Source organism: Bubalus bubalis, chromosome 1 (assembly GCF_019923935.1).
Source record: "Bubalus bubalis isolate 160015118507 breed Murrah chromosome 1, NDDB_SH_1, whole genome shotgun sequence".
In the NCBI taxonomy this organism is placed as follows: domain Eukaryota; kingdom Metazoa; phylum Chordata; class Mammalia; order Artiodactyla; family Bovidae; genus Bubalus; species Bubalus bubalis.
Genome location: NC_059157.1, coordinates 80578910 through 80650998, shown reverse-complemented (window position 1 = coordinate 80650998; position 72089 = coordinate 80578910). Strand labels below are relative to the sequence as shown.

Below are 72089 nucleotides of genomic sequence, written 5' to 3'. Positions count from 1 at the left end.
CAAACCAAGAAACAAATATAGAGTTACTTGAAGTCCACATATGGTAATGTAAGTAAAAAGTTTCTTCAATAAAAATATCTTTCTACCATTCTACCATTATTCCTAAAATTCTACCATTCAGTTTATCACTTTGATTATAGCACTGAAGTCCCCTCTAAGAAAATAATGTCCTCAGAAGCGTTATTTGTCCCTTATGTACTTACTACTTGGAAGGGTAATGTAACAAACCAGCAATGAATAAGTATTCTCAGAAGGATTTTTTATGCCAAAAAAGTAGGATCTTAAATAAATCTTTCATAGGACAGATAAATTTGATTAAAAAAAGGAGTCAAAAGAGAAGTATAAAGGATCAATGTGAAGACTTCAGAATTGATTCTCAAAATGTTGTCCTTAACTTTATGATTATAAGTCATTTATTTGATTCATAAAGGTCAACAAAGAGAAATTCCATAGAATTTCACCTGTTTGTACTACTAAGAGTAACATACTTACTCTTAAGGACAGTTAAGGGAGACATGTTCAACTCAGGAGGATAATGACTGGTCTTCAAGATAAGATTACCAATTATCTTGCAAAGTTCCTATTATAGACACTCATGCTGCTGCTAAGTCACTTCAGTTGTGTCCAACTCTGTGCGACCCCATACACGGCAGCCCACCAGGCTCCTCCATCCCTGGGATTCTCCAGGCAAGAACACTGGAGTGGGTTGCCATTTCCTTCTCCAATGCATGAAAGTGAAAAGTGAAAGTGAAGTCTCTCAGTCGTGTCTGACTCTTAGCAACCCCATGGACTGCAACCTACCAGGCTCTTCCATCCATGGTGTTTTCCAGGCAAGAGTACTGGAGTGGGGTGCCATTGCCTTCTCCGATTATAGACACTCATGGATAATTGCAATTCATGGTTTTCTGGAAGCACATTGTTTCATGAATCGCGTTGATCTTTGGTTGGTTTGGGTCATTTTTATCTTAGTCTTGTGTGCATGTATGTGTGTGTGCAAAGTTGCAGTGAGCTTAGCTTCTTCGTTGTCGGTTTAATCTATTGTAGATAGCTGTTTATATAACAATAGAGGGTAAGCACTGCCTATTTTTGGCTTTTAATTTAATAATTAAAATTTAAGACTTGTATACCTTGTCATTAAAATATGAATCACTCATACATCTGCTGCTAGGGAAAATGGATATATCATCTATTCCTATCTTGGAATTTGAGTCATTTAACCTAAAATATACTGTAAAAATAAGTAAAATGACATTCTTGGTGTTTTTGAAAATTTATACAGGATACAACCTCACAAACCGAAATCATGCATCTATGCCCAAATTCTTCACTTGTAAACTGAGTAACTTTTAAGTAAACAAACAAATACATTGAAATATATTGTAAGGGACAAGTTTGTTGTTAGTTCTTTATTTTTTATCCTTTTTGGTTTTACTGGAAAATGAGAACGTGGGGCAGGCACATCTCAGGATCCTTTATAGTCTCCTTCAGTGAACACTGGTCTGTGTTTCTGAGACTTTTCTGACCCAGGAAGCCAGAAGGCAGCACAAAGGTACAGAGATTCAGAAAAAAGGTGGGAAGAGGGAAGGGAAGAAGGTAAACCCTGCAGCAGGGAAGACTGCTGAAGACAAACATGGTTGATCTCCCAGTCAGCAGGGGTGTTGGCCCTATTCACCTCATTCAAATCTTTCACAATTTATTATATTCTACTTTTGGCTTTTATTTAAATGTTAAGTTTGTGCATTAGAATGTGAGATGGTCTGTGGATATAGAGAAAGCAGATTTACAGTCCAGATCAGGAAATTATAAATGTATATTGATGGAAGAAGATGCTGTAAAACACATTTAGGATTGAACACTACATGATACATTAGAGTAAATATTCTGTGCATATATGTACATAACTCTAAAGTCTTTTATGTGTACACACACACACACAACTTTATCAGCTTGCTGTTATCAATTCTAGACCATGTTGCTTGGGGTCACTAAGGACCTTTAGTTCTCAAGCATATTCCATGTGTATTCTGACTTTTAACTCTGCTCCCACAAGTAGTAAATCCCCATGGAAATGGATTGAGAAAGGGAACATATACAGCAATAATTTTTCTTGTGAAATTTCCATTTGTCAAAGATAGAAGTAACTGCATTATAAAATTTGCCTTGTTTTAGAAACTGTTCAACAATATTTTTATATTAGCATTTTATATTTGCTTAACAAAAATATAGGGTTTATTAATGAGTAAGATAAAAAAGATATTTTAAAAAAATAAATGTTGCTTAAGGTTTATAGAAGTTTCTTGCTACCAATAGACTTAAATTTGAAGACTTTTGCCATACCAAAGGATTTTCAAGAAAAGTGCATTTTGTTAAAGATGTGGAAATTTAACTATGATGTCAGCTTAACGTCTATAATGGTAATTAGAAAAAATAAAATGAAGGTAATTATGGAGAAAGAAAGCCACATGGAGAACTGAGTAGGCTGAGATGAAATTAAATCTTCCCCTGTCATTTTCTATTTTTTCTCTTTGGGGTAGGAAAAGTGCAAGAAAGTAGATGAGAAAAATTATAACTCTTTATTAATTGACAGCTAATAGGTGCTTTCGTTCTAATTGCACATAAGCCAAATTAAACTAGAAATATTAAGAGGATTTTCATTTAATTTGTTAGAAGAATTCTAAATCAAGTGATTTTAGGAGAGCATATGGATTTGTGTAACAGTTCATTAGGGTTATCATTTGGAAAGGAAGAAAGGATGGAAGGGAGGAAGGAAAAAAGGCTAGGAAAGGAGGAAGGGAAGAAAGAGAGGGAGGGAAGAGGATGAGTAGCAGAAAATGGATACAGGAGAGTGTGCAAGCCTTCCCTAGAGTATTGTGTCTTTCCTCAGGCATTAATATCCAAGAGCAACAGTGTGATTTTTACACTATTTTATACACACCATTGAAAAGATACTCTCTGCATCACAGAATTAATAAAAGACCATCTATAATAAAGAGCCTCCTCCAGCGGACCACATTTTGTCAGAACTCTTCAATGTGACCTGTCCAACTTGGGTGGCTCATAGCTTCATTGAGTTATGCAAGCCCCTTTGCCACAACAAGACTGTGATCCACTGAAGAGAGATCCACTGGAGAAGGAAATGGCAACACACTCCAATATTCTTCTCATGAGAACCCCTTGAACAGTATGAAAAGGCAAAACCATATGACACCAGAAGATAAGCCCCCCAGGTCAGAAGGTGTCCAATATGCTACTGGGGAAGAGGAGAGGGCAATTGCTAATTGATCCAAAAGGAATGAAGAGGCTGGGCTAAAGCAGAAAAAAAATACTCAGCCATGGATGTGTCTGATGGTGAAAGTAAATTCTGATGCTGTAAATAACAGTATTGCATAGGAATCTGGAATGTTGGGTCCATGAATCAAGGTAAACTGGACATGGCCAAGCAGCAACTTGCAAGATTGAATGACCATGGACGTTTTAGGAACAGTGAACTAAAATGGGTGGGAATGGGTGAATTTAATCCAGATGACCATTATATCTACTACTATGGGAAAGAACCCCTTAGAAGAAATGGAGTAGCCTTCATAGTCAACAAAAGAGTCCAAAATACAATACTTGGGTGCAATCTTAAAAGCAACAGAATGGTCTTGGTTCATTTCCGAGGTGAACCATTCAAAATCACAGTAATCCAAGATTATGCCACAAACAAGGATACTGAAGCTGAAGTTGACCAGTTCTATGGACACCTATAGAACCTTCTAGAACTAACACCAAAAGAAGATGTCCTTTTTTTTTTTTTTTTTAGACGATGTACTTTTAATTATAGGGGATTGGAATGCAAAAGTAGGAAGTTAAATGGTACCCGAAATAACAGTCAAGTTTGACATTGCGGTACAAAACAAAGCAGGGCGAAGGCTAACAGAGTTTGTGAAGAGAACATGCTGGTCATTGCAAACATCTTTTTCCAACAACCCAAGAGACAGCTCTACAAGTGGACATTACCAGATGGTCTGTACAAAAGACAGATTGATTATGTTCTTTGCAGCTGAACATGGAGAATTTAGTCAGCAAAAAGAAGACCTGGAGCTGACTATGGTTCAGACCATGAACTCATTGTTGCAAAATTCAGGGTTAAATTAAAGGAAGTAGGGAAAACCACTAGGCCAATTTGGTATGACCTACGTCAAATCCCTCATGATTATACAGTGGAGATGATGAATAGATTCATGGGATTAGATCTGGTAGACAGAGTGCCTGAAAATTATGGACAGAAGTTCGTAACATTGTATGGGAGACAGTGACGAAAACCATCCCAAGGAAAAAGAAATGCAAGAAAGCAAAGTGTTTACTCTGAGGAGGCTTTATAAATAGCTGAGGAAGGAAGAGAAGTGAAAGGCAAGAAAGGAAGGGAAAGGTATAACGAACTGAGTGCAGAGTTCCAGAGAACGGCAAGGAAAGACAGAAAGGCCTTATAAAATGAAAAATGAATAGAAATACATTAAAACAATAGAATGGGAAAGACTAAAGAGCACTACAAGAAAATTGGAGGTATCAAGGGAACACTTCATGCAAGGATGGGCATGATAAAGGACAGAAACAGTAAGGACCTAACAGAAGCAGAAGAGATTAAGAACAGATGGTGAAAATACACAAAAGAACTATATAAGAAATGTCTTAATGACCTGGATGACAACAATGCTGTTATTGCACAACTAGAGCCGGATGTTTTAGAGTGTGAAGTCAAGTGGGCCTTAGCCAACGTTACTATGAACAAAGCTAGTGGAGGCGTTGGAATTCCAGCCAAGTTATTTAATATCCTAAAGATGATGCTGTTAAAGTGCTGCAATCAATATGTCAACAAATTTAGAAATTTCAGCAGTGGCCACAGGGCTGGAAAAGATCAGTTTTCATTCCAATCCCAAAGAAGGGCAATGCCAAAGAATGTTCAAGCTACTCTACAATTGTGCTCATTTCACATTCTGGAAAGGTTATACTCAAAATCCTTCAATCTAGGCTCCAGTAGTATGTTTACCGAGAACTTCTAGATGTACAAACTGGGTTTAGAAAAGGAAGAGGAACTAGAGATCAAATTGCCAAAAATCATTAGATCATGGAGAAAGCAAGGAATTCCAGAAAAACATGTACTTCTGCTTCATTGACTACACTAAAGCCATTGACTGTGTGGATTATAACAAACTGCTGAAAATTCTTAAAGAGATGGGAATACCAGACCATCTTACTTGTTTCCTGAGAAACCCGTATACAGGTCAAGAAGTAACAGTTAGAATCAGACATGGAAAAACTGACTGATTCCAGACTGAGAAAGGAGTACGTCAAGGCTGAATATTGTTACCCTGAGAGTACTTCATGCTAAATGCTAGGCTGGAGGAATCACAAGCTCGAATCAAGATTGCCAGGAAAAATGTCAACAACCTCAGATATGCACATTATGCCACTTTAATGGCAGAAATTGAATAGGAACTAAAGAGCCTCTTGATGAGGATGAAAGAGGACAGTGTAAAAGCAGGCTTAAAATTCAACATTCAAAAAACTAAGTTCATGACATCTGGTCCCATCACTTCATGGCAAGTAGAAGGGGAAAAAGTGGAAGCAGTGACAAATTTTATTTTCTTGGGCTCTTAAAATCACTGTAGATGGTGACTGTAGCCATGAAATTAAAAGACACTTGCTTCTTGGGAGGGAAACTGTGACAAACCTAGACAGCATATTAAAAAGCAGAGACATCACTTTGCCGCCAAAGTCTGTCTAGTCAAAGCTATCATTTTTCCAATAGTCTTGTATGGATGTGAGAGATGAACTATAAAGAAGGTTGAGAGCCAAAGAATTGATGCTTTCCAATTGTGGTGCTGGAGAAGACACTTGAGAGTCCCTTTGACAACAGGGAGATCAAACCAGTCAATCCTAAAGGAAATCAACCCTGAACATTCATTGGAAGGACTGATGCTGAAGGTGAAGCTCCAACACTTTGGCCACCTGATGCGAGGAGGTGACTCACTGTAACAGACCCCAATGGTGGGAAAGATTGAGGGCTGGAGGAGAAGAGGGTGGCAGAGTATGAGATGGTTAGATATCATTACAGACTCAATGGATATGAATTTAAGCAAGCTCCAAAGGATTGTGGAGGACAGAGGGGGCATGCTGCAATCCATGGGGTCAGAAAGAGAGGGAGTGACTGAACCATAGTAACAGTGAGTAATGAGTGGTAGAGATGATTTAATCATTTCTTTCTGTATAAAATGTAAAATTGTAGTCAGATAGGAACTGTTTGTGACAGCATCTTATCAATGAGATGTCTTATGAGAAAATATTGATTTGCTTTTTTCAGGGAAAGAAACTGCCCAGATCCTTTACCTATGAGCATATCATTATGGCTCTTATTAATTATGCCATCTAGACCAGGGGAACTTGCATTAGAGTGATGTGTGAGAGAGTCTTTGTTTTACAAAACAGCCTGGAATGCCCATATTTAGGGCTCTGTGGATGAGGCTATTCATTCCCATGAGGAACCTATAGATGGAATTATTCCCTGTATCCCCTCCTTCCTCCTGCCAGCCACACACATAAACCTCAGGACAGCTGAGGAAGGTGGTACTTGTGGTGTGGACCTAGTACCATATCAGGGAAAGCAGTGTGAGGGGGCTCTGGGTTCAGACTGAACCTTTCCAAAATCACCTTGTATCCTAAAAAGGTAGGGGCAGGAACCAAAAGTGTTCCTTTTTAGGAGTTACAAAAATGCGACTCATGGGCGATAAGTCGCAGCATTGGCGCCCGCCAAGCACCTCATCGCCTGAGCTGCTCGACCTGGGAAGAACACAAAACGCAGGCCCAACCGAGTCTGCGCCTCTGAGGACTACCCGAGTGCCTGAACCTGTGCGGCTTGGACCTGGGAGCTCAGTCCAGGGCCGGCCTCTGATTGTTCCCGGCGGAACAACCTAGAGCCCAAGCAGTGTGGGCAGGGAGGTTACACGCGCCGTGAGCGGGGGCAGACCCAGTGTGGCTGAGGCACTTCGAGCGCACACCAGTGTTATCTGTTTGCAGCATCCCTCCCTCCCTCCCCACAGCGCGGCTGAACAAGTGAGCCTAAATTAAAAAAAAAAAAAAAAAAAAATAGGGTCCTCCACCGTCCCCTTTGTGTCAGGGCGGGAACCAGACACTGAAGAGACCAGCAAACAGAAGAAGCTCTAACAGAGGGAAACGCCTTGGAAGCTACAGGCCATAGATTAAAACCCTGTGGTTACTACGGATTACATAGGAAGGGGCCTATAGATCTTGAGAAATATAAGTCGGACTAAGGAACTGCCAAAAATGAACTGAACCCACAATACTCACAACAAAACCAGAGAAAGACCTAGATATATTTTTACTATTTTTACGATCAATCTTTCTTTCTTTCTTTTTTTTTTTTTAATTAAAAAAAAAATTTTTTTAAGTCCTCTATTGTCCTTTAATTTTCACTTTTATAACTATTACTTTGCAAAAAAAAAAAAAAAGACCCTATTTTTTTTTTTTTTTCTTCTTCAGCAAACTTCATATATATATTTTATAATTTTTTGACCGTGGTTTTTTTTTTTTTTTTTTTTTTTCTTTTTCTTTTTCTTTTCTCTTTTTCTTCTTTTCTTTAACATTGCATTTTTGAAATTCCAAACTCTACTCTAGATTTTTAATTTTAGCCTTTTGATATATGTTATCAATTTTGTACCTATAGTTTTTTTCATAATTGCTGTGACTTTTTTTTTTTTTTCCTCTGTTTCTTTCTCTTCTTCTTTTATATAACATCGTATATCTGCAATTCCAAACTCTACTCAAGATTTTTAATTTATGCTTTTTGGTATTTGATATCAATTTTGTACCTGTATTTTCTTTATAATTTTTGCGACATTGTTTTTGTTGGTTTGTTTGTTTTCTCTCTTTATTTTTCTTCTTCTTCTTTTTTTTTTTTTTTTTAACGTTGTATTTTTGAAATTCCAAACTCTACTCTGGATTTTTAATTTTTGCTGTTTGGTATTAGTTATCAATTTTGTACCTGTAGTTTCTTTATTACTTTCACGACCTTGTTTGTTTTTCTTTGTTCGTTTTTTCTCTCTTTCTTTTCCTTCTCCTTTTCATTAACATCGCATTTTTGAAATTCCAAACTCTACTCTAGATTTCTAATTTTTGTTTTTATGTATTTGTTACCAATTTTGTACCTTTAAGAACCCAATCTTCAGGACCCATTTTTCACTAGTGTACGAGATTACTGGCTTGACTGCTCTCTCTCCCTTTGGACTCTCCATTTTCTCCACCAGGTCACCTGTATCTCCTCCCTAACCCCTCTCTACTCTACCCAACTCTGTGAATTTCTGTGTGTTCCAGACGGTGGAGAACACTTAAGGAACTGATTACTGGCTGGATCTGTCTCCCGCCTTTTCATTTCCCCCTTTTATCCTTCTGGCCACCTCTGTCTCCTGCCTCCTTCTTCTCTTCCCTGTATAACTCCGTGAACATCTCTGAGTGGTCCAGTTGTGGAGTGCACATAAGGAAGTGACTACTGGCTAGCCCACTCTCTCCACTATTGATTCCACCTCATCTCATTTGGGTCACCTCTAACTCCCTCCTCCCTCTTCTCTTCTCCATGTAACGCTGTGAACCTCTCTGAGTGACCCTCACAGTAGAGAAACTTTTCATCTTTAACGTAGATGTTTTATCAGTGGTGCTGTATAGAAGGAGAAGTTTTGAAACTACTGTAAAATTAAGACCGATAACTGGAAGTAGGAGGCTTAAGTCCAATCCCTGACTCCAGGGAACTCCTGACTCCAAGGAACATTAATTGACAGGAGCTCATCAAACGCCTCCATACCGACACTGAAACCAAGCACCACACAAGGGCCAACAAGTTCCAGGGAAAGACATAACAAGCAAATTCTCCAGCAACAAAGGAACACAGCCCTGAGCTTCAAGATACAGGCTGCCCAAAGTCACCCCAAAACCATAGACATCTCATAACTCATTACTGGACATTTCATTACACTCCAGAGAGAAGAAATACAGCTCCATCCACCAGAACATCGACACAAGCTTCCCTAACCAGGAAACCTTGACAAGCCACCTGTACAAACCCACACACAGCGAGGAAACGCCACAATAAAGAGAACTCCACAAACTGCCAGAATACAGAAAGGACACCCCAAACTCAGCAATTTAAACAAGATGAAGAGACAGAGGAATAGCCAGCAGATAAAGGAACAGGATAAATGCTCACCAAACCAAACCAAAGAGGAAGAGATAGGGAATCTACCTGATAAAGAATTCCGAATAATGATAGTGAAATTGATCCAAAATCTTGAAATTAAAATGGAATCACAGATAAATAGCCTGGAGGCAAGGATTGAGAAGATGCAAGAAAGGTTTAACAAGGACTTAGAAGAAATAAAAAAGAGTCAATATATAATGAATAATGCAATAAGTGAAATTAAAAACACTCTGGAGGCAACAAATAGTAGAATAACAGAGGCAGAAGATAGGATTAGTGAATTAGAAGATAGAATGGTAGAAATAAATGAATCAGAGAGGATAAAAGAAAAACGAATTAAAAGAAATGAGGACAATCTCAGAGACCTCCAGGACAATATTAAACGCTACAACATTCGAATCATAGGGGTCCCAGAAGAAGAAGACAAAAAGAAAGACCATGAGAAAATACTTGAGGAGATAATAGTTGAAAACTTCCCTAAAATGGGGAAGGAAATAATCACCCAAGTCCAAGAAACCCAGAGAGTCCCAAATAAGATAAACCCAAGGCGAAACACCCCAAGACACATAGTAATCAAATTAACAAAGATCAAACACAAAGAACAAATATTAAAAGCAGCAAGGGAAAAACAACAAATAACACACAAGGGAATTCCCATAAGGATAACAGCTGATCTTTCAATAGAAACTCTTCAAGCCAGGAGGGAATGGCAAGACATACTTAAAATGATGAAAGAAAATAATCTACAGCCCAGATTATTGTACCCAGCAAGGATCTCATTCAAGTATGAAGGAGAAATCAAAAGCTTTTCAGACAAGCAAAAGCTGAGAGAATTCTGCACCACCAAAGCAGCTCTCCAACAAATACTAAAGGATATTCTCTAGACAGGAAACACAAAAATTGTGTATAAATTCGAACCCAAAACAATAAAGTAAATGGCAACGGGGTCATACTTATCAGTAATTACCTTAAACGTAAATGGGTTGAATGCCCCAACCAAAAGACAAAGACTGGCTGAATGGATACAAAAACAAGACCCCTGCATATGTTGTCTACAAGAGACCCACCTCAAAACAGGGGACACATACAGACTGAAAGTGAAGGGCTGGAAAAAGATTTTCCATGCGAATAGGGACCAAAAGAAAGCAGGAGTAGCAATACTCATATCAGATAAAATAGACTTTAAAACAAAGACTGTGAAAAGAGACAAAGATGGTCACTACATAATGATCAAAGGATCAATCCAAGAAGAAGATATAACAATTATAAATATATATGCACCCAACACGGGAGCACCGCAGTATGTAAGACAAATGCTAACAAGTATGAAAGAAGAAATTAACAATAACACAATAATAGTGGGAGACTTTAATACCCCACTCACACCTATGGATAGATCAACTAAACAGAAAATTAACAAGGAAACACAAACTTTAAACGATACAATAGACCAGTTAGACCTAATTGATATCTATAGGACATTTCATCCCAAAACAATGAATTTCACCTTCTTCTCAAGCGCACATGGAACCTTCTCCAGGATAGATCACATCCTGGGCCATAAAGCTAGCCTTGGTAAATTCAAAAAAATAGAAATCATTCCAAGCATCTTTTCTGACCACAATGCAGTAAGATTAGATCTCAATTACAGGAGAAAAACTATTAAAAAATCCAACATATGGAGGCTGAACAACACGCTGCTGAATAACCAACAAATCACAGAAGAAATCAAAAAAGAAATCAAAATTTGCATAGAAACGAATGAAAATGAAAACACAACAACCCAAAACCTGTGGGACACGGTAAAAGCAGTCCTAAGGGGAAAGTTCATAGCAATACAGGCACACCTCAAGAAACAAGAAAAAAGTCAAATAAATAACCTAACTCTACACCTAAAGCAACTAGAAAAGGAAGAAATGAAGAACCCCAGGGTTAGTAGAAGGAAAGAAATCTTAAAAATTAGAGCAGAAATAAATGCAAAAGAAACAAAAGAGACCATAGCAAAAATCAACAAAACCAAAAGCTGGTTCTTTGAAAGGATAAATAAAATTGACAAACCATTAGCCAGACTCATCAAGAAACAAAGGGAGAAAAATCAAATCAATAAAATTAGAAATGAAAATGGAGAGATCACAACAGACAACACAGAAATACAAAGGATCATAAGAGACTACTATCAACAATTATATGCCAATAAAATGGACAACGTGGAAGAAATGGACAAATTCTTAGAAAAGTACAACTTTCCAAAACTCGATCAGGAAGAAATAGAAAATCTTAACAGACCCATCACAAGCACGGAAATTGAAACTGTAATCAAAAATCTTTCAGCAAACAAAAGCCCAGGTCCAGACGGCTTCACAGCTGAATTCTACCAAAAATTTAGAGAAGAGCTAACACCTATCCTGCTCAAACTCTTCCAGAAAATTGCAGAGGATGGTAAACTTCCAAACTCATTCTATGAGGCCACCATCACCCTAATACCAAAACCTGACAAAGATCCCACAAAAAAAGAAAACTACAGGCCAATATCACTGATGAACATAGATGCAAAAATCCTTAACAAAATTCTAGCAATCAGAATCCAACAACACATTAAAAAGATCATACACCATGACCAAGTGGGCTTTATCCCAGGGATGCAAGGATTCTTCAATATCCGCAAATCAATCAATGTAATACACCACATTAACAAATTGAAAAATAAAAACCATATGATTATCTCAATAGATGCAGAGAAAGCCTTTGACAAAATTCAACATCCATTTATGATCAAAACTCTCCAGAAAGCAGGAATAGAAGGAACCTACCTCAACATAATCAAAGCTATATATGACAAACCCACAGCAAACATTATCCTCAATGGTGAAAAATTGAAAGCATTTCCTCTAAAGTCAGGAACAAGACAAGGGTGCCCACTTTCACCATTACTATTCAACATAGTTTTGGAAGTTTTGGCCACAGCAATCAGAGCAGAAAAAGAAATAAAAGGAATCCAAATTGGAAAAGAAGAAGTAAAGCTCTCACTGTTTGCAGATGACATGATCCTCTACATAGAAAACCCTAAAGACTCCACCAGAAAATTACTAGAACTAATCAATGACTATAGTAAAGTTGCAGGATATAAAATCAACACACAGAAATCCCTTGCATTCCTATACACTAATAATGAGAAAACAGAAAGAGAAATTAAGGAAACAATTCCATTCACCATTGCAACGGAAAGAATAAAATACTTAGGAATATATCTACCTAAAGAATCTAAAGACCTATATATAGAAAACTATAAAACACTGGTGAAAGAAATCAAAGAGGACACTAACAGATGGAGAAATATACCATGTTCATGGATTGGAAGAATCAATGTAGTGAAAATGAGTATACTACCCAAAGCAATCTATAGATTCAATGCAATCCCTATCAAGCTACCAACAGCATTCTTCACAGAGCTAGAACAAATAATTTCACAATTTGTATGGAAAAACAAAAAACCTCGAATAGCCAAAGCGATCTTGAGAAAGAAGAATGGAACTGGAGGAATCAACCTACCTGACTTCAGGCTCTACTACAAAGCCACAGTCATCAAGACAGTATGGTACTGGCACAAAGACAGAAATATAGATCAATGGAACAAAATAGAAAGCCCAGAGATAAATCCACGCACATATGGACACCTTATCTTCGACAAAGGAGGCAAGAATATACAATGGATTAAAGACAATCTCTTTAACAAGTGGTGCTGGGAACTCTGGTCAACCACTTGTAAAAGAATGAAACTAGAACACTTTCTAACACCATACACAAAAATAAACTCAAAATGGATTAAAGATCTAAACGTAAGACCAGAAACTATAAAACTCCTAGAGGAGAACATAGGCAAAACACTCTCCGACATACATCACAGCAGGATCCTCTATGACCCACCTCCCAGAATATTGGAAATAAAAGCAAAAATAAACAAATGGGACCTAATTAACCTTAAAAGCTTCTGCACATCAAAGGAAACTATTAGCAAGGTGAAAAGACAGCCTTCAGAATGGGAGAAGATAATAGCAAATGAAGCAACTGACAAACAACTAATCTCGAGAATATACAAGCAACTCCTACAGCTCAACTCCAGAAAAATAAATGACCCAATCAAAAATGGGCCAAAGAACTAAATAGACATTTCTCCAAAGAAGACATAAAATGGCTAACAAACACATGAAAAGATGCTCAACATCACTCATTATCAGAGAAATGCAAATCAAAACCACTATGAGGTACCATTTCACACCAGTCAGAATGGCTGCAATCCAAAAGTCTACAAGTAATAAATGCTGGAGAGGGTGTGGAGAAAAGGGAACCCTCTTCCACTGTTGGTGGGAATGCAAACTAGTGCAGCCACTATGGAGAACAGTGTGGAGATTCCTTAAAAAACTGGAAATAGACATGCCTTATGATCCAGCAATCCCACTGCTGGGCATACACACTGAGAAAACCAGAAGGGAAAGAGACACGAGTACCCCAATGTTCATCGCAGCACTGTTTATAATAGCCAGGACATGGAAGCAACCTAGATGTCCATCAGCAGATGAATGGATAAGAAGGCTGTGGTACATATACACAATGGAGTATTATTCAGCCATTAAAAAGAATACATTTGAATCAGTTCTAATGAGGTGGATGAAACTGGAGCCTATTATACAGAGTGAAGTAAGCCAGAAAGAAAAACACCAATACAGTATACTAACGCATATATATGGAATTTAGAAAGATGGTAACAATAACCCTGTGTACGAGACAGCAAAAGAGACACTGATGTATAGAACAGTCTTATGGACTCTGTGGGAGAGGGAGAGGGTGGGAAGATTTGGGAGAATGGCATTGAAACATGTAAATATCATGTATGAAATGAGTTGCCAGTCCAGGTTCGATGCACGATACTCGATGCTTGGGGCTGGTGCACTGGGACGACCCAGAGGGATGGAATGGGGAGGGAGGAGGGAGGAGGGTTCAGGATGGGGAACACATGTATACCTGTGGCGGATTCATTTTGATATTTGGCAAATCTAATACAGTTATGTAAAGTTTAAAAATAAAATAAAATTAAAAAAAAAAAAAAAAAAAATGCGACTCATGACTGTTAAGGGTCTGGAGCCAGCTTGACAGTACATAATTCATACGCATTTGCTTCTCTGACAATTTCTGTAGCCAGTCAATGGCCTGCGGCTGCCTCTCAGAGGATGCCTTATGCCATATAAACTTAGGCAGTGGAATGAAAGGCTTGGACGACCCTTGTCAATCAGCGTGAGAGCTCTCCCCATTGACAGGAAACACATAAAACATGTAGGTCCACTACACTAGGTGGTGTGACTTTGTGGCCAACATTTTGCTCTAGATTCTCTGTATACAAGGGACAGGTTATTAATAAGAGTGTGAAACTTGACTCTGCATTTAGAAAATGGTTAATCTGAGAGAAGCTATATTGTAACTGGGGGCAATGCAACCAAAGATGGAATTGGACCCCAGCCCCCTGCCACCTGCTCTGACATTTGTGCTTCCAGCTCTGCTTCTTCTGTGCGATGGCTTCAGCCTCATCCTCTACGTGCTCCTTGAGCCAGTTTCTAGACTCCATATTCCAAGCTCTGTCATGCAGGGAAACTGAGCTCCATTCTCCCGTCTTTAAAAAACAAGATCAGAGTTCTTAAGAAAGAGCTTTGCCTGACCTTGCTTGATTTGTCCTTAGATCAGGGTTTGTCACCTAGGCATATTGACATTCTGGGCCAGCTAACTGTGTGTCATGGATGGCCATCCTGTGTGTTATAGGAGGTTTAGCTGCACCTCTATCTTCTACCTACTAGGTGCCAGTAGCTCAGTATCTCCTGTTGGACAAAATTGTTCCGTGGTTGAAAATCATTGCCTTATTCACTGTGGTCAGAAATACAGGATCCCTTTATATCAGAGCAGGATGGTGAGGTGGGATTGGAAGAAAGAATAAATCCTCAATTCATTGTGAACTAGGCAGCCACCACAACTTGAACTTCCGCATATCTTATATCTTCCAGTTCTATTTTAGCCATGTAGGCTGTCTCTAAGCTTCTGCACTGATACATTCCCTAGTTTTTGTTGTCACATGCTTATTTCATTACCATGGAAAGTTATTTAAAAGGTTTGGATTAGTGAAGAATAAGACTTTGGTAAAATACTGGATAACAATTTTTATAATATTTACCCACATTGAAACATAAGTATATTTAAGCAACTTAATCTCAAATGTACAAATAACATAAAATCATTAGCCATAATTAGATTTATAGATTAATATTTTCCTTTGGCTAGGAGGACAAATTAGTCATTATTCTTCTATTTTACTTATATCAAGGAAAATCTTTTCATTGGTTAAATAAAGGGGAATATAATTTAAGAGTAATTATGATAACTGTCCTTCTCTGGTGGCTCAGATGGTAAAGAATCTGCTGCAGTTCAAGAGACCTGGGTTTGATCCCTGGGTCCAGAAGATCCCCTGGAGAAGGGAATGGCAACCCATTCCAGTATTCTTGCCTGGAGAATCCCATGGACAGAGAAGCCTGGCAGGCTACTGTCTATGGGATCACAAAGAGTCAGACACAACTGAGTGACTAACACTATTATAATTTTGAAGGTCAAGTTGATAATTTTGAATGTTTCACAGGATAAATATGTTATGTGGTTATCTATAACTAAAGAAGCTCATATGTCATTCACATATTATTTCACATGTTAGGATTTATTTATTGACTTCATTTCCAAGATTCTTCTTGATTCCTTTTTCACAGATATTGCATTTAAATCTTAAGAAACTACACCATATCATTGTAGAGTATCTATTCATTAGGCCTTGCAAATGTGGACATATTAAGGCAGAAAAAAATGTAAGCCTGAGAATTCTGGCTGACTGACTCTATAGAATCAAAGAAAAAATCTCACGCACCCAAGAAGTCCTCAGCAAATGATCAGAGCATGTGTTTTGTCCTTGAAATTTTTGCTCTTCTTTTGATTTATAAGCAGTCTAAAGAAGAATCCTATAAATTAAAACATATACTCCTGCATCTTAATTTTTATACAGAACCCAGTGGTGGATTTACAGTCATTCAAGACCTACTTCATCATAATTAAATTGTACTTGTCAGCTTTTTATTGCTATTCTTAGAGATAAATCCTTATCTTAGAGGTTCCCACAGAGATTGTCATCATGGCCTCTTGCTTTCATCATGGAGAGGGGATTCTGACAGAATCATAACTCCTGCAGATCTTGTATGACATACCTTCAGCTTCATTTCTTTATCACAAAACGGTTATTTTGTCATCTAAAAACATTCTGATTGCTCATTTTTTCAGAGTTTTCCAGAGCTTTTCCCCCCTTATTCTATTTCACAGCCTCTGTCCCTTTTATTCTTTCCTTTTCTTTTAGCAAAAAAAAAAATTGTTGATTTTGCTTGACCTTGTTTATAATCACAGAACTTCCTATTCCACTGTGTTTAATGGAAGTTGCCTCCATATTACTCATTAGAGAGTAATAAATATTATTGCTGTAAACGTGAAGGTCTCTGATAAAGAAAAGTATGCTTTGTCTTGAACCTGCCTATCCCTAAATTAAAACTACATATGCCATCCTTTCATTCTCTTTTCCCCTATTTATTTATTAGACTTCTAATAAAATTTAGATAGATTTTTTCTAAAACATCTCATGCCATAATCATCAAATAAGGGGAATCAAAAAATATTTTGGTGGTGGTTTTTTATCTATTTTTATGAAGCAAAAATATTTTATAAGATTTATGAAATGACTTGTTTATTTTATGCATATAGGAGCTAGTTATATATCAATCTTAAAACTAAAGGAAAAAATGTATAGTAAATATGACAAATAAAAATGATAATTTTAACACATTGATAAAAAACAACACTGAAGTTACAATAAATGGGGAAAAAATATAAAAATATTGAGAGACAACTTACATAAATGCCCAGAATACCTCATCAGTTTTAAAATTTAATGAAAATCAGAACAGTTAAATGTCATACTGATATTTAAATTAACAAATACTTTTGAAAATCAGAACAGGTAAATATCAATACAAATCTTTTATATTAGCAAATATTTTGAAAATACTACTATATTATTCTCCCAGGCTGCTGTAACAAAGTACCACAAACTGGATGGCTTGAAACAAAATAAATGTACACTTTCACAGTTGAACAAAATAGAAGTCTGAAATCAAAGCAATGATAGGGACATGCTCCCTTGAAGAACCGACTGATTAGAAAAAACGCTGATGCTGGGAAAAATAGAAAGCAGGGGGAGAAGGGGATGACAGAGGATAAGATGGTTGGATGGCATCACTGACTCAATACACATGAGTTTGAGCAAGCTCTGGGAGATGGGTAAAGACAAGGAAGCCTGGCGTGCTGCAGTCCATGGGTTGCAAATGGTCAGACATGACTGAGCGACTGAACAACAACAACAACCCTTGAAGAGAGAATCCTTTTTTCTCCTCCAGCTTCTGATAACCCCAGGCCTTCTTTATGTTATGGTACTGTAACTCCAATCTGTGCCTCTGTCTTTACATGTCCATCTTTCCTCTGTGTCTATGTCTTTTCTCTTCTTATAGGAATACACATCACATTGAATCAGGGTCCACCCTAGTTCAGTATGACTTCGTAGGTGGCACTTGTGGTAAAGAACCTGCCTGCCAATGCAGTAGATATAAGAGATAAAGGTTTGATTCCTGAATCAGGAAGATCCCCTGGAGGAGTGTATGGCAAAGCAAGAGAATTTCAGAAAAACATCTACTTCTGCTTCATTAACTATGCTAAAATCTTTGACTGTGTGGATCACAGCAAACTGTGGAAAATTCTTCAAGAGATGGGAATACCAGATCACCTGACCTGCCTCCTTAAAAATCTGTATGCAGCTCAAGAAGCAATAGTTAGAACTGGACATGGAATAACAAATTGGTTGCACATTGGGAAAGGCGTACGTCAAGGCTGTATATTGTCACCCTGCTTATTTAACTTATATGCAGAGTACATCATGAGAAATGCTGGGCTGCAGGAAGCACAAGCTGGAATCAAGATTGCTGGGAGAAATATCAATAACCTCAGATATGCAGATGACACCACCTTAAGGAAGAAAGAGAAGAGGAACTAAGGAGTCTCTTGATGAAAGTGAAAGAGGAGAGTGAATATGCTGGCTTAAAACTCAAAATTCAAAAATTGAAGATCATGGCATCCGGTCCCATCACTTCATGGCAAATAGATGGGGAAACAATGGAAACAGTGACAGACTTTATTGTCTTGGGCTTCAAAATCATTGCAGATAGTGACTGCATTCATGAAATTAAAAGATGCTTGCTCCGTGGAAGAAAAGTTATGACCAACCCAGACAGCATATTAAAAAGCAGAGACGTGACTTTGCCAACAAAGGTCCATCTAGTCAAAGCTATGGTTTTTCCAGTAGTCATGTATGAATGTGAGAGTTGGACCATAAAGAAAGCTGAATGCTGAAGAATTGATGCTTTTGAACTGTGGTGTTGGAGAAGACTCTTGAGAGTCCCTTGGACTGCAGGGAGATCCTAAAGGAAGTCATTGGTTTCATTGAATATTCATTGGAAGAACTGATGCTGAAGCTTCAATACTTTAGCCACCTGATGTGAAAAACTGACTTATTATAAATGACCCTGTTGTTGGGAAAGATTGAAGGCAGGGGAGAAGGGGACCACAGAGGACAAGTTAATTGGATGGTATCACCAACTCAATGGACATGAGTCTGAGCAAGCTCTGGGAGATGGTAAAGGACAGGGAAGCCTGGCGTGCTGCAGTTTATGCAGATGCAAAGAATCAGACATGACTGAGTGACTAGACAATAGCAACAACTCCCATAAATAGTCTCATGGACAAAATTTTGTGCATGTCCAAGATTATTTCTATAAAATAAGTTTGTAGAAGTGGAATTCATAAACCAAAACAAGAATATTTCTAAGGCATTGACTGTGTTTCCACACAATCTTCCAGGAAGCTCTTTACCACTGTGTATTCTTGTTGGCACTGTAGAAGAATGCTCATTTCCTAATTTACTTACCAATGGTGCTTTATTATTATATACTTGCTTTCTTGGACTTTTGGTTAATTTTATGTTAGAAATATAATCTAACTGAAGTCTTGTTTCTGGTGACTGTATAGAGCTTCTCTATCTTCGGCTGCAAAGGATATAATCAGTCTGATTTCAGTATTGACCATCTCATGATTTTCATGTGTAGAGTCGTCTCTTGGGTAGGTGCAAGTGGGTGTTTGCTATGACAAGTGCATTCTCTTGGCAAAACTGTTAGCCTTTTCCTGCTTCATTTTGTACTCTAAGACCAAACTTTCCTGTTACTCCAGGCATTTCTTGATTTCCTACTTTTGCATTCCAGTACCCTATGATGAAAAGGACATTTTTTTTTTTTTTTTTTTTTTTGGTGTAGTTCTAAAAGGTCTTGTAGGTCTTTATAGAACTATTCTACTTCAGGTTCTTCAGCATTAGTGGTTGGGGCATAGACTTGGATTACTGTGATATTGAATGGTTTGCCTTGGAAACAAACCGAGATTATTCTGTCATTTTTGAGATTGCACCCAAGTACTGCATTTCAGACTCTTGTTGGCTGTGAGGGCTTCTCCATTTCTTTCAAGGGATTCTTGCCCCCAGCAGTAGATATAATGGTCTTCTGGATTAAATTTGCCCATTCTGATCCATTTTAGTTCACTGATTCCTAAAATGTCGATGATCACTCTTGCCATCTCCTGTTTGACCACTTCCAGTTTACCTTGACTCATTGACCTAAAATTCCAGGTTCCTAGGCAATATTGTTCTTTACAGCATCGGACTTTAGTTCATCACCAGACACATCCACAATTGGGTGTTATTTCCCCTTGGCCCCTCTTCATTGCTTCTTGGGCTATTTCTCTGCTCTTCTCCAGTAGCATATTGGGCTCATACCGACCTAGGGAGTTCATCTTTCAGTGTCATATCTTTTTGCCTTTTGTTACTGTCCATGGGCTTCTCAAAGCAAGAATACTGAAGTGGTTTGCCATTCCCTTCTCCAGTGGACTACATTTTGTTAGAACTCTCCACCATGACCCATATGCCTTGGGTAGTTCTGCATGGTATGGCTCATAGTTTCTTTGAGTTAGACAAGGCTGTGAACCATGTGATCAGTTTTTTTTTTTTTTTTTCCAGTTTTTTTGGTTTTGTTTTTTTTTCTGTTATTGTGGCTTTCATTCTGTTTGGCCTCTGATGCTTAAGGATAAGAGGCTTGTGGAAGCTTCCTGATGGGAGGTACTGGCTGTGGGGCAAACTGAGTCTTACTCTGATGGGTGGGGCTATGCTCAGTAAATCTTTAATCCAGTTTTCTGCTGATGGGTGGGGCTGTGTTTCTTCCCTGTAGTTTGGCCTAAGGCCAAACTATACTAGGGGTAATGGTTCAGTTCAGTTCAGTTCAGTCGCTCAGTCATGTTGGACTCTCTGCGACCCCATAAATTGCAGCACGCCAGGCCTCCCTGTCCATCACCATCTCCCGGAGTTCACTCAAACTCATGTCCATCGAGTTGGTGATACCATCCAGCCATCTCATCCTCTGTCGTCCCCTTTTCCTCTTGCCCCCAATCTCTCCCAGGATCAGAGTCTTTTCCAATGAGTCAACTCTTCGCATGAGGTGGCCAAAGTACTGGAGTTTCAGCTTTAGCATCATTTCTTCCAAAGAACACCCAGGACTGATCTTCTTTAGAATGGACTGGTTGGATCTCCTTGCAGTCCAAGGGACTCTCAAGAGTCTTCTCCACCACCACAGTTCAAAAGCATCAATTCTTTGGCACTCAGCTTTCTTCACAGTCCAACTCTCACATCCATACAGGACCACTGGAAAAATCATAGCCTTGACTAGATAGTAACCTCCTTTAAAAGGACTTATGCCACCATGCTACAACTCCTAGGACTGTTGTATTCAGTGCCCCTGACCCCATGGCAGGCCACTGTTGAGCAATGCCTCTGCCAGAGACTCCTGGGCATTCACAGGCAAGTCTGGCTCAGTCTCTTATGGGGTCACTCCTCTCCTCCTTTCTCCTGGGTCCTGGTGTGTACAAGATTTTGTTTGTGACCTTCAGGTGTATGTTTCCCCAGTCCTGTGGAAGTTCTATAATCAAATCCCACTAGCCTTCAAAGTCAAGTTCCCTGAGGATTGTCAGGCTCTTCTGGATCCCTGGGTTGGGGATCTGGCAAAATGTTGTGTAGTCTGTGGGTCCTTTGCTCAGCAGCTCTGTGGTGGGGCTGATGGTGACCTCCTCCAAGAGGACTTATGCCACGGGCCATCCCCCCAGGTCTGCTGCCGCCAGAGCCCCTGTGCCCACAGCAGCCCACTGCTGACCCATGCCTCCGCAGGAGACATGCAGACACAGGATTATCAGTCTCTTGTGGGGTGCCTGGGTCCTGGTTCACACAAGGTTTTGTTTGCACCCTCCAAGTGTCTCTGGAGGGTATGAGATTTGCTTCTAAATGCAATTTGGCCCCTCCTGCTGTCTTGTTGGGGCTTCTCCTTAGCCCTTGGACTCAGGGTATCTTTTTTTGGTGGGATCCAATGTTCTCCTGTCAATGGTTGTTCAGTAGCTAGTTGCAATTTTGGAGTTCTCACAGGAGAAAATGAGTGCACGTCTTTCTACTGCACCATTTTGGATGCTATGAAATTATCTTCTTTATCCCAGTTAGGAAAACCATTATTGTTGCTTTTGTTCAGTTGCTCAGTCATGTCTGACACTTTGCGACTCTTTACTGGAGTTAATTGCATTGAAAAATTGCAAATTAAATATTCAATAGTAAGAAATAGGTTTAATAAATAATAAGACATCCAGATAATAAAAGTGCTATATATTTAATGACATGGGAAAATGGGAGATAAACATTTTAAAGAGGATAAAAGAAAATTACAAAACAGTATTTATAATATTATCTCATTTGTATGTTAAAGCTAATTTATGAGTACAGAAGAAACTATGAGTCTATAAGCCAGATTTTAAGAGTGGTAAGATTGTGGGGACTACACATGCTTTTGAGGATTAAATAAGTTAAAACAGCTTTCAGTACCATACCATTTGTTTTCTTGAAGTGGTTCACTGACTCAGAAAGATTTTATTACCATTTTCATTTTGGATACATTCATAGTATTGGAGTAGGTGAATGCTTGAAGAGCATTGATATTCATAAGTGGGGAGAACCTAGAAGAAAACTTAATTTTTTTCTGTTTTCTATAAGACACAAGGGATTCAATTACAAAATGGGAAATTGCATGTTTATAATATTTAGCTTTTACACGTAGAAAAAATATAATTTTGGCTGTTAATATAAAAAAGATAGCTTAGTTTTTAAATATCTGAAAGCTAGGAAAGGATATTCTATAAATAAAACAACCCTATAAGGAAGTAAAAAAAAAAATTACATTTAAAATATGTTAGTCTAAAAATTGCAAGATTTGGGGGTTTAGAGATTACTTGATTAAAAAGCTGATTACATATGAAAAATGTTAGGATATTTTTTTAGAAATAACCACAAGTTGGGTTCTGTGCAATATCATCACAATGTTGGAACTTCTTTTTCTGCTCTGTTAAATTTGTGGCTCAATTATTATAATTCCCAATATACTATACTTTGTTTTTATTCTACAGCCTTTTCTGTGTGGTCACGGTTTTAACATTGCTGTCTTGTTCCAAGACACATGAGTGCCAAATGAACTTCAATAACTCCTAAGACAGTGTTTCCCTCTTCTTATTCTCTGTTCCTTGCCCTTAACTAATGAAGATCTTTGTATAAAATCAGGAAGTTGGCTATATATATTTTAGAATAAGCCAGAAGGGGCCTCAGCAGATACATACAACAGATTTTTATGCTCACATAAGGTTTATCTTATTTCTTCCAACAGTTGGTTTTGTGGGAAGTTTCTGTATGTTTCCTATGGTTTGTTCTTTTGGACGTGCCTGTCCATAAAACTAGAACTAAGGGTGAGCCTTCATCCCTGAGCCTGTTCACACTGACTCCTGACTTAAAACGTGCAATGGGACTTTTGTGCTCACACAAGGCCTATAATATTGCTTCCAACAACTTGTTTTATGGCAGTTGGTCCCTTGCCAGGTGGGACTTTTCATAGGCTTCCTCATGACATGGCAGCTGTATGCTTCCAGTTTCAGCAATCCAAGAGACAGAAATGGGAAAGGAACATTGACAGGTGAGAAACACCTGTCTTTTCATTACTTCATCTCAGAAATGACATTCCATTGCTTCTACCATTTTCTATTCGCTAAAAGTGAATCAATAAGTCCATCCTTCACTCTACATGAAGGAGTTACATTATGGTATTAGTTGGGGAGGAAAGAATCATTGGAGGCTATCACCACCTAGTGATTGGTTGAGAAAAAAAAATCAATTAGATTGGGTAAGTAGCTTTTAGAGATATTATTTGGATGTGGATTTCAGTGGATATATATTTCAGGACCCAGGTAAGGGGAGTGGCCAGAACAATGTGTGACTCTGGTCACAGAGCTGACATTGTGAAGAAGGGCCACCGTGTCCAGAAGACTGCAGGAACACTAGGGAAATAAGAACCTAAGTTTAGGCCTGGGACATGGGCGCATGACAGGAAGGAGTTGTGACACAGAAGCTAACTTAGAAGCCGTTTGCCTCTATAAAGGCAATTTCTGCTACACTACTGTTTCGGTTCAGAAACTGCGTAGCTAAAGGAGACCTGAATCTGGGAAGCTTCATTGGCTTAGCCTGAAGAACAAGAAAAAGGCAAAGCTGACGTGAATCATAGCACAGTGGTTCTCAAACTGTTTTGTACCAGAATCACTTGTTAACTTAGTAAAAGTGCAAAGACCCAGATCCTATGTTACTTCAATAAGCCTAACCTCTGTATGCTTCATTTTAATGCTCCAGGTAATTCTAATAGATACCAAAGTTTGAGAACCATTGCCGTACAAGGACTATTATGTTCCCTAAGGAGTATGCCATTTACTGATTCATGGTAATTAATTCATTAAATTAACAGATGAACACTAAACCCTGCCACAGTTCACGGTAGGAATATGAATGTGCATCCTTGCAGGCAGAAATGGAGAAAAAGATGGTTATAACTCAAAGCATTCCAAAGAAAAGGCCTGTGCTTTTATGCTGGAAGAACAAATCATGGCTGGCACTGATTAATAGATTCTGCTCTCTTAGGCTGGCAATATCCAAAAGAATTTTCTTTGCCAGAAATAACAAAATGGACACCCAAGCCAGCATCTGGAAGTTATTCTTAAAGAAATATGGCATTAGCTAAAATTAGAGTGGTGGGTCAGTTTCTATTTATCCATTCATTGGTCCATGCTGATGAAAGGTTAATGCAATTTAAACTAAAATTTTCATCCTGTTTTTCATTCTCTTCCTTCTTGTTCCATCATGCTTATTTCCAAATGTGTTTGACAAACATATATTGGTGGCACTCTGCTAAGACTTACATGGGCTATTTGCTTAGCTGCTCAGTCATGTCCCATTCTTTGTGGCCCCATGAACTGTAGCCTGCAAGGCTCCTCTGTCCATGAAATTTTCCAGGCAAGTATACTGGAGTGGGTTGCCATGCCCTACTCCAGGGATCTTCCCAACCCAGGGATCAAACCTGTGGCTTTTGCATCTCCTGCACTGGCAGGAAGATTCTTTACCACCAGCCTAAGAGTGGCAAATACTTTTTTTTATCACTCAAGTGACAGAATTCAAGCATAGAATGTATGCAGTCTTTGGACCCAGAAAGACCTGGCTTTAAATCCAAATGACACCACTTACTGACTGTAAAAACTTAAGTTACTTGTCTTCTCTAAGTTCTCTATTTGTATATATGTGTGGATTAACTAATTGCTTTGAAAGATTATTATGAGAAGTGATATAGGCAAAATGCTTGACTCATAGTGAGTGCTCAGTAAACTGAAGTATTTCTGCTATTGCTGACTGATACCTCTAATTTTGTGAACATCAAAATACATTAGAACCACTGTTTGTTCAGGATCAGGTGCAGTTAATGCCCATTAGGTTGTATTTTTGGTTTTCTGTTTTTGTTTTTTTTTTGTTTTTTTTTAATTTGAGGATAATTGCTTAACAATGTTGTATTGACTTCTGCTGTACAACAGTGTGAATCAGCTATAAGTAAACATATATCCTCTCCTTCTTGAGCCTCCTCCCAACCCTCCCTCATCTCACCCCTCTAGGTCATCACAGCACTGAACTGAGCTCCCTGTGCTGTATACATTGACTTCTCATTAGCTATTTTACACACAGTAGTGTATTTGCAGGGAAGGAATAGAGATGCAGATATAGAGAACTGACTTATGGACTGATGTGGACTGACTTGTGGAAAGAGAGGGTAGAATGAGTTAAAAGAGTGGCATGGGTTTCTCTTTTTAGTGTGGAGATTCCTTTAAAAACTGGAAATAGAACTGCCTTATGACCCAGCAATCCCACTGCTGGGCATACACACTGAGGAAACCAGAAGGGAAAGAGACATGTGTACCCCAATGTTCATCGCAGCACTGTTTATAATAGCCAGGACATGGAAGCAATCTAGATGTCCATCAGCAGACGAATGGATAAGAAAGCTGTGGTACATATACACAATGGAGTATTACTCAGCCATTAAAAAGAATACATTTGAATCAGTTCTAATGAGGTGGATGAAACTGGAGCCTATTATACAGAGTGAAGTAAGCCAGAAAGAAAAACACCAATACAGTATACTAATGCATATATATGGAATTTAGAAAGATGGTAACAATAACCGTGTATATGAGACAGCAAAAGAGACACTGATGTGTAGAACAGTCTTTTGGACTCTGTGGGAGAGGGATAGGGTGGGATGATTTGGGAGAATGGCATTGAAACATGTATAATATCATGTATGAAATGAGTCGCCAGTCCAGGTTTGATGCACGATACTGGATGCTTGGGGCTGGTGCACTGGGATGACCCAGAGGGATGGTACGGGGAGGGAGGAGGGAGGAGGGTTCAGGAAGGGGAACACATGTATACCTGTGGTGGATTCATGTTGATATATGGCAAAACCAATACAATATTGTAAAGTTAAAAAATAAAATAATAAATAAATTAATTAATTAATTAAAAAAAAGAAAGTATAGTAAGTAAGAGCACACATTCTAGATCCAGACTGCCAAATTCATATCTTCCTTTATCATTCACTAGCAATGTATCTTTGGATGATTTAGTAGACAGTTCACTCAGCCCTTCTGTTTTGCTCACCTCATCTTTAAAAGAGGCTTCCCTGATGGCTCAACGGTAAAGAATCTGCCTGCAATGCAGGAGATGCTGGTTTGATCCCTTGGTTGGGAAGATCCTCTCAAAGATGAAATGGCAGCTCACTCTAGTATCCTTGCCTGAAAAATCCCACGGACAGAAGAGCCTGGTGGGCTACAGTCCAAAGGGTCACAAAGAGTTGGACATGACTGAGCCCCATCTTTAAATTAGGGCTAATAATGGTGCATCTTAGGAGTTTGTAAGGATTAAATATGTATATGTAAAGCAGTTTACAAGAAAAAGATCAGGTGTCTTAGAATTGTTGATCATATATATATATATATTTGGTAAAGTTCATCCTTTACCTGTGCTTTTTTACTTTATCAATAGTGAATATGGTTTATCAAAGAAAATTATGGGTTAAATTGTACTTTTGCATTGGTCTCAACTTTTTGATGGTGTATAGTGCTGTATGTCTCTGGATTGTTTTATAATCCTTATCCTGAATAGAGGATCCAGTTCTTCCAAGCATGTGAGCTGTTCACCAGGAGTCAATTACTTGTGGGAGCTTCAATTAATCATCCAAATCAGAGTAATTCCATTCATAGAATTGCTTTTAGTAAACTAATTAGTGCTCATGTGATCCAAACATGTGAAAGAACTATCTCAACATACCTGACTGACTCTCAAAGAAGTAACATTCCTTATGAGAGCTCTGCTCAAAATTGAAATAATGGGAGAGAATGATCTAATCTTTTTGCCTTTCTGACAGCATATAGCAATAAAATGTTCTGTGCAGTGGATGCCAATATACATGATGAATGCTAGTATAACAACAGAACAATATTTTCCTATATATAAGAGAGAATATCATATTAATGCACTTTTTTCCATGTTGTCTACTGGAGAAAATTTATTTCAAAGACTGCCTAATTCTTAAAAACTATTATACCTATATTGTTAGAAGTTTCTGAGATCATAAAATTTGTCGTCATGGCCATTTGGGTGGATAAATATCCTCAGGTGACCAAGAGCGTGAATGTCCTGTGAATACTGTTACTGATGTTAATCCATTCTCTAGGCTGGTGGGTGATAAGTCTATGCTGCCTTGAGAAAATTTCCTAGAAAGCGTTCCCCCCACCCCCTTCTGCTTTTGAGAATTCACATCTTGAAACTAAAAAGATGCAGGTGAAACACACATTGAATTGATGTTAAGTATCAGATTTTTCCTGATGTCTGCACAGCTCCAGGGATAGAAAGCCACTTTGCTTTCCTGTCATAGCTGTGATAAGAGCACTTTGAATGAATGGAGAAGCAAAGTATCATGTATCAGCCTGTTTGGATTCCCAGGGAGAGGGCAGTTGTCTTCTCGGTGACTTTCATTAAGCATTCAGAGGTTTATTTCCACCAACACTGAGATTCTCATGTTTGAGAACCTCCTTACATGCACTGGAGAAGGAAATGGCAACCCACTCCAGTGTTCTTACCTGGAGAATCCCAGGGACTGGGGAGCCTGGTGGGCTGCCGTCTATGGGGTTGCACAGAGTCCGACACAACTGAAGCGACTTAGCAGTATGATGCAAAGCATGAGGAAGTCTGAATGTGGAAGTTGGAATCTATGGGAGCTGGGTAGTCCCTGAGGGAGCAATACCTTGAAACTTGCCCCTTGGGGCACCAGCACACAAAGTGTGAGGCATGGATGCAGGGCAGGTGTCCGCGGGAGGACAAGGACAAGCAACAACAGTGTGACAGACCAAATATGTGGAAAGAGGAGCTCAAAGAGAGAAGCAGTCTCAGAAGAAATGTACCACCCTGTCCAGAATGTGCAGCCACAGAAAAGAGAGTGTAAAAGCAAAGAGGAGAGAAGAGAATGAAAGTGTAGAAAGAGGAAAGACAGCTTATCTGGATTCACCTCACAAACCACAGGACCCTTGTAGGACCCCACCTGGATACTGAGTAAATACAGTGGTTCTCAATTCTCTGCGGACACATACACAGATACAAGAGAAAAGCAGAATAGAAGATAGTTTTTCAGGAGCAGGAATGTTGTGCTGATGGAGTCATCTTTGGCTGGACCATATTTATGGACTCTTTTTGTGAAGCAGGCTTACTATTCAAAGCTAAACTCATACTCATCTGATATGCTTATAATTATATGTCAGGTTAATTTTAACTATTCATTAAAATCAGTTAATGGTTTATCTTTAGTTTTGTCCCTTTTAAGCAAATCCTGTTTGTTTTATAAATTCAAATAAAATACTTTACAAAAAGTATGTTTAATAAGGCATGTTTCCTCACTAGTATCCTTGGCATTAAAAAGTAATTGTTGGATTTGGTTTCAGTGTGACTGAATGTGAAATAATAAAGGTGTGCACATAACAAGCAGTCTGGAATATCTGAAACTTCTCAAGGGATGTACTTTGAGGTGGAACTGCTCAATGTTACTGAAAGCTCTGTGAACAAAATACTATTCTAGTACATTCATCTCATGGTATTAAATTGTCCAGGGAAGACACTTGTTTTGATTATTGCAGATTTCATTATAATGATTCATCACATCATTAGCACAGTAAAAGAAATATTCCTTTAAAACATATTTATTACGAAGTCTGTTTTTGAGAGAATATTATCTGTGATATCACCAAGTCCTATTTATGGGGAACATTTTTCTTCATACCTGAAAAAGTACTGACAACTAGTTTGCTTTTACCTTGTGGACCATTAAATCATATAATTGATTATGTTTCCCATTTGTGTGGCTTCTAGAGAGATTTTAGAGGCAAAATTGTGGCCCATCTAGATCAAATTCACTGGATCTTATTATATGTATTTCATGTACTAAGCTAATCACTGGTTTCAGTTTCTTGACCCTCATTTTAAAATTTTTCCTTTCCTCCAGTTTCCTCTAATTAAAAATAAAAAGTTTACAGCTCTAATTCTTCTTGGACTTGGTAGATGCTCAGATGTGTTTACTAAAGCCTGGGTAGCTCCTAGCATCATACCTGCAGGCCACCTGGTTAGAGGAAGGTCAGGGTTAGCAGTTCAATAAAGGTAAGTTACCCAAGCTTTCAAAGAAATCCAACCAGTCATTCCCAAAGGAAATCAGTCTCAAATATTCACTGGAAGGACTGATGCTGAAGTTGAAATTCTAGTACTTTGGCCACCTGATGCAAAGAACTGACTCTTTCGAAAAGACCCTGATGCTGGGAAAGATTGAAGGTGGGAGGAGAAGGGGACGACATAAGATAAGACGGTTGGATGGCATCACCGATGTGATGGACATGGGTTTGAGTAGGCTCTGAGAATTGGTGATGGACAGGGAAGCCTAGCATGCTGCAGTCCATGGGGGTCAGAAAGAGTTGGACACGACTGAGCGACCGACAGAGAGGGAAATGGCAACCCAGGCAACCCACTCCAGTACTCTTGCCAGGAAAATCCCATGGACAGAGGAGCCTGGTAGGCTACAGTCCATGGGGTCTCGAAGCGACTGACATGACTTCACTTTCACTTTTCACGTTCATGCATTGGAGGAGGAAATGGCAACCCACTCTAATATTCTTGCCTGGAGAATCCCAGGGATGGAGGAGCCTGGTGGGCTGCCATATATGGGGTCGCACAGATTTGGACGCGACTAAAGTGACTTAGCAGCAGTAGCAGCAGAGCGACTGAACTGAACTGAACCAAGCTTTCTAGTTCTCATTGATGACTAGTTCTTTCTGTTCTTTCCACTGCCCACCCCACCCCCCCCCCAACCCCCATACCGTACTGCTGTGGCTTTTTTGTTAGCTTACTATTTTACTTGACTTTTTGGAGAAGACTTTTTGCTCTCTGATTACTCAGAAATGATTGTACTTCTTTCTGAAGTGAAATATTTTTGTATTTTGATTAGAGGTCTCCTTGATTTCATAAGCCATTGCTTATAAAAGATTTATGAAACAATTAATGCTGTTGTGCCCTCTCCTCACATTATATTTAACCAAATATGTAAAAAGAAGTGTCTTTGATCAAACTTCATCATTTAAGTTCACCTAAATAAATGAGAGTTTGACTTACGTCTAAAGCTGAGGAAAGGAAACAATTCCAGAACTTATAGAACAGGTGGCTGGGGGAAAATATGGTAATGTATTATAGCAAAATCTATTAAATGACACAGCAAAGTCAATTAATAATGCTGAGTTTATGTACAAAGAGTTCAGCAGAAAGAAATTTTTACTTAAAGGTTAAACTGAATGATAGAACTACTCTGAGAATAAAAAATAGGTTGTTTAAAAACAACAGCAAAACAAAATCCCAATTTTACCTTACAGAATGCATTTAGGATGCCAAGAATGCACATGCGTGTATGCTTTCTGTACTGGTCCAACCCCCAGACCTGAGCTTCTTATTTCTACCTATATGATTCTTTCAATATTAAAATGTGCCTAATATTCAAGCAGAGGGTGGATGGAAAGTGAGGCAGCAGCAGCGGATGTAGCAAGCAAGTCTGATAAAGTGATTTTTGAACAGAAACCTGGACCAAAACTTGGGATCTGCAGAAAAAGAACATCCCAAGCAGAGAGCACATCACTGCAAAAGCACTACCAGCCCTTCAGTAACGGCTCAGCACACAGTTGGTTTTCTTCTGTAGGATCATGTACGGCCATGTAGGTGATAAGAGAAAAACCTGTAAGAAACCTTGTACTCACACATGTGTTTAGATCTCCAGTCTTAAAATTACAGCCACATTTGTTTTAAAAATTAACTTCCTTAAAAGATAAGTCATTACCCATGATGCCATATCTCTCTAATCAGTTTTTGTAGGTCTTCCATTTCTAAACATATGAAGGGATAGCATCATTTATAAGAAAATGGAGCCACAGGAAAGAAGGAAAATGATAGCATTTTGTGATATTCATAATTGAATGTTTGCAGTTTCAAATTCTGAATAGTATCTCAAAAGTAACTTTCAACTAACATTTCATGAATATCAACTCTTCCAGTTGAGCCTGGAGGACAGAGCCAGGTCTCCCTTACAACTCAGTGCAGTGACTGTGAAGCTGCAGAACTGTGTCCCTCCACATATGTTACAGAATGATTTAAAATGCAATTAAGTAATTCCAAAATTTGTTACTACAGCTCATCTGGCTCTTCCATCCTTATTTAAGCTGAACCAGGATAACAGGATTAACTGCAGGGGGCAATGCACATATGACGGATTGTACAGTGCATGCCTGGGGGTAGAAAGAGGAAACCAAGCCACAGTATCCTTGTGTCACAATTTGCTGACTCTCTTTGTTTTCAGAAAGTCTGGTGGCCCTGTCTCTTTCAGACCTGAGACACAGGGGCCCCCACATTTCTACAAATCAGATAGCCATCTGTCAGACTGAGTTGAATCAGATTTCCATGATGTGGAAAAAAGGCTCAAGAGTATTGTAGATAAAGCCATCAAAGTTATGTTCCACCTGTGGCCATAGCCAAGCAAAACCTGCCAATTTTATCCCATGGCAGATCTAGTGGCAGCTCTCATCACTTGGCTTTGCTTGCTTCGTTCTGCCTTTCTAAATTTCACTCCAAGCTGGATTTTCTTCAAGACAATATAGGCTTGAACAGCAGGTGAATCCAAATGATGAGAAATTCACTGAAAAAAAAAAAATCTGAGCCTATTTTCACATGCATAATTCACATTTGTAATGGTTTCATTCAGGTGGCTTATTGAATTCTTTTAAATACAGTAGGGTTTTTGTGTGTGCATGCCTTGACAAAATGGATTTATCTTACACTGTATAAATATTCAGGATAAACTATCAAAAATTGTCTCAAACTGACCAAAATGATTTCTATAGTATATAAAATTAAGTATAAGGAAGAATATAAAATTTAAAATTTGTGGCCTTTGTCCTTTAAATTTTACTTTTCTAGAGTAAATTTAGAGTCCTTGATATATATTAAGGACAGTCCTTGATATATATTAAGGACTGTCCTTGATATATATTAATAATAAGAGAAAAACGAAGAGAATTTAATGTAGTTGTTTTGTAACACTTTAGGAGTTATTAGGAGTCCATAACTCTAAAGCCGGAAAATAAAATTAATTTAAATATGGAATTCTTTCTCCGAATGCAAGTATGTTATTATATATATATGTATGCATATATATGTGATTTACACACACATGTAATTGTTACATGTCAAACCAACCTCACACACACATATGCACATATATACATATACACACACCTATATACACATACATATTATATACATAGGTATAGGTTCATGTGTGTGTATGTATGGTTGATTTGGTTTGGCAAGTAAAAAGGAAACAAATAACCAATAATATTTCATTCTGATTCTGTCTTTAGCACCAAGCTTGCTATTGACTTGTTCTAACTTCCCAAGCCTTACTTTACTATTTTGTAAATAAGAACTAAAGAAAAGGAGAAGATTCAGTGATTTTCCAGATGGTACTGTGGTGAAGAATTAACCTGCCAGTGCAGGAGACACTGGTTCCATCACTGGTTGGGAATATCCTCTGGAGAAGGAAATGGCAACCAGCTCCAATATTCTTGCCTGGAAAATTCCATGGACAGAGGAGCCTGGCAGGCTACAGTCCATGGGGTCACAAAGAACCGGACACAACTGATTGAGTGAATGCAAGGGCTGACAAATACAGATGGGATGTATTTTTTACTGGCTATACTATTAAACCTGAAGTGTCTGTTGATTATGCTACCGCTATGAAGCTGAATCTAAAAACTCCAAAGTTGAAAATCCAAATTTCATTATTTGTTATCTTCAGGTAAGCTTCAGCTCCGTAATACTGACAGATGTCGTTTTAAACTCTGCTGGAACAAGGAAGAAAATAAATAAACACATTCAGAGATACAGATCTTACTGAACTTAAAAGAATTTCAGGCAAGAGGCCAACTTGGGATTTGGACTGGAATTGACAGTATGTCCCAGATAATGTTATTAACTAACATTTATTGAGCGCTTACTATGTGCCAGATACTGTTCTAAATGCCATAGAATGCTAACTCATTTAATCCACTTAAAAATGACTATCCTAATTTTACAAATGAAGAAACTATGCCTTAGTGTGGTTATGTAACCCAACTAAATTTGTCAGATTTAGAAGCAGGGAGTCTGTTTCCTAAGTGGTATGAGTATTCCCAGGCTAATAACAGTCATCAGCTAAGTCACTTCATCTCTCTAAGCCTCAGTTTTTTCATCTGTGAAATGGAAATAAACCAAAGTTCTTCTTTCCTAAGGTTTAAATGAGATAATAAGAATTTAGTATTCTAGAGATTAAATGAGACAATACTTAAAACCACTTAGCACAAGGAAAACAGTTTGGTAATTGCCTAACATGCACTTATCATATGACCCAATGGTTCCATTTTATTTATCAAAGAGAAATGAAAACATATTATCACAAAGATCTTACCTGAATCAAATGCTTTATTCATAATTATAAAAGCAAAGTAACCCTAAAGTAAATCAATAGGTAAATGGGAAACCTGTGGTATTATAGAATATTTCTCATCAACAAAAGGAACAAAATATTAATACATGCAACAATATGGATTACTCTCAGAGTCATTATGCTAAAGCAAAGAATTCAGACACAAGGTTAATGATATATAAGTTGCAACTCCATTTATATGAAATTCTGAAAAATGATAAATCAACTGGTATGGAAATCAGATGGTCACTGCTATCTAGTGTCTAGAGGTAGGGTTTTGGAGAGATAATTGATTACAAATGGGGACAAATGAATTATTTTGTGTGAATGAACAATTCTATAATTTTAGTGGTGTTGCATGACTATATGCATTTGTCAAAACTCAGAACTTTTCATCCAAACAGGTTGAATATTACTCAACATAGATTAAACCTCAAACAAGCATTGTACCAAAAAATGTTTAAAGAATATTTAGCAAAGTTCCTAACATATGTGTGTATGTGCACAGTTGCGTCCGACTGTTTGTGACCCCGTGGGATGTAGCCCACAAGGCTCCTCTATCCATGAAATGTCCCAGGCAAGAATCCTGGAGTGGGTTGTCATTTCCTTCTCCTCCTAGTATATAGTAATCATAAAACATTATGTATGATGATTACAGCCACAATGCAATGTGGCTTGCTTGCTCCTTGGGAAAAAAGCTATGACAAACCTGGATAGCATATTAAAAAGCAGAAATGTGAGAGTTGGACTGTTAAGAGGGCTGAGCACCAAATAATTGATGTTCTCAAATCATGATACTGGATAAGACTCTTAAGAGTCCTTTGTACAGCAAAGAGATCAAGTCAGACAATCCTAAAACAAATCAACCCTGAATATACATTGGAAGGCATATTCATTGGACTGATGCTGAAGCTGAAGCTCCAATACTTTGGCCACCTGATGCAAAGAGCTGACTCATTTGAAAAGACCCTGATTCTGGGAAAGAGTGAGGGGAGGAGGAAAAGGGAGTGACAGAAGATGAGATGGTTGGATGGGGCCATTGATTCAATGGTCATAATGGACATATGACCATAATGGACATAAATTTGGGTGGACTCCGAGAGATGGTGAAGGACAGGGAAACCTGGTGTTTTGCAGTCGATGAGGTTGCAAAGAGTCAGACATGACTTTTAGCTATTTAATAATAGCTTATTTGTCTTTCATATTTGATATTTCTTTTTTAAACATAATATACAATGGCTGAGTCTAAATTAGAATAAAACTGCTTTATTAAATGGATGGCTATTAAAGAGTAATGCTCTCTAAAGCACTTAGTACATTATGCTGAAAACAACTCTAAATTTATTCTTGACTTGATTTCTTGTGAGTTTGGGGCTTCCTTTCAGAAGTCTTCACCTTACTGAATAGTCTTAATGGCCTAACTTTTATCTTCAAATGATAAAGATGACTGTTTTCTTAAACAACATACCACATTGAAATAATTTAGAATATCCATCTCAATAATGTTCAGATGAAACACAGTTCTCTGTATTCTCACCTGCCAATGAGGTTTTTTTATGATGAATTCTCTTATCTTCCATACCTCCTGTATCAGTCAGGGGTTTGGGGATACTACTGAGAGAGCTGCTGTAATTTGGGGTTCACAATTTACTTTACCAACAAAGGTCTGTCTAGTCAAAGCTATGTTTTTCCAGTAGTCATGTATGTATGTTGAAAGTTGGACTATAAAGAAGGCTGAGCACCAAAGAATTGATGCTTTTGAACTTTGGTGTTGGAGAAGACTCTTGAGAGTCGCTTGGACAGCAAGGAGATCCAACCAGTTCATCCTAAAGGAAATCAGTCCTGAATATTCATTGGAAGGACTGAAGCTGAAGGTGAAACTCCAATATTTTGACCACCTGATGTGAAGAACTGACTCATTGAAAAAGACCCTGATGCTGGGAAAGATTTACAGTGGGAGGAGAAGGGGGCAACAGAGGATGAGATGGTTGGATGAAATCACAACTCAATGGACATGAGCTTGAGTAAATTCCAGGAGTTGGTGATGGACAGGGAGGACTGACGTGCTGCAGTCCATGGGGTCACAAAAAGTCAGGTGCTACTGAGAGACTGATCTGAACTGAACTGAATTTGAAAAAATCATAATCACTGGTAGGTCTGAAGGACAAAGGGGATAGGTGGCTCTTGGAATTCAGGGAGGACAGTATAAGGAGAAAGCTGCCTGATTGGAGGAGATCTTTGGAGGAATTTCATGGCCAAACCACAGTGACCTTGCTCAGTCATGTCTGATTCTTTGCAACCCTATGGACTGAAGCCTTCCAGGCTCCTCTGTCCATGGAATTCTCCGGGCAAGAATACTGGAGTGGGGTGCCTTTCTCTTCTCCAGGGACTCTTCCCAACCTAGGGATTGAACCCATGTCTCCTACATTGTAGGCAGAGTCTTCACCATCTGAACCATCACAGAAGCCCAATTAGGGAATAAATATCTGACCTCACTCTCCTTCTCTTCAAAGTCTGCAGGTGACTTCCACTGCCAGAGGAAGGAGAACCTGTTGGTGGAATCTATAGAGACGTTGAGGTTGTCAGGCTTCCAAGTGGCTCAGGGGTAAAGAATCTGCCTGTCAATGCAGGAGACACAGGTTTTATCCCTGGGTCAGGAATATCCCTGGGAGGAGGAAATAGCAACCCACTACATATACTTGCCTGGGAAATCTCATGGACAGAAGAACATGGCAGGCTATAGTTCATGAGGCTACAAGAGTCAGACATGACTGAACGACTAAGCATGCATAGAAGTTGTCATCACACACACATGGTGAATCCAAGTGGAGAATGGATCTGGAGGGGTTACTAGAAGATGGCCAGCACATTGCCCTAAAAATATTCAGAACCACAAAATTTCTCTTCCAAGTATTTTCTGTTTTGCAGATTAATTTCCCATTCTCTTTTGTTTGTTTTGCACATTTTCAATACTTCTCACTCCTCATTATTTACCTTGCTCTTTTCAGATCCCTTTGTCAGTCTGAAAATGCAGGCAGGGACCTGCCTCCGTCTATTGCCATACCACCCTGAATGTGCCCGATCTTGTCTGAAAATGCAGGTGGCTGTCTTATCATGTTGACCTAATTCAGGGTCTTTCAGTTTGGCCAAATGGCCTAAACCAAAGTTCTAGAATGGTGTAGGAAGCCGAACCACAGATGGAGCAGATAGGCTGGGCCCTGGAAAGAGTCACAGTTCTGAGAAGGGGGTGAGTAGGACAAAAGAAGTAAAAATTTACAGTTTTAAGAGAAACTGGGGCTGTGGGGCAAGTGAGGAGCATTTTGTCATAGAATAGTGTCTGAGACTTGGAGTAAACTATCTGGGCTTTGTTCTGGGCTCAACAAAGATTTACCATGTGGGTTTCTACAACTTATTTTACCTAGTGGACTTGTGGTTTCCTTATTTATAAAAGGAGAACTATCATAGGCTCTATGCAGGGATAGTACAGAGGTTCAGGTGTGGTTATAAAAGCCAATGTGCCTGGATTTGAATTCTGACTTTGCCACTTACTAGTTGTGCAAGTTACTTAACTTCTCTGAATTTGAGTTATCATGAAGTATCTATCTATTTAGCTCATAGAAATTATTTAATAAAGATGAATTACTAGTATGCCAGGCCTAGAGGTCAGTTACAGATTATAAATGATGATTTAGTCAGTATTTAGTCAATTATCCTTAGGGTTTGGGCTATGAACTGTCAATCACTATATTAATAATGTATAGGGTATTTCTTTGCTGTTGTTCAGTTGCTCAGTCATGTCTGACTCTTTGCGACCCCATGGACTGCAGCACGCCAGGCTTCCCTGTCCTTACAAATAGGATAAAATTCTTCAAATATTTATAATGCTTAGCAATGGAAAATTTTAACAAAAGGATGTACTTTAAGAAATATTATTTTTAATATTCCGGATTTGAGTGTCCATTTTGTCCCAATTTTGTTAGATCTCCATTAACAGTGAATTTTTTTTTTATAATGGCATAAAATATTTCCAAATGATTTGCCATGTGTCTCATATGTATTTATAGTAAAAAAAAGATGCATTTACTACAGTACCTGTTTTTCTAATTGAGACTCTAAAGAGCTACATGGACAAAGTCAAAAACACGTATTTCTAATCTTCATTTTAGGACTTTGTTTCCCCTCAGAATAAAGGTCTATGAAGATATGTGATACATGTGTGCTTCAGTCATGTCCAGCTCTTTGTGATCCCATGGACTGTAGCCTGCCAGGGTCCTCTGTCCCTGGGATTTTCCAGACAGAAAAAATTGGATTGGGTGTCCATTTGCTACCCACTGCAGTTAATTATTGTTACTTAATTAACCCAATGTAGTTAATTATTAATCACTAAAATATTTAAATTAGTATTATTATATAAATTAATTTTAAGTGACAAATTTGTTGAACTATTTCTAAATTTAATAAGGAATTAGATTGTATTTCATCGAGTTTGCTATGGTTGGTTTAATTAATTAATTATATCAGAATGGAAACAATCCAACACATTTATCAGGAAGCATGAATAAAATATTTCTAAGTTTCTCTTTTAACAAAAGAAAATAACTCTTTCCTGGATATCTTCTCCTTATATTTATCTTCAGCTATTTAGGGAGTCCAATAAGATCTTCTTTACATACAAGCTCTCATGAGATTGTAAGGGATGCAAAAATTAGTCCATTTAGAATAACAATTTATGGTATTATTATTGATTGGTTGGCAGTATTTGTTGCTGTTGTCTTCCAGTTAAGTTTAACAATGGGAAGAATCAATACAACAAGATAAATTCCATAATTGTCACCTACTAATTTATGGAGAAAACTTTTTTGTAAAGTCTGACTTCAAAAGAAAATTATAAATTTTTCCTGAATAATAGTATATAGCAACATTATTTAATGAGATATATCTAGCTATAAATATCTAGAAATTTTATTAACTTAGCAATAATTAACAATAATAACTAGTAATTAAGTTAAACAATAATTAACAATAATAATTAATAATTAAGTTAACTTAATTTTATTAACAATAAATTAACAAGTTTATTAGTTCCTCTGTTAGCACTCTAGACATTGAAGTTCATTTTTTGAAGTTATATTAATTTTAAAGACTTTTAATATGGCATTTATAAATATCAATACTGTTTCATTTGCACAGGAAATGAATATGTATATGTTTTTTGAAATAGACACTAAAAATTTATTAATTTCATTAGTTTCTTTAAATGACTACAGATGATCCACACCTGTTTTGTATTTTCTGAAACAAATTCCAAGAACAAAACAATAAAACAGCCTTTAGAAAACATTTTGTCTTCTGGGAACAGAAAAAAAAAAAGCAACTTCACATGAAGTATTGTTAGATCATATATGTTAGAAAATTATTTTTAAAATAAACTGTTTTACTGCATGCTGTCATGGAGTTAGATTGTAATTTCATTTGTCATAGTATTATAACTTTGTTCATTTTGAGAAAGAAATTTGTTTTTAAGCCAGTGTATTCAAACTGAAAAATAAAAATAAAAAAATAAATATTCATCCATTTTTTCATTTATTCATTAAATAGGCATTTTGTGGGTATCGATTAGAGGGCAAGTATTGTGTTCGACACTAAGGTGAGGGGATGAATGGCTCCTTTCTTAAGGTGTCTACAGTCTAGTGGAGGAGACAAAAATTATGACAAAATTATGAACAGGATATATTAGGAGCCACTAAGGATGAGTTTCTATCTCAAGCAAAGGAGTGGCAGACAGAACTGAATCTTGATGGATAAATAGTATTGTGTAGTCAGAGAAATGGAATTTAGTACTCCAGGAACTCAGAATAATTTTTTTTTCTACTGAAATACCTTGTTCAGTTCAGTTCAGTCGCTCAGTCGTGTCTGACTCTTTGCGACCCTATGAATCGCAGCACGCCAGGCCTCCCTGTCCATCACCATCTCCTGGGGTTCACTCAAACTCACCTGCATCGAGTTGGTGATGCTATCCAGCCATCTCATCCTCTGTCCTCCCCTTTTCCTCCAGCCCCCAATCCCTCCCAGCATCAGAGTCTTTTCCAATGAGTCAACTCTTCTCATGAGGTGGCCAAAGTACTGGAGTTTCAGCTTTAGCATCATTCCTTCCAAAGAACACCCAGGACTGATCTCCCATAGAATGGACTGGTTGGATCTCCTTGCAGTCCAAGGGACTCTCAAGAGTCTTCTCCACCACTACAGTTCAAAAGCATCAATTCTTTGGCACTCAGCTTTCTTCACAGTCCAACTCTCGCATCCATACATGTCCACTGGAAAAATCATAGCTTGACTAAACGAACCTTTGTTGGCAAAGTAATGTCTCTGCTTTTCAATATGCTGTCTAGGATGGTCATAACTTTCCTGAAATACCTTGTAGCACTCCTTAATCTGAATTCTGAATTTTAGCAACTGCTGAATGGTATCAGATCTGTTTTCTTGAACTCTGCCTTAAAGCTTAAGGACACTTAACCCTGTCATCCAAGATGGCTGAGTGTGTTAAAAACAACAAAAATAGTCAATTTAATTGCAGTATATTATGAACATTTAACTTCGGATTCCTATGAATCTTATATATCCCAGTGACTTCTCAGTTTATCTGTATTCAAAATACCTGTTTTTTTTTTTTATAATACAAATAGTATAGAAAATGATGCTAAAAGCAATTATGGTTGACCCTCAAACAATGCAGATTTTCAACTGAAATGCAGGTTTCCAACCCTCCAATCAGTTGAAAATCTGAGTATAATTTATAATTGACCCACCTTACACACTGTTCCTTAGTATCCACAGTTCCATAGTCACAGATTTAACTAACCATGGACCACTATAGTACTGTGGTATTTACTACTGAAAAATACCCTTATATAAATGGACCCATGGAGTTCAAACCCATGTTATTCAAGGATCAATTCTAATGTAAAAGTAGCAGCTTAACATAAATATTAAGACATAATTAATATAAAATCAGTCTGTCAGTATATCAAGCTTTCCCCCTTTAAGTCTATTAAAACATTAGAGATTTGCTTTTTTTGGGAAAAAAATTCCCCCAAATATAATAATAACACATTTAAAATATGATGCATATTGATAATTAAAAATAAAATGATCTTTAATAAAATATTTTATTAATATTACCAAGAAATTAGAAGTTGCAAATATAAAGTGTCTATTAGATATTTAATTCAGCATCTTAAGTATTAAAAGAAAATAATAATGTGCTAAAAGAAATAAGACATACTATATTCACTTGAAAAATTCAACCCACTAAGAAATATTAAAAGCAGTCCCTGATATCCAGAAACTGGCCTGACATGAGCAACAAGGCCCCAGTGTCTTAAAAGCTGGCCTGGCCGTTACAGCTAGGCCATTCTGTTCTTCTGGACACAATCTCAAAGAATACCAAGATCAGATGAGGTCACTCTGAGACCATGATAAAATGAGACAAAATCAAGACCATTGCACAATTTTGTCTAGGTGCCAAAAGAAAGCAAGGTCATTGTGTAAACCACAAAATACGAATCATCTTCTCATGACTAACTTGAGTGACTGCTGATTCTTCACTAGTTACAACTTGATCCTCACCCTAGCCTTTTCTTCTTTTTATAGGTAGAATTTTTTGAGATAGCCAATCATAGATTTGCACTCACTTTCTGACAGCATCTGTAAGTGAAGGAAAGCGAAAGTCACTCAGTTGTGTCTGACTCTTTGTAACCCCATTGGAATTCTCCAGGTCAGAATACTGGAGTAGGTAGCTTTTCCTTTCTCCAGGGGATCTTCCCAACCCAGGGATCAAACCTGTCTCCTGCATTGCAGGCAGATTCTTTACCAGCTGAGCCACAAAGGAAGCCCTAGTGGATTCTGACAGCATCTAGACTTGGGTAAATCCTCCCTTCCTTAACCCCTCCCGAAAGTCAGCCAACCAAAGTTCAAATTGAAAATAGCTATTTCTAAAACTCTTTTGCAGATACCACAGCTTTCCAAGATGTGTGTTTTTCCATGCTATGGTGCAAAACAAACCCAACTTATTCAACTCCAGGTATTTTCTAGCAGTCCTTGGCTGTAGGAAATTAATACTAGCCAAAACCCTGCCCTAGATTTAGATTCTATACTGTAGGATAACACAACCACATTACTAGTAACTGTGATGCTGTGTCTTAGTACAGGTCTTCACAGCAGATCTTATATTTAAGAGCATGCACTTTGGATCCATATTCCCTAAAGTCAAATTGTAGCTCTGTCATTCACTAGCTATGTGGTTCTTAGTAAATTCTTAATCTCTGAGCCTCTCTCTACTGATATATCCATAAAGTGGGAAAATAATCATACTTCTTTTATAGGTTTTTATGAAAGTAACAGCTCTTTGGAACATTGTTAATGCTAAATAAATGGTAGCAATCATTATTTAAAATGATCAATACTCAAAAAGAAGGAAACTTTTTACCTAAAATATGAATATTTCAGTAATGGGAGTAGTCTGAAACCTGAATTATGAGACATGTTTTTGCTAACATACTGTCATAAAGATGAAACTCAATATATTGATCTTTCGGTATTGTGTAGAGTAATCTAAGACATTAAATGAATAAGTTCAATTTTTTCTTTTTACATAGAGGTTCTCTCTGGATTTTTATATAAAGTCTTAATTTGAGGTCTGGTAACTGATCTTCAAAGATGGCTCCCCAGTGAGGCATGACTCCTGATGTATCTAGGCCCTTGGGTGGTCCCTTCCTCTTGAACTTAAGTTGACACTGTAACTTACTTTTGAAAACTAGAATATAACAGAAGAGATGCCATATGACTCCTGAATCTGGATCACGAGAAACTTGTGTCTTATTGCCTAGGTATTGTGGGACACTTGCTCTTTGGACACTCCATCTTGAAACCAAGCTACCATGCCGTGGGAAGCCCATGGCACATGGAGAGGTAGGTTTAAGATGTTAAAGTTTATAACACCAGCTAAACTTAGAGCCAACAAACTTCAACTGTCAGGCACATGAGTGAACCCTTATGGCTATATAGTCCTGTCGAGTCTTCAGATGAGTATATCTCCTGCTGATATCTCACTGCAAGGGTACAGAAGACTTCATCTGAGACCACCCTGTGAGCTCAGTCAAGCCCCAGATTCATTAGGATAATAACAATGAAATTTCAAGATACTAAGTTTTGGGTGTTTATCACGTAGCAATAAATTAAAAAAAGTGTATGGTTTTAACAGTTTGTGTCCATTTGAATATTTGAATAGACTGACTAAAGGAAAATTTTTGCTAGCCAACATACTTTTGATGTGGTCACTAATTTAATAAAAATAACACAAAGAGTCCAACACCTTTGAACACACTCCATAAGTATTTCCTTCATAGTCAATGTTCAAAGAGTTTCATTCTCATTTCTCTTTTATTCTGATATTTTAAGTTCTGGTATTTATCTTTTCCATATGGCAGAAAAAGAACGTATTAGCTGTTGGAGAAAAGGGGAAAGAATCTATGACTTAAGCAACACAAGAAGTGGCTTATCGTTCTTGATAGCTCTACAAGAAACAGATGTCACCATGGTGACTTCCTGCCAGGGAGTGTGAGAGGAATTCTGGGAAAGCAAATTGGATACCAGCAGAAGTGTGCTAATGAATCATGTGATAAGCCACATGTTAATTGCTAATAAGTGGAACAAATGATTACTTGTGGTGGAATGATAACTTTGATTGAAATACTTCATGTCTAATAGTCTCAATCAACTTCATGTGTGCCTTCTGGATGCTCCAGGGAAAAAGTACTTTGCAGATGTTTTTAAATACAACTGAACTTTCCCTGAAACTACCTCCTAAACTGTTGGTCTGATTCACTACCAAATTTTATGAGTTTCATATTGGCATCAGAGATTTCTTAAAGTTACATAGATGGAAATCTGGATAAGAGACAAAACAATTCTAATGAGCCTGTAAAACCTAAAAATTTAGACAAACATGAATTAGTAAAACAAGATGGAGATATTTAATAGTAGAAATAGATGGAAGAGAAATGTAAAAAAATATTTTCAATAATCATCAAAATAATGGACTCTAGGATGTTTTTTCTCTCTCTCTCAAAGGAAAGTTTGGAAATGTGATGATCAGTTCAGTTCAGTTGCTCAGTCGTGTCTGACTCTTTGTGACAATGAATCACAGCAGGCCAGGCCTCCCTGTCCATCACCAACTCCTGGAGTTCGCTCAAACTCACATCCACTGAGTCAGTGATACCATCCAGCCATCTCATCCTTTGTCGTCCCCTTCTCCTCCTGCCCCAATCCCTCCCAGCATCAGAGTCTTCTCCTATGAGTCAACTCCTCGCATGAGGTGGCTGAAGTACTGGAATTTCAGCTTCAACATCAGTCCTTCCAATGAACAGCCAGGACTGATCTCCTTTAGAGTGGACTAGTTGGATCTCCTTGCAGTCCAAGGGACTCTCAAGAGTCTTTTCCAACACCACAGGTCAAAAGCATCAATTCTTCGGTGCTCAGCTTTCTTCACAGTCCAACTCTCACATCCATACATGACTACTGGCAAAACCATAGCCTTGACTAGACAGACCTTTTTTGGCAAAGTAATGTCTCTGCTTTTCAATATGCTATCTAGTTTGGTCATAACTTTCCTTCCAAGGAGTAAGTGTCTTTTAATTTCATGGCTGCAATCACCATCTGCAGTGATTTTGGAGCCCCCCAAAATAAAGTCTGACACTGTTTCCACTCTTTCCCCATCTATTTCCCATGAAGTGATGGGACCAGATGCCATGATTTTAGTTTTCTGAATGTTGAGCTTTAAGCCAACTTTTTCACTCTTCTCAATGTGATGATAGGTAGATAAATATTTTTTTCTCTTAAAAGTGTAATTTTAAAATGTAAGTCATTTCCCTCATTTTATTTCCTTCATCTTTGTTACATTTATCAAAATTGACAATCTCTCCCTCAGTCACAAATAAGTAGCATTTTGCTTGTGATTCCATCATTACTACTATTTTTCCAAAATATTTCTCTTCCTTAGTAAATAATGTTGCTTTAATCTGGTTTGGTGGTGCCAGACCATATATTTATTTTATTTTGTTTTTTGGATTACCTCTTGGATTCTCTACATCTATGAAGCACTTTCCTGTTTACAAACCCTGAGTGTAATTAAAGGAACTATGGGTACTTGCAAGGAATGCAGAAATTCTGGCTTCAATTTCCAGTCATAGGTTCACTCTGCAGTCACACTTGTTATTTGCCATGTTTCTGGAATGTTATGTGAGAGGTGATATGTTCTTTTTAAAGAATCTTGGGCTGACGTATCTTATCCATGTGAAAATCACCAAAGTAAGGAAAACAATGGGACTTACTGTTCCCTACGAGCCACTCTCCCTGTTCATTTAAATGAATGGCAGTTATTTTTTATAGGATCTGATGGCAATCACCTCTCTTTCTGGTCTCCTTTCTCCATTCACACTATCTCTTTTCTCCTTTCCACTATTACACAGTTGAGCTTGACCACTTAGTCCCCATTCCCAGGCCATGTGCCATAAATGATGAGATATGACCCTGTGTTTTCTAGTCTGGTCTGAATTGTTATAATTTCCTGGAGTGAGAAAAATCCAAACCCACACACCACTGGCAATTTGGCCAAACATATTGAGGCTGGGTCTTTTTGAGTGTTTCAGGATACACATGGCCTTAATAATGAAACAATTCCTGGCTTGATCCCTGACTTCAAAGATTAAAGGTCCAGTTTTCCTAGGATATATCCCATTCTCAATCTTTTCCCCTTGATTTATGTACCCAAGTGCCCACTATATTTCTCAAAGCATGTGTTTACACCACTTTGCATTTTGAAATTGTCAAATTTTACAATTTGCAATCCATCCAACACACTGTGGCTGGAGTTATCTTTATAAAGCACAGATCTTATTTTTTTCTGTTTATGGCCCTTCTTAACTCAAAGTCCAACTGAATGGTTCTCCCTCTAAACCCTTCACTTGGTCTGTTACAGCATGACACAGGTGTACCTCAGAAATATTGTGGGTACTGTTCCAGACCACTTCGATAAAGTGAATAGGGCAATAAAGTGAGTTGTACAAACATTATGCTTTCCCAGTGCATGTAAAGTTGTATTTATACTAAGTACTGTCGGAGAAGGCAATGGCACCCCACTCCAGTACCCTTGCCTGGAAAATCCCATGGATGGAGGAGCCTGGTAGGCTACAGTTCATGGGGTTGCGAAGAGTCGGACACAACTGAGTGACTTCACTTTCACTTTTCACTTTCCTGCATTGGAGAAGGAAATGGCAACCCACTCCAGTGTTCTTGCCTGGAGAATCCCAGGGATGGGGGAACCTGGTGGGCTGCCATCTATGGAGTCGCACAGAGTCGAACACAACTGAAGTGACTTAGCAGCAGCAGCATACTATACTGTAGTCAATTGTGTACAGTAGCATTATGTTTAATAAAACAATGAACATACCTTAATTTTTGAAATGCTTTATTGCTAAAAAATGCTATCATCTGATAATGCAGGATTGCCACAAACCTCCTATTTGTGTAAAAACTGCAATAACTCTAAAGCTCAATAAAAAGAGGTATGCCTGTATGTTTTCATTATGATAGATCTTCTCCTTATTGCCCCACATTTAAGAAAAAACAGGCACTATCAGTATTATAAGAAAATAGATACAAACCTAGAATTATATTCATGCTAACTATAGGCCACTCTACTCCTCATGATTTAAAACACCAGATCTTCAATCATCCGACAGCCAGGCATTTCAGTTTTCCAGTAGTTTTTCTTTTCCTCAAAACAATAATTATGATTGCTAATATTAATGTAGTAACTCATTGTGTCCTCACAACAACTCAAGCAATTGATCTTATTATCCCTTGTATATAAGAGGAAACTGAGGCACAGAGAATCTAGGGAAGTGACTAGTCACCAATAAAGCCTGGAGAATGTGAAAATGTGTGAAAGTAAAAGTTTCTGTCATGTCTGATTCTTTGTGACCCAGAGGACTGTAGCCCACCAGGCTCCTCTTTCCATGAAATTCTCCAGGCAAGAATGATGGAATGGGTTGCTGTTCCCTTCTCCAGGGGATCTCCTCTACCCAGGGATTGAACCTGGGTCTCCTGAAATTTTGGTGGACTCTTCACCATCTGAGCCACCAAGGAAGCTGTGGGAGAGCCAAGATGCAAAGGAAAAGAAGGCTGGCTCCAGGGCCCTTGCCTGTTAATGTTACTCCAAGCTATTTTCCTGAAGGGTTTTTTCATTCATTTACTTCCTAAATTTCCATTCTTTAGGAAGAATAACACAGCATTTGAAAGAAGAAGTCCTGAAGTCAGAATCTCTGGGTTCCAGTTTGGGCTCCACCAGATGGTTGGCTTTGGGTAAGTTATTCAAGTTTTCTAAGATTCCATTTACTTTGTTTTCTATGACCCAGTTTTAAGGGTCATTGTGATGGCTAAGTTAAATCATGTAAAGATTTGAGTATATAGTAAGCTCATGATGATTAGTTTCTATTAATATTAAATGCTACCTCTTCCTCAAAGATGGTGACTGCAGCCAAGAAATTAAAAGATGCTTAGTCCTTGGAAGGAAAGTTATGACCAACCTAGATAGCATATTAAAAAGCAGAGACATTACTTTGCCAACAAAGGTTCGTCTAGTCAAGGCTATGGTTTTTGCTGTGGTCATGTACGGATGTGAGAGTTGGACTGTGAAGAAGGCCGAGTGCCGAAGAATTGATGCTTTTGAACTGTGGTGTTGGAGAAGACTCTTGAGAGTCCCTTGGACTGCAAGGAGATCCAACCAGTCCATTCTGAAGGAGATCAGCCCTGGGATTTCTTTGGAGGGAATAATGCTGAAGCTGAAACTCCAGTACTTTGGCCACCTCATGCGAAGAGTTGACTCATTGGAAAAGACTCTGATGCTGGGAGGGATTGGGGGCAGGAGGAGAAGGGGACGACAGAGGATGAGATGGCTGGATGGCATCACTGACTTGATGGACGTGAGTCTGAGTGAACTCCAGGAGTTGGTGATGGACAGGGAGGCCTGGCGTGCTGCGACTCATGGGGTCGCAAAGAGTCGGACATGACTGAGCAACTGAACTGAACTGAACTTCCTCAAAGAACTTTCCTTTCCCCATTGTTGTAGCACTTTGTAATCTTGCTGTGAACCCTGGAGAATTACTGACTGGAGAAACACTTAAAGACTTCTGATGCAGTTCAGATTTAATATCAGCATTTCTAGGGGTGGGACTAGTCATCAGTATTTTTTTTTTTTAACTTACCAGGTGATTCAAATATGTAGCCATTGTTGTGAAAACTGCCTTAAAATTTTTCTAATATGAAAAATCTTTGTGCATGTTTCTCTTTCCACAAATTTCAAGCTCCTTGATTGCAAATGCCCCATCAAATTCATCTTTGTATTTCTAGTGGTAACTAGCACAATGTCTTACATAGAGTTGGCACAAACAATTATTTATTCTTCTGAATTAAAACATCCCCCAAATATGCTCACTGTTATAGAATGAAGGATAAGCTCTTTTTGCCATCACTAAAGAACTCAATGCCTGTCTTAATCAAAGATTGGATTCAAGTAAACAGATTCGGATGGGAAAGTGGCAAGAATGTGGTGATAAAACAAAAACACCTCGTTTTTAATTTTAAAATAACAAGCTGAAAACTTGACTATGCTTTATAATCATCTGGGAAGATTATTACCAAAAAAATTGAGACCCTCTGTTTCCCAGGAAATTTCAGTGTTTTATCAAGCTTGAGAAATACTGACTTAGATGGATCATAACAGACTCAGGACCTGCCTCCTTTTACCCCAAGGTTAAAAGTCACCCACTGCAATTTACATTTAAGTACCAAGTAATGAAAAGAATAGCGAACATCCCATTGTGTAAGTGTACCTGCATATCTAGGAGAAGCACGATACCAGGACGGGGAAACATACACATGCATGTACAGACACACATAGTACATGTATCTGTTTTAAGTGACCTTTCACCACAGACATACAATGAGAACCAGAGTATAGGATCAGTCCGTAAAGACAGTATGTCCAAGACTTTGTTATTGGTGAGGTAATTCTTTTTTGGTGAAGGAGTCAAGGAGATAGCTTTGCCAAATAACCATCAAATATGCAGAGTCATTTTTAAGGGGGACACTTAAGTTTAACTTACTGTATGATAATCTGGACTGAATCTAGATGATGATAAACTTGCTACCTTAGAATTACCATATCTGCATTGTTAAGTACTAGAACCATTTTTGCCATATTTCAACCACAATTAATTCTCAGATGGGAAGACTTTACATTATAATATTAGCCTGTTCAATGCTCTTTAATATTTTAACAAATAATAGGCAATAAAAGATTAAGGGTTCAATATATCGACACAGTGATAAAGAATCCACCTGCCAGTGCAGGAGATTCAAGAGACTCGGGTTCGGTCCCTGGGTTGGGAGGATCATCTGGAGAGGTAAATGGCAACCTGCTCCAGTACTCTTGCTTGGAAAATTCCATGGACAGAGGAGCCTGGTGGGCTACAGTCAGTGGGGTCACAAAGAGTTGGACATGATTGAGTGACTGAGCACACATACCAAAAACAAGAAAATGAATGCTTGTTCTATGATGTACAGATTGCTAGCATTTTACATATTATTTCAAACTGAGATAAAACAGTGCTTGTACCATATTATATTCTTTTAAATTTTTGTAAACTTTTTTCAACATGCCGCATTATTCATCCAAATATCTTTCTATTTAAGTTAATCTTAAAGCTATTTGTTTCTTTCTTGATAAGAAAAATAAAAATCATGATAAACAAAACATGTGAATAATGTTATATTTTAAAAAATTAATTTTTTTTCAATTTTTTCAAAAATATACCAATAATACATCCCTAATTATTGGTCTTAAAATAACATCTTTTTGGTAAACAGATCAGTTAAACTCTCTATAAGAAGATGATATTATTGATGTACATAAGAAATACTTAAAGCCAGATAATACTGATAAGTAGTGGGAAATTCTGATCATATCATCCATCTACTATGAACAGATAAAAATGAGTAAAGCATGACTTATAATCAACTTCCCAATGTCAACTGCAGTATTTTAAACAAACAAAAAAATTAAACGAAAAAAATCCATTATTATTTTTTCCTCTGTGTGTCCCAAAGAACTTTAATTACATTTTTTTAGTCCCTATTTAAAGTTTTTATGTATTATACGAAGTTATTAAATTATAAATTCCTTGAGAGAACATATCTTAATTGTTGCTGGATTTTTTGCAGTTCCCAACAGGGTAATTTATACATACAATGTGTTCAATAAATATTTTATCGAACTAAAGTGTAAAGCAGTTTTTAAAGGCTGCCGCATTCTAACCTTGTATTAAAGCAGTATAAAATTAAAATGTGGTCCATGGATGAGCATCAGCATAGCTGTGAATTTGTTAGAAACACAAATTCTCAAGTCCTACACAGGGCCTGCTCTATCAGAATCTCTGTGGTAAACTTGTTTAACTAGCTGATCTTTTAATCCAGGTGATCTTTATGTCCTCTTAAGTGAGAGGACTGACAGTATATTTCCCATCAATTTATTATGCAAATAGGTAATACATATTAAATCTGCTGATTACCACTAAGCTGGCAATGATAACTAATAGATCCATCATTATGGAGGGAGGGAGATTGAATTAAAATTCTAAAACTAGAATAACTGTTGTTTCTAACAGAATAATATTAAATATAGATAAACATAGGCCATTATTCATTAACCATATACTTTTTTAACATCAACTATTTGAGCAAATTCTGGGAGATAGTAGAGGATGGAGGAGCCTCATAGGCTACAGTCCATGAGGTCACAAAGATTCAAGACAAGACTTAGTGACTGCACAATAACAACAGCAACAACATTATATCAAATACTATGCCACATAATGGGATGGATGCAAATACATTTCCTGCTTTCAAGGAGGAATATTTAGGCTGAAGAGACAGTTATCCACACAAATAACTTAAAGTTCAGTGAAATAAGTGTGTCAGTTGTTTAGTGATTGTCTCCCAGTTTCAACACCCACCGCCATATACATCGTCATTAACGTTTGGGCTGGGACACCACAAACCACACTTTTGGATGGGTAGCTGGCTTCCTCTTAACCTCTGAGTGGGCTGCTGCTGCTGCTGTTGCTGCTGCTGCTAAGTCACGTCAGTCGTCTCCAACTCTGTGCGACTCTATAGATGGCAGCCCACCAGGCTCCTCTGTCCCTGGGATTCTCCAGGCAAGAACACTGGAGTGGGTTGCCATTTCCTTCTCCAATGCATGAAAGTGAAAAGTGAAAGTCAAGTCGCTCAGTTGTGTCTGACTCTTCGCAACCGCATGAACTGTAGCCTACCAGGCTCCTCTGTCCACGGGATTTCCCAGGCAAGAGTACTGGAATGGGTTGCCATTGCCTTCTCCAGAGTGGGATGCTAAAGGAAGGCAAAAAACTTAGAAAAAGAAAAAGGGACTTGCTGTTTCCTCCTGTTTCCACTGGCTTTCTACTGTAGTCAGCATCTTTCCAGCTTTATTACTTCACTCTAGTGTTCGCTGGTCAGTCCCGTCTCTTTGTAATTCCATGCACTGTAACCTGCCAGGCTCTTCTGTCCATGGGATTCTCCAGGCAAGAATACTGGAGTGGGTTGCTGTTCTCTTCTCCAGCGGATCTTCCCGAGCCAGGGATCAATCCCAGGTCTCCTGTACTGCAGGCAGATTCTTTACCATCTGAGCCACCAGGGAAGTCCTTACTAAGGTGATAGTTGGTTCCAATCACACCAGCTGAATTCAGTTTGCAGTTTTTTTGAATACTTTTAGAAGCAGCCTCCTCTGCACCTCTTTAGAAACACCAAAACTTGTGGGCTAGTCCCCCTCCACAGAGGTCTGAATTCCAGCCGCTTCAAGTCCCTTTTCTGGGCTAAGAACCAGCGCCAGCTCAGAGGTCCGTCATCAAAGCATCTCAGTTTTAATAATTTCACTGTCTTCTGTTTGTTTTCCAGCCCTACATGTGGTTGCTGTTTCCTCCAGTTGCTCCCACTGCAATAACCTAGTGCTCCACTTTTGCCTTTGTATCTTAATCAACTTTAAATCCATTAACAATTTTTTATATTATCTGTGTTAGAATAACTGTTGAGTTTTCTGTCTCCTCTCTGGACATTAACCAATATAATAAATGATAGAAGATAGGGACTGTGAAGTGGTTAAATAACAACAACAAAAATCCCCAAACTATTTAAGTCATAGAGTATATGTAATTGAATTCGATTCTAAGACTCACAGCAACCAAATTTTTGGCTAGTTGAGAAGAAATAACTTTTCAGGTCTGACCTCATTTTGGAAATGAATTTTAATTTTTTGCCAAATGCAGAAAACACCTGTGTTGGGGAACCATTTATTCGATATTGTTGTATGGTGACCGCCTGTAATTGGAAAGGTCATTGAATTAAATGGCAAATTAATTATTAGGGTTCTATGATAATGGTATTTATATATTAATTTTATTATGCCCTTTTCCAGCAAAATAAGTGTTTCTTGAAATATGTAGAACATGCAAAAGGAAGTAAGGTAAAGGAGTGCATAAACTGAATGTTTATGTCCCCACATAATTCATAGGTTGAACTTAATCCCTGATAGGATGGCATTGGTAGATGGTGCTTTTGGGAGGTTATTAGGTCTTGAGAGTGCAGCCCTCATGAGTGGGATTAGTGCACTCATGAAAGAGAACCCAGGGAGCTCACTCAAACCTTCTACCAAGTGATGACAAAGTAAAAAGAAAGTCATCTTTGAACCAGAAAGTGGATTCTCACCAAATGTTGAATCTGCCAGCACCTTGAACTCTGACTTCGCAGCCTTCAGAACTGTGAGAAATAAATTTCTTTATAAATATATATATTTATTGAACTATAGTTGATTTATACTGTTGTGTTAACTTCTGCTGTACAGCAAAGTGACTTAGTCATACACATATATACAATCTTTATTATGTTCTTTTCCATTATGGTTTGTCTTAGGATATTGAATATAGCTCCCTGTGCTCTACAGTAGTACCTTGTTGTATACATTTCTGTTGTTTATAAGCCACTCAGTCTATGGTAATTTGCCAAAGCAGCCTGAATGTACTATGACAGGGAGTAAGGTCAGAGTTAGAGGAGGACATTGGAACATTGTACTTGACCGAAGCCTGCGTAGGTGGTCGGGTACTGGAGCAGGGCGGTGTATTAAGAAACTAATTGTAAAGAACTTGGGCAAATAGGCTGAAAAAAAAAAAAATCCCTCCTATCTCTGGACCCTTCAATCCTAGTAATAAGCAAGGTCAGAAACCCCTGCAGCTGAGGTTTGTCCTTGTCTCAGCTTTCATAGGCCATCTTTGAAATGCTCTGTTCCAGAACAGCATGTACACATGGAAAGTGCTTATCTGTGAGACGGTTGCTTTTTCAATCTTGGTTTTTTCTTTTTTTTAAGTTTGCTAAGATAGTTGCAATAAATTTGAACTTTATGTTATATTGGAACATGATATGAAATTCTATTGACATTTCCAACAAAAATATTAGAAAATTTTCTACAATATCATCATCAGCCATGACAACAGCACATTTGGAATATGTCCCTTTAAAATTTATCCAAACCTAGTAAATAGACAGCAGCAAGAATTCTTAGTGTTTATGAGATATTATAAACACATGCATGCCAATTTCTATAAATGATGTAAAAAGAACAATCTTATATAAGATTGGCAAGTGTGTTGGGATTAATTAGACAAATCTGCCAAGTTTTAGACATAGCATTTTGTAGACTTCACATATAAATGTATTAGGGTGGATTCATATTTATGGGAATTGTCCTATTATTTTGCTTTTACTTAAACAATGCTGAAAGTTGCATATTAAAAGTGAGGGAGACTATATCTGTATTCTTTGTTTATAATATGCCAAATATCCCATTATTTAGAATATCCAAGTGTTTAGTTTCATTTAGACTCTAATGTTTAGTTAGTGAACTAACCTTTCATTTTGTACCTCAGTGCTATAGCTTCATAAATACATAATCAAGAAAGCAAAGTTTTAGTTTTCCAAAATTAGAGTGTATATATGAGGTTTTTTATGTATTACATAAGAAATTATAAAATTCCTATTGTGGCAGGACATTAGAATTTTCTAGATATCTACTATTCACTGACATGTATCTCATCTTTACACCAACCAAGCCTTCTGACTAATGAGAATAGAAAGAGTATTATTTCACCTGAAAATGTAATGTTCAGAGGGAAACTTTCAAGGAACAGGATTGAATATTTTCTTCAACGGTTCTTAAAGACTGTCTTGGAGAAGGGAATGGCAATCCACTCCAATACTCTTGCCTGGAGAATCCCATGGACAGAGGAGCCTGGCAGGCTACAGTCCAGGGGATCACAGAGAGTTGGACATGACTGAGCAACTAACACAACACAAAGACTGTCTAATAAATATATTAGGATTAAACACAGTACTTTCCACTATTCTTGGAAGTTTAACACACATTTTAAAGGTTCACTGAAGTGATGTCATGTGTCCTATGACAAGGATCCTCCTTATTTAGATTCACTTATCATTATTTTCATTGCAGAAGACTTGTGATACTGAGACGTGTTTGTCTATAAGTGAAGTTCTGGAGTGGACAACTGTATACTTAAATACACATTTTAGCTATTTGGTCATTTAACTATATTTCCTTCCCAATAGTTCTATATAAAGCTAAATCACAGAGTTTGTGAGAAACTTTTAAAATCTCATGTCAGAGCCAAAACTTGATAAAGTCTGTGTTAGAAACGGAAGTATACACTGGTGAATCTGACTTCAAATATCTATTCTCTTAAGACAATATGAGTACAATAAAAATGGATTGTTTTTCACTTTTGATTGGTACTGATTACAAAAGTACCAAATATGTTTACTTCTCAATGGGAGATCTGGTTTCCATGGGGACCAAACCAACCTCATCTGCTGTTTTGCAGACCATGCTCCATGTACCACCTCCACTTTGGCAGGACTAGAGAGTGGCTGAGCATAGCTACCCTGGCAAGTGTGCACAGCCCTCTATACAGTTTCTCCTTCATTTTCCATCCCCTTCCAAGAACAGAGCCCAGGGGGGGCTTCAAAGATGTGCAGCTTTCCTCCCACTTTCAAGTTGCATCACTTGTAATGCTCTTTGAAACTGGAACAGTCTACATGATGATGATAAACATCCGCCATGTGTCACAATGTTTCTTCAAGTTAAGTGTCAGATTATCTGGCAATATAAATAAGTGCCTATTTTTTATTGTTTTAATGCCTCTGTTACAGATCCTGCACAGATCAATGATATTTCTTACACAGATGGATCAAATATCTATCATATGCTGGCAATTTGCCCTATTTGATAGATATTTACTACTGATTCAGATGTGCATCCTATACTTAACAGAGTTTGCTATGTGCCAAACATTGTTCTAAGCCTGAGGGATATAGAGATGAGGAAAACAAGAGTTCTTACTCTCAATAGCTTAGAATCTAGAAGAGAAATAAGAATCATAGAAGCAGTATTTATAAATCACTGTGGTAAGTTTAATGATACAATATTTACATTGAAAGATATGGGGTCACAGAAGGGACCCCAAACTCATCCTATGGCATTAAGAAAGGCAAAAGGAGGCTTTCTGGGAGGCTGGCTTAAAAGAATGATGACAAACCAGATGGTGAAGAAGCAATAACTTCAAGCAGTAAAGTAAGAAACAGCAGCTTCTGGTTTCAGAGACAGAGTCAATTTTGTGCTTGACCAAAACTTGTGAGGTGAGAAATAGTAAAACCAGTGAGCTGAAGTCAGGTTATCCATTCCCCAGTGAATATTAGAAATTTTGGATTTTCTCCAAAGCCACTGAAAAATATAAAAAGGAATCATAATGAAGACCACTGGTCAGTTGTGTGTTATTGAGTAACAAGACCCTGTGAAATATTTGAAGATCATGAAATGCTTAAATAAATAAATGGTCACTTAGGGGACCAGAATACAGCCCTGATGAATGTTAAAGCCAAAACTTTCAACATCTAAAACTCAAGATTTCACTGAATACAGTTCATGTGTTATCTTTAAAATCAATGTGTTACATTTTATTTCTATTTATCTTGGAAAAGAGAAATATGGTGGGAGGATGGCATACCAGCAGGCCTGAGGACATGTGAATAACTGTGGCTCCTTGGGTCACTGTCATATAGTGAACCAATGGACAAAATATATAGGGAGTCAAGAATATTCTTAAAATTTGAGCTTTTTCCTTTGGATTATCAAAAAATATAGTGAGTTTTTCACTGTTAGAAGTAGAAAGGCATAAACCTAATAATTTGAAGGTACTCAGAGATTACTAGTTCAATTATTTTATTTTTATAAAAGTGCAAACAAAGATCAAACAGGTAAAATGATTTGACTAAATCACACAGGGATTTCTATTGCTGTTTGTTCATAGGTTTTTTTTTTTTCTATTCAGTTGAACAAAGTATAGAATAAACAGAAGATATAAAAAGATAATTTTGGGCATTGGGAGAGATATTAAATATAAGCATTATATGGTCCTATCCTAGTCTAACAGTCCATGGATTTTTAAAGATGTTCTACTTTAAAATTTGATAAAATGTTGGCTAATGAGTTGAAACCCTCTGACTCCTCTCCAGTCAAAACTAATTCATTTGAAATAACCATATTTTCTTTCATTATTTTATTCCTATTACTTTTTTACTTTATACTATTATTACCTTGTTGACAGTTTAGAGTATAAATTATTGTTTACTGTTGTTTACAGTAAATTAATATTTATTAAATAAATTTATTGTTTACTAAACATGAATTGATGGGCTATATAGGTAAAACAGTTTCTCTATTACAGAGGGGGGTGCAGCCAGTGGCATGATCATATATCATTAAAACAACAAATCTTATTCCTTAGGAAATTGACTTTAGATCATTCTGCTAGTCATCTATAGCAGTGTTTTGCAATAACACAAATAACAAAGCAAGGAGCAATATTAACTTAAAATGTGAAGCCATTCATTATGAGGAAAAATCTCAGAATGGATGAAAATTTGTTTCTTGAAAACTAAAAAAAATCTGGTAAAATGAAAAGCCAAAGATTTTGAATAGTTTAAGAAAAAGTCTTTAGAAGTATTTTGGCAAATACTATTAGAATATTAAATGAAAAGGTAAAGCATTTGTCTTTCATCCGGAATAGTATTAACTATTATTCAATATTTCAAATTACAAAATGTGTGGACATTTGTGTCTGTGTGGGTGCCATTCAGTTTGGTCTTGGGCAATTGAAATGGCTAAATAACACCCATATGGTAAACAGCTTGGTACGCCCAGTTAAAGGAAAAGGTGTTGGCAGGGAATCTGTGAAGGAGGCATTATTATTTGCACTCTTAGAGGTGATGTAAATGTCCAGCTTCAAGGGCTTTGTTTCTTTTCTTTAGTTTTTTTCTTTTTCCTTTCTTTCTTTCTGTAGAGGTGTTAGACTTTGGCTGGGTTTTCAAAGAATAGAATATTTTTCAATATTAAATACTCATGTCCAGATAAAAATTATGTAGTTTGTTGCCTTGGAGGGTGATGGAAGGAAACCTATATATTTAGTTTCTATAACAAGATTCAGGGGTATTAGAGAGTTATGGAAAAACATAAAATGATTTTTATCTGACAAAAAACTTGCATTCTCTATAGGTCAACATGACATGTGAAGGAAAGATATTCAATAATAATAGTTAATCATATTAACAGTTAACATATACTGAATATCAATTATCTGCCAGGGCCCTTGGAGAAGGAAATGGCAACTCACTCTAGTATTCTTGCCTGGAAACTCCCATGGACAGAGGAACTTGGTGGGCTCTGGGTTCATAGGGTTGCAAAGAGTTGGATCCTACTTTATGATTGAGAATGTCAAGGCCCTTATTAATAATTTCCATGTATTGTCCATTGATCTAATTTCATTTCATTCCTGTAATATGTCTATGAAACTAGCATTATGACGATGCTGATTTTGCAGGTTTAGGAACTGAAGAACTGAGAGGTTAATTTAAGCCACTGAGTGTGGGGTCAGGAATCTAATCAAGGCAGTCTTGTTCCACAGCCATACTTGTCACTAGAGTGGTATGATGCCTTTTTGTAGTAAGATGTTTTAATGTTTTTGCAACATTCAAAAGTTGTGGGACTAGAGAAGACCTTTAATATGATGTTTATAATGGATGTGGACAAGAGATCAGAATTTGGAGTCAAGAGACCATAGCTTCACTTCTCCATTCTGCCAGTCTTAGGAAGTATTTACCTTCCCAAAAAGGTGAAGTGAGTCTCACTGTCTTCATATTTTTTTCTCTTTCTTTTTTATTTTTTAAATTATGGATATGGGTATTTTTAATATAGTATAAATTATATTTAAAATATATTTAATGTTATGATAACACATTTACAGAAGACTTTTAAAATGGCAACATCTTTTCCCACATAGTGTTGTTTTCAGGATTAAACCTATACGTGTAATGCATTTACCTAATTGCTCGTGTGCTTTCAGTGAACTGTTCCTTTTTTCAAAGCAAAGATCAAATGTCTACAGAGAATATATTGGGTGAACCATTTATCTTCATTTAAGCAGAGTGACATTTGAGCATCAAATAATTTCTGAGGCTTATATTTCTGAATTGGAAGATGAACATTAAGAAATCATTTCCTTTTTTATTTAATTTTGGAAGTCAGTAGTACATATACTTAATTCTGGTGCAATATAATAATTGTAATTTTGAACTTGAGTTTAGAAGATTCAAACTGATGCTCACCAAAAGTAAAAATTGAATTATTTGTCTGTGTTACATGAAGCAATGTTTTTAACGCACAGTTTAAGATTGCTAACATCAGTGACATTAAATATTATACCTAGACTAAAAAAGTAACTTTTTTTGAGGTTTTACATGGATTTTTCAATAGAACTTAAAAGAAATTATATATCCATTCCTAGAAATATTTCTTAGTAATTACCATAGAGGGTGATGTGGAAGACAATTTTTATGTTTTCTTCTTATGTAACGAATCAAAACTTTAAATTCTCACAGAAATTTTAACTAATATGTCAATTTTTAATATGTTTTGAAATATAAGATCACTAAAACAATACATCTTTGAAGTGGAATAATATCTCATTAAAAATTAGTCAAAACATGACATAATAATATCTTAAAACATTTTCTTATTATATTTAAAAATAAATTTTTAGATATTTTCTAAGTACATTCAGGCTGGATTAGGAAATGATGTCCACAATATAAGAATATCTTCTGAAAATGAATCTAAAAGAGATTAAGCACTATATTTAGTGGGAATAGTCTGTGATAGGCAATTGAACACAAACCAATTTGAATAAGATATTCCATAAATATGTTAAATAAATAAAAATCTGATGTAGAGCTCATACATTACATAAAAAGAAAAAATATGACACTTTCACTTTAATAAAGCTTAGACTTTTTATGTATTTTATACTTACACAAAATAAACTATCACTTAGATCTAAACTTTTAAGGATTTTCACTTATAAAGACTCAAGATTGTAGGGCTTTCAGAATCATCTGCCTTTTGACATAGATTTGAACACTTCAAATAACTTCTAGTTTCAATTCTGTGGCAACAAGGGAATCATCACCACATGCTGAAGTATCAATATTATTTAACTCCTCTCCTGGACACTTATAGGAGCAGCCTAGGATGTGGTTTGGGACAGCTGGATCCCATGTGCCTTGTTTTCAGTATTTATCACTGGGGTAGATTAACCTCACCTTGAAATGTGGGCAGAATAGTCTCTTCACTCAGTGTGCAGAAGGCTATGTGGCAGGGTTGAAATCAATATTCACACTTGCCCTGTGAAATCTACTTGATTCAAAGTTTACCCTTTGTGGTATTAGTAATGGTAAAGGATGATATTCAAGCTCCATAACCAGTTGGAATTCATGAATTTCAAATTAAAATTTGAGTTTTATATAGTAAAAAAAAAAAAATCATATCTTCTCCATCTGGGGTACATGGAAAGACTTCAGGGGACCAAGGGGCCTGGAACCAAGTTGAGATTGTGTGCTGTTCCATGCATATGCACATTTTTCTATGAAGCGGGCTCTTAACTTCTATACCTCTGTTACATTCTCAAGAGCATATGTAAACTATATATATATATGTATATATATAAAGAATGTAAGAATCATTATGTTAAGAGAAAAGGAACTCCAAACTTCTGTCACATCTTTTAAAGAAGCAAGGAACAATTGACCTAAGTTTAAATTTTGTGTCAAAAAAAATTGCTTTGTACAGGCTCTCTAAATAGTACTCAGAAATGCCCTGGGGCAATCAGGGAATTATCCTTAATTAAATGGATGATCTGATACTGAGAGGACTATGCCTGAGAGTCTGAAATACATAATCAGAGGGAGGGGTAAAAGTTAGAAAGTGAAAAAGTCACCAGCAACTATTTAGTAAGCATTATCTACCAGCCACTGAAGTAGGCATGTTGCATATGTGAATATAGAGGGATCTCAAACATTACTTGGCAGTTATCACCATTATTCTCAATAGACAGATTACAAAAGGAAACAAAAGTTAAGAAGCTTGATGAAGTTAACACAAATAGCTTAAGAGGGAGCTCTGAAGTCCTCACCAAGGTCTGACTAGACTGCAGTATTTCTGATATATCATTATTTTTTGTGTTTAAAATCTTAGCATTCTATAAGTAAAAAATTTCAGGAATTTTGTTTTATTCACCAGTATGTAGGGGTAAGTTTGGGGCCTAGAACAAAATAGGAATTAATTGTAAAATGAATACATCTAGCCCAAACTACCATTTAACAGAGAAAATATGAGAACAAGAGAGGGAAAATATCTTACTAAAGGCCACTCACCTAGTTAGTGGCAAAAATAATGGAAGCCCAAGATCCTGTATCCTAGATAAATATGTTGTCTACTGCATATGAGTGGTAAAGCCCATTCCAGAATACCTCTTTATCTTGGATCAGTACTGGCTCGCTGAAGTAGATGACTTCTTCTAAGTTATTCTATGTAATTGCACCCACAAAACACTCTATCTGTAACAGGTTTTCATTCTGTTCTTAAAAAGAATTTGTCCTTAATTACAATATAGTTTCCTTCATCTGGTGTATTTTGCTAATGTTCTTTTTTTGTCCTTCTGATCTATAAAGAATCATATAATTCTTCACATCCTGTAAATTCACCTTCAGTATATAAATATGTCTAGCAAATAAAAGAGAACATGTCCCAAATTGACTCTTGCAATGCAATTGGTGCTGATCACAGAGTTCAGCTCTTGGTTTAAACTTTCAATTGCTCCAGCTATATGGTTTATTCTTCTGAATCCTGATAGAACTTTTTACCTCACTTTAAGCAGTCACCAAACTTTATAATTATTCTTGTTTGTGTATACATTTAATCTTTCCTAAAACAGAACTTACATGTGATTTTATACCTTACCTACAATAAATAACTCTTGTTAGGTGGTCATGCCTTGCTAATAACCCAGCATTGCTCTGAATTAGAGTTGGGGCTTTGAGGTACTTCTAGTCTTGAAAAGTTAGAAGCTACAATATTTATAGAGGCTCAACTTTCCCTCAACAGGCTACTTCCTTTGTCCTTTTACATTTCCTCATATATCCTTAATTGATCTCTGTACAAGTGTATATTTTCTGATCTCTATTTATTAGGTAGAAAGTTAGGCCTGAGCCTAGCAGAAAAGGATGCAAGCTGATCTCTAAACCCCACCCCAGTCAGGGGCCAACAGGGCCCAGGAGAACTCACACACACACACAGAAGTCGCTCAGTAGTGTCTGACTCTGTGACCCCATGGATTGTAGCCCACCAGGCTCCTCGGTCCGTGGGATTTTCCAGGCATGAATACTGGAGCGGGTTGCCGTTCTACAAAATAACCACAGAGACTTTTCCAACTCTGTCACCTGCATCCTAGGTACACACTGGATACAAACTAACCATAGGGGCTTCTCCAACTCCAGTATGTGAATCCTTGATACACAGCTGTGTCCCCAAATGACCTTAGGCAGCTGGGAGCCCATTAAGGGCTCATAAACACTCAATACACACATACATCTGATTATAACAGACTGAATTATGGGAAAGACATGCTCAATAGAGCCTGTTGTTAGGTAACTTGCAACTGTCAAATCAAAATAGTCAGTCCAAGTGCCTTAGATGAATATGTAAAAGCCATATCTTGAAAACACTGTACCTCATCATTCCAGCACCAGTACCTTTCTTGGCTTGGCCCACCTCTCGCTGAGGTATTCTTTCCTTAGTAAACTTGTTTTTCTCATAGGTAGGACTTCAAATTCTTCTTTGTATCCTTACCAAGAACTAACACCCAGGAGGGAGGGTCCTCTTTGATGCTCCAAAATCCAGTAACATATTAATTCATTGGCCAACACTGATCTCAGCTCCCTGTTGCGTCTTTTGCTGCTCCTGCTGCTGCTAAGTCGCTTCAGTCGTGTCCAACTCTGTGCGACCCCATAGACAGCAGCCCACCAGGCTTCTCAGTCTCTGGGATTCTCCAGGCAAGAACACTGGAGTGGGTTGCCATTTCCTTCTCCAATGCATGAAAGTGAAAAGTGAAAGTGAAGTCTCTCAGTCGTGTCTGACTCCTAGCGACCCCACGGACTGCAGCCTACCAGGCTCCTCCGTCCATGGGATTTTCCGGGCAAGAGTACTGGAGTGGGGGTGCCATTGCCTTCTCCAGTTGTGTCTTTTAGTTGTCCTAAAGATTCTCTAGGCTGAGAAAATTGTTAATTTTGCTAACTATACCTCCTGACATCAATAAGATACAATTATCATCAACTTCTCATGAAATGAAAACAATATAAAACAAAGCCACATAGGAGAAGGCAATGGCACCCCACTCCAGGACTCTTGCCTGGAGAATCCCATGGACGGAGGAGCCTGGTAGGCTGCAGTCCGTGAGGTCGCTGGGAGTCGGACACGACTGAACGACTTCACTTTCACTTTTCACTTTCATGCATTGGAGAAGGAAATGGCAACCCACTCCAGTGTTCTTGCCTGGAGAATCTCAGGGACAGAGGAGCCTGGTGGGCTGCCGTCTATGGGGTCGCACAGAGTCGGACACAACTGCCACGACTTAGCAGCAGCAGCAGCAGCAGGCCCCTATGGGACTATATTTTCTGAGGTAAAGATTACACTTTAAATTCTGAATTTTACTTTAAGATACTGTTTATCTCTACCTTTCAAAAATATGGAGAGAAACAGATATATATAAGTATAATTGAAAAAAAAATTAGTTCTATTACAGTTACACAGGTTTTTCTCCCCTCTCTATGGGAAATATACTTGGCTTTAGCAAGAAGGACTGGAAGAGAAAGAAATTTGTTTTTAATGTGTATGCCAGACACTGCTGAGGAAAATCATCCTACTTCATTTGTTTACCATGTTCTTTCAAAGTAAATTTCCTTCCATTAAAGGGAGATTGTTAATGTCAGATCTTTCTATGTCTAACCAAAATGTATCAAATATTGTTTAAAGAGCTGACTCACATTATGTCTGTGTATTGTACAAAGGGTGCGTTAAATATAAGTTTTTAATAACCAAGAAATTACTGATAGACAATCCCTAAAAAGAAGCCATATAATGAATGTGGGATTAAGCCCTTAACAAGAGTCCTTGATACTTGCAGACATCCTGCAGCTCTCTGAATTCCCATCATGTTTTTAATCATAATTGCTTTCTTAGCACCCATCTGGGCTGCTATCAACAGAGGCCTATTACTTCCAGAAAAGAATAAATAGGGAGGCAAGTGAATTCTTCAGAAGCTCCAGTTCTGCCTTGGTGCAGATTTCTCCATAATAAAATAAAAGAAGGAAGCATTAAAAAAAAAAAAAAAGATTTAACTGAAGCAAGTATCCCTAAATAGATTATTTTCCACAAAGAATCAGTGGGTGCTAAATGTTCCCTTGTTGGCCATAAAATCACTGGGGGAGAAATAACAATTATGGCAATCACAGCATTAGTTTAACCCTACGAACTTAGATACAAAGAAAAAATGAAAAATACTTTCAAAAGACCATCCTAAAGAAGGCCACACAATTAAGATGGTCATTAGTGGGAGGTTTCCAGCTTCTTTGCTTTTTGCTCTGGAAGGGGCTCCATAGGGTCTATGATTACCCTTCAAAGCATAACAATATGTGTTTCTGTTCATGGATTTTGGGGATTGAATATGTTATTAAAAGAGTAGCTGTAGTTTCATCGCTTCTAGTATCTCCTGGGGCATTGTATACAGCTGCATTCAAAGAAAATGAACTGTTTTAAACTTGATCATATTCGTCCCTTGGGCTCATCTGATTACAAAATTGCCCAATGATCTGTTACAGTATTTTCAACTAATTAAGTAACACATATATTGGGATTTCTTTCTTCTTTCTTTTGCCTTTATAGTATATGTTTCACCTGTCTCTAACAGTGTGAATGTCTCAGTGTTTGTTGTGCTGCCAAAACACTCAAATCACATCCCTAAAATACATCTTTTCTCACATCCCTCTTCATGTAAAGGAGATGAATAGTGCATATTTATTTTGCCATTTTATTGATTCTTAATCAGAGCCATTAAAGAGCAAATCTACAATCCAGGAACTCAGAGAGCTACATTTGACTACCAGATCACGCAATTTCCTAAATCAGTGGGAGACAATTCAAGAGTCCTTTGGGACATAGTTACTACACTGAAGCAAGGAAACGGAGACACATCTTCAGTAAAAGAAACTGTCACATAGAGGAAGAAGTGAATCCTTCAGAATGTGTATTTTTGCCATGTTGCAAATTTCTCTTTGAAATCAAGGAATGATGCATTAAAAAAAAAAAAAAAAAAGCCATTCAGTGCTACTGAGAGAGGGTTCCATACAGCACTGTTTTGGGATCCCAGCTTAACTCAAAGGGAAATTTTTGCAGTGTCTAGAATCCTTGATATATTACAAATGAAGGAAGAATATGTCCTCAAATTCCTTGTAGCAGGAACCCATCAGGTGGCACCAATCTGGACTTCCAAATTGAACAGTACATCTACAAAAGGAAAAGTGATGGCATCCACATCATAAAAGCTTAGTTCCCAAAACCTAAGATCATGCCATCTAGTACCAACACTTCATAGATGGGGTAAAAATAGAAACAGTTACAGACTTTATTTCCATGGGCTCCAAAATCACTGTGGACAGTGACTGCAGCCATAAAATTAAAAGATACTTGCTCTTTGGAAAAGCTATGACAAACCTAGACAGTGTATTAAAAAGAAGAGACATCACTTTGCTGACAAAGATCCATATAATCAAAGCTATGTTTTTTTTCCAGTAGTCCATGTACCCATGTGAGAGTTGGACCATAAAGAAATCTGAGTGCCAAAGAACTTATGTTTTTGAGCTGTGGTGCTGGAGAAGACTCTTAAGAGTCCCTTGGTGAGCAAGGAGATCAAACTAATTAATCTTAAAGGAAATCAGCCCTGAATATTGATTGGAAAGACTGAATGCTGAAGCTGAAGCTCCAATACTTTGGCCACCTGATGCAAAGAGCCAACTTATTTGCAAAGACCCTGATGCTGGGAAAGACTGAGGGCAGGAGAAGAAGGTAGTGAGAGGATGAGATGGCTGGATGGCATCGTTGGCTCAATGGACATGAGTCTGAGCAAACTCTGGGAGGTGGTGAAGGACAGGGAAGCCACTGTGCTGCAGTCCCTAGGATCGCAAAGAGTCAGACACGACAGGGTGACTGAACAGCAAGCACATCATAAATCTGAAGAGAACCTGGGAGAAACTTCTTCCAGCAGCTGTGTCATTGTTGCCATTGAAAACAACTGATAATCAGAGTCTTACCCTCCAGGAATATTGGCTAGCGAGTTGTACTGAAGTTGGCTACTGCTTCTGGAGCCACTCCTACTGGTGACTGCTTCACTCATGGAAGCTTTACTAAGCTGGATCCAGACAGCTATTGCTCTGTGTAACACAGACTCTCCTCTTTGTTATGTGGACATTGTTATCTGAGCAATAGCAAGAGAACTCACTCAGTGGGTCTGATGTGCAGGATGCTGGCTTAGGAAGTTCTGCACACACATGGCACTGTGTCCCCCTAAGCAACCTTAAGAGGTCTTGCCTGATATCTGCTTTTGCAGGGATAGTAAAGAGATTTCTAAAAAGGCTGTGACCAAGGAGGAAGGTCAGGGCAAATGGACCAGTCCAGCTTCTGAGTTTACTACTACTCAATCTGAGATCACAGACTAAAGACACAAAGGAGTCCTCTGTGTCTATTCAACAGTTTTCTACTAAAGATGGTGGTGGGGCTTCCCTAGTGGCCCAAATGGTAGAGAATCTGCCTGTAGTGCAGGAGACTGGGTTCTATCCCTGGGTCAAGAAGATCCCCTGGAGAAGGAAATGGCAACCCACGTAAGTATTCTTGCCTGGAGGATCCCCATGGACAGAGGAGCCTGGTGAGCTACAGTCCGTGGGGTCAAAAAGAGTCAGGCACAACTGAGTGGCTCACACACACACACAGATGGTGGTACTCAGCCCACCACCAAAGGCTCATGAGCAGCTCCCACTGCTCAGGCCACTGAATGGCTGAGAACAACCCCTAGTGGTTTTAACGTGCTCCTTAACTTTAAGAATTAAGGGTGTGGGGGGAGGGGAATAACCAGTTTCTTGGAAAAAAAGGATTCAGCAATACAAGTGTTATGGATAGAATGTGTACCCCTAAAAGGCATGTGTTGAAGCCTTTCCCCTCAGTGTATTTGGAGACCAGGTCCTTAGAGAGATAAGTAAGGCTAGATGAGGTGGATCCTGATCCCACAGAACTGATGTCCTTAGCAGAAGAGAAAGAGATACCACAACTTGTGCCTTTTCCCCTTAAGAGCCAAGGGAAGAAGCTATGCGAGGACCCAGAAGGGGCAGCTGCATGCCAAGAAAAGCACTTTCTTCAAAAACCAACCCTGATCTTGCTTGCACTTCTGACATCCAAACTGTGAGAAGATTAATTTCTGTGGTTTAAGTCATCCTAGTCTGTGGTATTTTGTTATGACAGCCCTAGCAGAGTAATACAGTGAGCTCTAAGGAAATTAGTCTATAGGAGAGCAAGGACAGTTTTCCTAACTTAAAAAGAAATAGTTTGTTGTTTAGTTGCTCAGTCGTGTCAGACTCTTGTGACTCCATGGAGCCCGCCAGGCTCCTTTGTCCATGGGATTTCCCAGGCAAGAACACTGGAGTGGGTTGCCATTTCCTTCTCCAGGGGATCTTCCTGACCCAAGGATTGAACCCACATGTGTTGCATTGACAGGCAGAAGCTTTACCACTGAGCCACCAAGGAAATCCCATATAATTCAAAATAAGTGAATAAAAGTACAGTTTAGTTCAGTTCAGTCACTTAATCGTGTCCGACTCTTTGCGACCCCATGAATCACAGCACGCCAGGCCTCCCTGTTATCCCCAACTCCTGGAGTCTACTCAAACTCATGTCCATCGAGTCAGTGATGCCATCCAGCCATCTCATCCTCTGTCTTCCCCTTCTCCTCCTGCCCCCAATCCCTCCCAGCATCAGAGTCTTTTCCAATGAGTCAACTCTGCACATGAGGTGGCCAAAGTATTGGAGTTTCAGCTTCAGCATCAGTCCTTCCAATGAACACCCAGGACTGATCTCCTTTAGGATGGACTGGTTGGACCTCCTTTCAGTCCAAGGGACTCTCAAGAGTCTTCTCCAACACCACAGTTCAAAAGCATCAATTCTTCGGTGCTCAGCTTTCTTCACAGTCCAGCTCTCACATCCATACATGACCACTGGAAAAACCATAACCTTGACTAGACTAACCTTTGTTGGCAAGGTAATGTCTCTGCTTTTGAATATGCTATCTAGGTTGGTCATAACTTTCCTTCCAAGGAGTAAGCGTCTTTTAATTTCATGGCTGCAGTCACCATCTGCAGTGATTTTGGAGCCCCCCAAAATAAAGTCTGACACTGTTTCCACTGTTTCCCCATCTATTTCCCATGAAGTGATGGGACCAGATGCCATGATCTTAGTTTTCTAAATGTTGAGCTTTAAGCCAACTTTTACACTCTCGTCTTTCACTTTCATCAAGAGGCTTTTTATATCTATACAGTAAATGCCAAAAAAGCTATATTCTTGCAAGGATAATCATAAGAACAAAATGCTATAGATCACTGTCTGTTTTCATTCAAATATGCAGTAGAATCAAAGGACTGTAGTAGTCACGTGTCACAGAGCTTCTCAGAATCCAGCATACTTCCGTGTTGTCTTTTAACGACCTATGTATGACACCATCCTTATTGATAGTGGACTTTGAGATGCTGCAATGAACAGCATAAAGAAGGCATCAAAGCTCATAATACATTGTGGGGCTGTTACTGGTTTAGAGAAGGCCTGTGCCTGAGAGGTCACAATCCATCCAAAGGCAGTAGATACATGGTCAGTTCATGATGTTACTTGGAACAGGGCTGTCTTCAATGTCTTATCAGATGCCTGAGTGGATTTTTATTAAATTAATACAACACGATAATATAGTGAGTGTGATAGTTGCAAAGCTGTGCAAAAGTAGGTAATATGATTGCTAGAATCAGATCTAACAATATGCTATCTCAATAAGGTATATTTGACTTCATATGAAAATTTCTTCTTATAAAGGAGACATCAGATAACTGAAATAATGAGATTATGTTTGTGAAGTTCCCATTGGCATTATTCAGAGGGTACCTCAACCTTCTATTTCCTAGTTATATGTGTGTAGCCTAAATGTCTCCCAACCCCTGAGCCTTTCCCATGATCAGACATAAATCTCTTTTCATGGAAGATGCAACAGCCATCACAGTACTGTGGATGATTGCTTAACAGAAGGAGTGTTTTTCTGTGGTTTCTCTACTACTTTGGATTTTCAGTTCTCTCCTGCCTTCTCGTTTCCTTCAGCTGCTGTTCTTTGTTGTGGCTCCTTCTACTGCCTTAAACCGGCAGAGACCATTTCTTCTGTATTCACCAAAGTAAATCTAACATGAAACTTCTGTGCTGAACAGAACTTTTACTGAAAATTTAGAAGTAACAGAGGAAATATATCCCCAACAAAAGAGGAAAACATAAAAACTGCTATTTTCCTGTTTGTTGCTCTTGTAGCAGGGAATTTTCTCTAGCTTGCTCACATTACTGGGGTTTTTTGCCAGTCCTTTCTTGTTCTTGGGAAGGGAGTTTTCAGTTTTCCCAATGTTTAACTTATGCGACCATAAGGCAACTGCATAATCCCTATTATTTCATTTTACAAAGCAAATTATCTCTCATTTTGTTTTATGGTCTTTCATCAGACCAACACTGGAACATATGTTTCAAATTATTATTCAGTAAAATTGCATTTTTACTCTACTGTCTTAAGATCTTGAATACATATTCACTAATCAGATTATAGAGCAGTTCCATCACTCAAAATTCACTTGTTCTATGCCTTATAGAAAGCCCTCCCCCATCCCTAAGCCTTGACAACCATTCATCAATTCTTTATCACCATAGCTTTTTGAGAATATCACATAAATGGAATCATAGATTATGTAACCTTTTGAGGGTGTTTTCTTTCATTCAGCACAATGCCTTGAAATTCATCCAAGTTATTGGATGTAGTAATCACTTCAGCCTTTTTATTGCTGAATAATGTTCCATTGTGTAGACGTACCACTGCTTATGTCTCATATGCTAAAGAATTTTTGAGTTGTTTCTGGTTTAGGTGATTATAAATAGGACTGCTGTAAAATTCTGCATAGAGATTTCTGAATAAGCATGAGTTTTGTTTTGTTTTGTTTTAATTCCTCTGAGGAAAATACCCAGTATTGGAACAGGTAGGACATACGGTAAGTGCATGTTTAACTTAAAACAAAAACCTGCCAAACTTATCCAAAGTAGGTGTATCATTTTTTTTTTTTTTTGCATTCCTGCCTGTAATGTATGAAAGTTTCAGTTATTCTATAGCATCAATCACACTTGTATTGTCAGATAATTTTTAGCTATTCTAGTAGGTATATTGGAGAAGGCAATGGCACCCCACTCCAGTACTCTTGCCTGGAAAATCCCATGGACAGAGGAGCCTGGTAGGCTGCAGTCCATGGGGTCGCGAAGAGTCGGATACGACTGAGCCACTTCACTTTCACTTTTCACTTTCATGCATTGGAGAAGGAAATGGCAACCCACTCCAGTGTTCTTGCCTGGAGAATCCCAGGGACAGGGGAGCCTGGTGGGCTGCCGGTCGCACAGAGCTGGACATGACTGAAGTGACTTAGCAGCAGCAGCAGCAGCAGCAGTTAAGTATATAGTGGTATCTCATCATGCTTTTATTTTATATTTCCCTAATAGCTAACAATATTGAGCATTTTTCATATGCTCATTGTCCATCCTATATCCACTCTGATGAAGTATCTTTTCAAGTCTTTAGCCTACTTTCAAACTGGGTTGTTTGCTTTTATAATAAGTTTTCAGAGTTCTTCAGATATAAAAAATTTGTCTCATCAACAATATTTTCTGAAGATTAATCTCTAAAGGGCAGTTTATTCTGATATTTTCTCCCATTACTGCTTTTTAAAAAATACAAGCTCAAAAGAACTACCCTTTCTATTTGCTAAGCCTAAAATCAGTACCTATGTTCATCATCTGTATTCCTCTATTTATGCTCTCTCTCTTATGCTCCTTCCATTACATTCTTTTTGATAGTTCCAAAATATTTTGCATGGTCCATTCTTTCTTTTAATGTTAAAATCTTTATATTGAATATAGAAATAACTTATGACTCCTCTCTAAGTCACTGCCTCTCTCTCATTGCCACTAGGCTTCTTGAAAAATGTACTATACTTTCTGCCAAAGTATAGTACAACTTTGTAGTACTTTATACAACTTTATAGTATTTATGCAACTCAAACTCTGCTTTCATTATCATTTTAAAAATGATCTTAAATAATCATTTTGATGGCCTCTTTATGTTCATTTTTAGATGACACTTTTGCCCACCACTTCTCTCTAGATAATGAAAATATCACAGAGAAATCAATCATTATAGTTACAGAGAAAGAGTAAAGTTAATATTTTTGGAAACAGAATCTTATGCTTTCTGAAAAAAAAAGTTTTATAGAAAAATTCATGTGGATAAAAAATGCAGAAATGCTCAGAATTTAGCATCCACATAAAATTTAACTGGGTATATTTATATGTGAAAGGCATTTGTGTTCATGATATCTTGTTTCATTTGAACTTGTTCTTCCAGATTGAAGTATGTGAATTTGGTTTACTGATGTAATCTTTCAATGCTTTGTTTTTCTGATTCATAAAATGGAGATAAAAATAGTAGCTAACCCAAAAAAGTTTTGTAAATATTGTATGAGATTATGAGTGTAAACCCAAAGAAGTTTTGTAAATATTATATGAGATTATGAGTGTAAAGCATTTACTAAAGTAACTGAAATACAGAAAACAATTAGTAGGTAATCTGATTTTTTTTCTTTTGCAGTATTTCTCTAATTCATTTGAATATACATTTTAAAGATATGACAGTTCATTCAGCATGAGTTATGGACATTGGTGACCTATAAATTTTGTGGAGCTTTGAACAGATTTTTCCTTTTAATTGTGAATGTCTAGATGTAGAATATATGGCGTTAATGTGCCTTTTACATATGTTGGGTAAGTTTTCTCTTTGCTTTCCTGCAGAGAACCTCTACATAAACCAGATTTGTAGAGTTTAACCAACTCAGTGGGAACTCTACATTATGAATGTATTTTAACTGACAGAGAAGAGAATCATGAAAGAGTTCAATCAAAACTTTGAGTGCTAATTAACAAAAAGCTTATGTTTAGTTATCTTTTCTTTCTTAAAATCAGTTACTTGTAACAAATTATTACATAAATTTTTGCATATAATTCAGGTCCC

General features: G+C 37.7%; 1 pseudogene; it reads left to right on the top strand.

Moving 5' to 3' along the window:
* The first annotated feature begins 42944 nt into the window (after positions 1-42944).
* LOC112579231 lies at positions 42945-66417 on the top strand (annotated as a pseudogene).
* Positions 66418-72089: the final 5672 nt, after the last annotated feature.